Source organism: Mesocricetus auratus, unplaced genomic scaffold (genome assembly GCF_017639785.1).
Source record: "Mesocricetus auratus isolate SY011 unplaced genomic scaffold, BCM_Maur_2.0 Super-Scaffold_6730, whole genome shotgun sequence".
NCBI lineage: Eukaryota > Metazoa > Chordata > Mammalia > Rodentia > Cricetidae > Mesocricetus > Mesocricetus auratus.
Window position 1 is genome coordinate 82,673,190 of NW_024429184.1, and position 72,089 is coordinate 82,745,278.

Genomic DNA, 72,089 nt, shown 5'->3' on the forward strand with positions numbered 1-72,089 from the left:
ATCTATAATACTTTTTAAAGGAACAGATAGTGAGTTGTTCATTGTATTGACTGTTTTAAGGATAATACCTTAGAAGTTGTAGACACAGATAATGTTCCTTTATGGCCATGAAGTTGCTGCAAGAATAACAGCTTTCAGTCTGCAGAATGAGAATATTGACCATTGCATTGAGTTTTAAATTCCCTTCTTGTTTCAGACATATTTTCAAAAACTCCCTGTAAGTGCCATTTATATTTACCAGTATGTTTACAGATATTACTTCTACATTATTTCTACTCAGGAAAGATAATAGGATTTTAAGAGTACCAGCTGAAAATATTGTGAAAATCATCTTTGTATTTTTTTTGCAATTTTAGTTTGAAGAATTTTTATCAATTCTTTGAGAACTGATCCCTTTGTTAGGTACTCCCAGATCAATCCTATGTAACCACCAACTTTCTGCCCTCTATTTCTTTTTAAATTCAACAATTTATCTACTCCTATTTGTGCTGTCCATATATGTTTGGGTGTGGAGCCATCCACATCCACTGGAGCAGTATTGACCTACCAAGAGCCATAAACTTAAAGAAACTCATTCTTCCTCCTTCAGAAGACAATACTTGCCCAAATATCCTCAGTTAGGGGTCAGGGCTTACGAACCTTCTCCTACTCCATGCTGGAATGGTGCCTTGCTTGACCTTGTCCAGGTCTTAAATGGGTAATCATAGTGTGGTGACTTCATGGTCCTGTCATTTTCAGAAGACACTGTTTTGCTCTGGTCCCCTCTTACCTCTGTTTCCTACATTCTTTCAGACCTTTCACGCATGATTTTTCCCTCAGCCTGGGGAATGGTTAGGCTATAGATGTCTGATTTGTGGCTAAGCACTCCACTAATAATTATCCTATGTACATTGGCATGGCAGAACAGCAAATATGGTCAAAGCTATGGTTGGGGAATTCACAGGTCCCAGTGGGGAAATTATTTCTATTATTTTACTAAATAGACACAGTATCAAATTGTCATGTAGAATCATATAATTATACCAATAAGTAGCAGAACCTCCAGATCTCATCAGAGAAGTTTCTTTGTGCAGTAAATGGTGAAAAGTCATGACATAATTTTTTTCTTTGGAGCAAAATAACAGCATAATTTAATCATGGAGAAAGGGTCATTTAAGAAAATATTTTTTATATATGAAAAAAAGAAAGATGATAGATGTACCTGTGGCTAAGTTCAAGAAGAACCAATATGGATGAGTCCTCTCAATGCTTTCAGAGGACCAGTGCTAAGCTACTCTTCTGAAAGTCAACAAACAGGGATAGAAAATACAATTAATGTTCTCAGATGCCAGATGTCTTCTAATTTCTTGGTTAAAAAACCTCTAAGCATCAAGTAACATTTATTAGGTCTTGGGAAAGTGATCATGATTGGTTGGATCATATACTACAAGACTCTCAAAGCAGGCCAAAGAGAGTACCAGCTACATTCAATTAGGGTCAGTTGAGTGCTGATGAGAGTGGCACTTGATAGCCACTGTGGCATGGAAACAGCTGAATCAAGTACTAGAGCTCTTCATTGACCTTGGAATCCTCTGCTTTTAGGGAGAAAAGTCCAAATACCCTAAACTCGGGTGTTATGTGTCTCACTTGACATGACTGAACAGAATAGGAAGGCATGATACTCTTTAGATAGATGCTCTGTGATCTAAAACCTAGTTGAGAGGGGACAGTTAAAACCACATGTCTATAAGATGCTGCTCTGACATCAACTGGAGTCAGATAGATGCACGTTTTATTATGAGGGAGGAATAAATCATTTTATTCTCTCCAATTTCAATTCCACATGCTAGGAAAGAGGGTTTGGAACATCCTGGTGAGGCCCTTCTTATGCATTCTGGTTTTTTGCTTCCTGTGTATTTAAAAGACAGACCTTTAGCCAAGGTTTATTTTAAGAAGGGTCTAGAATATGTTAACTTCCAACAACTACAGGAAGAATACCTGAAGAACATGACTAGTAGTATGATGACTCCTGTAGCACCTCTGTGTAAAGCAGGTTTCTAATATAAGTCTAGCCCTAGAGGGAGATACTGAAAGGCAGTGTTTCTATAATTTATAATGTAAATTGGGAAGAATACAGCAGATTAATTAGAGAACATGTTTTGATATTCTTTGTGTAGGTAGAAATTGGTTGTAATGTGACTGAGTTTAAGAAGTAACACCTTGGGAACAAGAAAACAAAAAGAAAAACAGCAACTCTGGCAAGCTGAAGAAACAAATGTACACCTCACCACTATCTGGGGTGAACATGCCTGCTCATTTGAGAGAACAGAGTTAGTAGTCAGGTTCTGTATTTATAGATCATCGAAGAGACAGAATCCATGAGATCAGTGATGCTTTCCTAGTTCTCTTCCAGGGTGAGAGCCTTGAACTTAAGTTCTATCATGTATATATCTCTCCGGAAGTCTAGTATTTCCATAGACATAATCTATGTAAGTAGAAACTATATTCCACAGTTTTTCAATATTCTGATATTTACAAGTGTTAAGAGAAATTTGTAAAGCCAGGAGACATAGAACTACACCTGCCAGCAAGTTGTCTGCCCCCTCCCCTGCAAATTTTCAAATTCTTCATCAAGGGAATTTCAGTCTGTAAAAAACAATATACAGATAAATACTTTGAAATATACAATATACAGATAAATAATTTGAAACCGTATCTGCAGAAAATCAGACATAAAGTATCATATATCTTCAGAAATATGTGCAATTGTGCAGTATGAGGTTCCTCCTTAAGCAACAAGTATCAAGGAAAAAAGAAAATAAGTACATTTATTTTATTTTATGTTTGGTTTTTTGAAACAGGGCTTCTCTGTATTGTTTTGGAGGCTGTCCTGGAACTCACCGCCTCTGCCTCCAGAGTGCTGGGATTAAAGTCGTGCACCACCAATGTCTGGCTCAATAAGTGCATTTAAACTGGGAACTTTGCATGTACTCATCGTGTGGTATTCAACTGGTGTAGACCAAAGTAAAATGAAATAAACAAGCCACAGTTGACTCATTCTGTATTCTGAACAGGAGATATATTTGCTTGCTCATTCAAATAAGTCTGAGTTGGGGATGGAGATTAGGGTAGGATGTCAGTGGTTAGGAAGACACTGGTTGGAAGGACTCTAAAATGCTTATGATCTAGGACAGTATCCCGGGTAATATGACATTTAAGAGACAAATGGAGGAAGGGTAGAGCATAAATGAAATGCCAACAAAGAGTCTAGGAATCTTAAAAAACTAGAAATCAGATAACCAGAGAAGCAGAGTGAGGAGGTTGTTCTTCCCAGAGGATGAGGGCTATTAAATATCACTGACATGTGGCATAGTCTAGGCTGATCTATAAAGGAGATCTTGAGATGCTGCTCACTGAGACAATAGGCTGTGAAGATGGCAAGGGAGTTGTGGAAGGACTATGATGGGATCAGTACAACTACCTCTCCTTGGGCATCTAGTTTTGGACCACTTTAGGACTTAGAGCTATAATAAACATGCTTTTAATTTGATTATTCAAAGAGGCAAAAAGGAAATATTAGGTTATGAGTTCCAGTCATCTCTTGTTGTGGTTTGCACCATAATAGAGTGGGAATTCATGTATTTCCAGCAATGTGTAAGTGGTTTTCTTCTTCCTGTTGAAATAAAATAGCAGGGAAGCCAGCAGAAGATCTGTGGTGCAGGGAAGGTGGTGATTTTCAGAAGAATGGAACAAAGAGGCATAGCAACAGTACATGATTGGAGCAGAAGCTCAAGAGGGGTACAGGATATGTTCAATGCAGAAGTAGGAACAATAAGAAAAAAATGTTAGAAAATGGAGAAGTAGCTCATAAGCTGTCATTTTTTGGTTTCAATAACCCAACAGTATGAGATGTAATCCATTCAGGTATAGTTGGATCCAGTGGTTCAACTCTTATCTCTAGCTTCCTTCATCCTCTCTTCTTTTACCTTTATTTCTATTCATATAATCCTCACAGATATTTTATATACTTAAAAATGGTGCTTAATTACAAATTATTTGTTATTTGTACACTATAATTTTCAGAATGTAATTTTTTAAATGTTGCTATAACAGTATATGTGAGATGAGGTAAATTAAGATAAACAGAAACTTATCAATGCTCCTTGAAGCTTGAAATTTTCTGTTATCATGGTGTCAGCATCTAGGAAGGGCTTTCTAACTATATTCTCACATGGAGTAGGTACGAGGCGTACACACATGAAGGCCTAAATTATCCTTTTATAATGGCAGCAATCCTACCAATGAAGGCAAAAATGTCATGACCCAATCATCTCTTAAAAGTCTTACCTCTCAATATTGTTCCAACCGTAATTAAATATCAAAACAAGTTACAAAGCTATAAGGTGCTTTTTTCTCTTCCACCCATTAGGTTTGTCTCCATTAAAGAACTGCTTAGTCTCATTGGTACTTATGCTCATTCCAGATCCAATTGCTGTTCCAAGGTTGATGAGGAATTGTGATTACTCAGTCTGTGCATCGTGTCACTCTATTGTGATCTTCCAATCAAGACTTGTTCATTGATAAACTTAGAGAAAAACTTGCAGAATTTAAAGGATGACTGATGTTATCCTAGCTTGGTTTCTGCTTCTGAGATAAATACCACAACCAAAGCAATGTGGAGGAGGAAAGGATTCATGTGGATTGCTGGTTACAGTCCATGGAGGGAAGCCAAGGCAGGCATTCAAGGTAGGAATCTGGAGGCAAAAACTGAATCAGAGACAGTGGAAGGCTGCTTACTGGTTTGCTTTCTTTGGTTTGTTCATCTGTCTTTCTTGCATGGCCTAGGCCTAGGGCCACCCTCCCAGGGGCCACCTCCCCAGTATCATACACAGTGGGCTGGGCCTCCACATAAGTAGTAATCGAGAAAATGCCCCATAGGCATGTCCATAGACCAATCATATAGAGACAATTCCTCTACTGTTATTCACTCCTCCCAGGAATATCTGGATTTGTGTCAAAAAAACAGCCAGCACATCCCTAAATAGAGAGGTTGGGGAAACCACAAGCAATGCAGAAAATGACACAACAGAGAGAAAGTCTTCAAGGAGTGTTAATATGGTCTTCACAAGCAGCATGACTGTAGATTAATTCCATTGTTTACCCATTGTGCAACACTGGACAAATTTCTTAATCTCTCTGATCTCAGTTTCAAGTCTAAAATCGTAGTGAGAAGAATAAAATCATGTTAAAAACAACAGTTTTATTTAAGGATTTTCAATATTTGCACTCACTACGTTGAGACATATGCTGTATTCACTACTGAGCTCTGTTTTGTTCTCCATCAGAATCTTCCATCAATATTAGCTCATTTTCTCACAGCACACATTAGCAAGACTATCTCTATAATAAGCCAGCAGGACATAATGCTGACATTGCTGAGTGTCTGCCTGTGTTCTCTGCCTTTTCTTGTCTAGGAAGGCTTCTTGGAGGTGCCCATTACTACTGTTAACTCCACTAAAGCTTTTTCATTTTCCAGTACCTTATACTTCCATATCACAGCTCCACATTTAGAACTGACACAGCTTTACACAAGGGAAAGTGCCCGATAGAGATGGGACAATATTTACATGCTGATAATATTCTCCAGAGAGAAACATGTGGAGATAAAGACAGATTATTCCAAGAACAGACAAATGTTTTTGGAATTTTAAACAAGACAAACTACAAATATTCAATACAGATTTTATATTATAATTTTGAGATAGAGAAATATAGTTAAATATAAGCAGAAACCAAATACTGTCATGCCATGATTTCCAGAGATTTTTCTAAGGAAAAAAAAACCTCTAAAAACAAAAACATCTGATAGAGCTTAAATCAAAATAATGGGTAAAACATATAAGTGTAATAGCTTCAATTTTTAACGTTAAAATAATTTAGTAGAATGTCCGGAGAAGAAGTGTGCCAGCAGAAACATTGTGATGTCAATCATATTATATTGCTTTCCTACCTGCAAACCATACTTGACTTACAGTCCCTTAATATTTTAACACTTTTTATAACACCATAATTCTTTTACTTCTACCTCAAAATCATGTCATAATACAAATAAAGGTCTTGGGAGATGGTTCAGTTGGTAAAATATTTGCCTTATAAGTACAAGTCTTTGTGCTATCCTCAGGATCTAGATAAAAAAAGTCAGGTATGCAGCTTCCTGATTGCTGGAAAGTTTGAGCCACCACACTCAGCCAAACATTATTCTCAATGATAGAATTTATATTTTTAAAAGAAGTCAGTCAAGTTTGCCTCTTGTGACGGGGCGGAGACAGTAAACAAGTAAAGATGATGGCATTATGGCATGCACTCTTGTAATCTGAGAAGTGGGGTAGTAGACTAGGCCAGCTGGTATAGTTAATTTAGTATCTGAGGCTAATTAGAGACTGTCTTAAATAAAAAGAGCCCCTGAGGAACAACACTTGATAGTGTCCTTTAACCTTCACATGTATACCCATGCATACATACACCTGAATACACACATATGCAAGTAAAAAAAGAAGTCCATGCAACATACATATGAATACAGGTAAAAATTAAAAAATAAAGTAGAGATATATATGCTTTCTATTGAACATGCATGTCTTGAAAATGTTAGAATAAAAGTAAGTTATAACATAAAACATTTAATTGTATCACTTACTCTGGGTACTAGTGTAGGCATTTTGGGCACTAGGGATGAGTCAGGTATTCTGGCACTCACGAGTCACAGGATACTGAGTGTTACACAAATCAGGTGGAAACGTATCCTGGAGCTCGGGAGCCTAGGACCACCACAGGTTGCAGTAAGCTTAGCTGCTTACAGCCCCGCATCAGGGAAAGGTTTCCCCAGTGTATCTGCTCTGCTCCACTGGAGCTGGGGATATTGGCCCAGGGTAGCAGTTTTGCTAGGCAGGAAGTTTCTTGGGCGAAGTTCCTACAGTTCAGCTCTGCTTGCAGAGAGCAGAGAGTGGGGGAGCGGGAGCAGAGTGTAACAACTCCGTTCTGCCAAGGGAAGGTTGCCTGGGCAAGTGTTACAGCCCTGCTTGCTCTGCTCTGCCATGCCCAGGGTCTCCTCTGCTCCGTTGCCACCACAAAAGAAGGTCTTCACCCAAAGCTCATTGAAGGGGTTTATTGGGAGGCAAGAATCTAGGAGAGTGGCTGACCTCTGCCACAGTGGCAGAGGACAGCCAGGTAGTACGAACAGACACAAGCTGAACAGACACAGGGTTTATATAGGGCTTCCAGGGTGGGGATTGGTCAGATTTTAGTGCTGAGCTCAGATTGGCTAGAGCTCTGCCCAAGGATTGGTTAGTTTTCTGCACAGGATTAGGGTCAGATTTGGCTCGGGTTTCAGGGCCAAAGTGTGTTTCTTTCTCTGGTCGTTTTTAGTCTTTTGGCTCCAATTTTAAGGGCAGGGTGCATTTTTTTCACTGACGCTGATTCCAGGGACAAGGTGTGTTCTTTTGGCACCAGTTTCAGGGTCAGGGTACATTTCTTTAGTTCTGGTTGTAGGGCCAAAGTGTGTTTCTTTGGCTCTGCCCAGGGTGTGTTTTTTTGATTGCCCCCTTTTCCCTACAGCTAGATCCTGCATTCATGGGCTAAAACAGCTATAGATGGAACATATTTTCTGAATATTTTGTGTAAACTAAGCATACCCATATAGTTTTTCCTTGTTATTATTCCCTATATGCTACAGTTAACTACTATATAATACACTGTTTACATGGTAAAGTTGCTGTACATAGTGATTTCAAACTGAGCAGTGTTAAAGAGAAGCTTTTTCTTTGAGAGGTGCCTTCCCGCTAGCCTGGTTCTAGAGCCGCATCAGTCCCAAATAAACACACAGGAGGCTATATTAATTATGAAGCTGTTGGCCTTTGCTTGTTTCTTACAGGCTAGCTCTGACTTAAGTAATTACCCCATAATTGTTAATCTAAGTATGTTTCTTACCGGAGAATAGTTCCGGGCTTCCTACCCCATGGTGGTTACATCTCGAACTCCTGTGTTTCTCCTTGCCAGAATCCTCCTGGACTCCTAGTCCCACCTATCTAGATTCCTATTGGCTCAACAGTACTTTATTGACAAATAACAGGCAAATAACAGGACTTCTCCGACATCTCCTCTTTTCTGTTTAAACAAAAAGAAAGGTCTTAACTTTAACATAGTCAAATTGTATATAACAGAACAGTTATCAAGTAAGAACATAGTTACAATATTTTAGCAAGATTTAAAGAAAATATCATCTATCTCATTCTTGTGAGTCCAAAGTCTTATATGTAGCTTATCTCTTATCATAACTAAGGAAAACTATAATTATAACTATCTGTCTTCAATTCCATCAAAGACCACAGAAGGATAATATATAATCACTAGGATTGACAGAGATATCTTACTGCCTGGACAGTCACCTGAAGTTCCCCTGTAACGTTGGGGCATCCATCTTCAGCCCATAGGCCACAATGTGTCTGGAGCACTTCTCAGCAAAGCAGGAAATTTCAAACTGTCCATCTGCATCAGCAGTCTGTCACTCATTTTTCTGTGTCCTGCAGAAAGTCCGTAGACTCTTCATGAAGTAGGAACCCTGTAAGACTGAGTTCAGCAGTCAATTTGCTGTGGGTCCTGCATGTCCAGATTATACAACAACAGTCAAACAGTCTAGGCAAGAGCAGTTTCTTTCCCAAATGGCTAATCTTGCCATGTTGAAAGCAAACTCCATAACGAGTTTCTTAGATGCCCATCTTCCTCTCAGACGTAATTGGTGCTGCCAGGAGCAGACATTTCTCACTGTCAAGAAAAACCCTAAACTATTTTAAATGCCATTTTCTGAAGGTCTTTGAGAGGTTTGAAGACTGTTTATCTATCTCAAATATATTTCTGTATATCTAGAAAACCTACCTTACCTAACTATAAATTCTATTATCAATAACTATCTATAGTCTGTATTCAATTATGCATTACATTTTTAAAGATCAGTATAAGCACAATACTTAATCAAGAGGAGAAATATACACCTCACAAAATTGACCTTGAATTTGTCTCAATAAATGAAAAACAATACCCATACCATAATTCCCCTTTTTTACCATTACAAAAGAGATCGGCTGTTATCATTAGCCAATTATAAACAATCCCATTTAAATGAAAACAAAGATTTATAAACAAGATGGGAATTAGGACGTCGCTCATTCCAAACTGCTTCGTGCTGGAAGGGGGAGCTGTTTATACCATGGGGATCATGACAAAACTCAGAAACCTGTATAAGTCCTTATTTTCAGGGTCTGTAAAGCTCCATCATCTTAGCTGTTTCAGTTGTTGGAACACCTGGTCCACTGCTTCTGGGGGTCTTGGTTCATCAAACCACAGAAGCCTGGAAGGAATCCTCAGCTTTTCATTTTCTGTAGAAACATAAGTAAAATCTCCTTTCCAAAGTAACATATACTTATACTTAAATTTTGAAGTCAAGGCATTTTCAAAAGATAGAAGTTGGATTAATTTAGCAGCATTTATAATCAAGTGTACTTTAGTAGCAGTTCCTTCCTGAGCAAGCAAAAAACTGAAAAACATAATAGCGTACAGTATCCAGACTCTCTGTTTATTTTCCATCTTTACGTGGCTTATTTATTTATCTATTATTACTTTATTTTACTTTTATTTTTCTCTGAGACAGGGTTTCTCTTTGGAAATCCCCCTGCCTCTGCCTCTGGAGGAAATCCTACCGGCATGCGCCACCACAATGCCGGCTTTTTTATTTATTTACCACTTTGTAGTTTCATTTTCTCTCTCAATCTCACGTATATTTTTAAACACACTGTAAACTTTTAGAGGCTTTCCTTTATCCAAGTCTGACTTTACTGTAAATCTTTGTGTTTTTCTGGCCACGTGTCTTATCTGTAAAACCGCGGCTGTTTTAAACTGCCTTCTCCAAGATGGCGGGCGTAAGCGTGATTCCAGCTTACCGCCTCAGTCCATGCTGACATCCAGCAAAAGCTGCCACTTCCAGCTGTACGTACACACTTTTCAATCGTTAGCAGAATCTCTGAAAACAAACTTGCTGGTTTTTTTTTTCTTTTTATGCTGAGTCAGGAAGACTCCGGTAAGCGAACCCCGTGAATCTCGGCTTGTTGCTAGCAAAACAGAGCCCACCTGAGAAAAATGCTGCTACCAAAATCTGTGCTTCTCTCTGTTCTTCTGTTTCTAAAATTCCTTTAAATCTTTTGTTATTTTGCGTGGAAATTCAATCCCGCTCCTGACAACCATTCTGTTAAAGAGAAGCTTTTTCTTTGAGAGGAGCGTTCCCGCCAGCCTGGTTCTAGAGCCGCAGAGCAGAATATTGTAGAGGTCATATGAAAATACATTGTCATTGTATGAAGAGACAAATCTATGTATTTGTCTATTTGAAGCTGGCTACATATCCAGTGCCAGTTGATCATGGGAGGATCAGAAACATTTGAATTTCCCAATCTTTCAGTCAAGCCTTGGTCTTCATTTGTTAGCCAGAAGCATTTGGAATGATTGTTCAGGCCAACACTAGGGTTAAACCATTACCTGGTTTCATTCTCTTGATATTTAATCAGCAGACAGGTATTAGTGAAGGGAAGGACACCCAAAAGAAGGACAGAAACATCTAAGATCTGACAAAAGAACAGAGGGTGGAGCAGTCAGACTTACAGAAGTATCATCTTGAGTAATTTTCTTCATGAAAACTCCTTGCATTGCTTTTCTTTGGAAAGGGGTATGAGTTTAATAAGGCAGACAACTTGTGCTCATTACTCATGTCACACTGTAAGTAACTAACATCTCAAAGTTTCCCATTTGGGACAAAACAAGTAATTATTTTCCATCTATAAGCATCCCAGCATAATTCTTGATTCATCATAATTCATCCATTCAATTTTTATTGAGTACTGATTTTGTGCAATTCACAGGCAAGGATCCTTTTAAGGATACAAAGATGAACAAGAAGTCATTCCTAGCCCCTAGGCAGTTAGTCAATAGCTTGGGAAATGAATATAAAAGTACTGAATCCTTAAGTGTTAAATAGCTGATCAACTGAAAATGATTGAGAAAATTCCATAGAAGAAATGTCTTTTAAAGATATTAAAGGGGAAAAAACCAAAACAACAACAAAAACTAGTTCTAGCCATTAAGAAAACATGGCTGATTGGAAGGGCTCCTTTGAGCTGGTACCATCTCATTTGTGTTCTTGAGCAAATGTTTCTGGGTACCACCAAGTACTGAGCTAGAAAGGGCGATAAGGCTAAAGACACCAAAACTGAGGCTGGTATCTTTTGTTAATGGCTCTCACTGATGTGGTGGAGTGAAAGTTACGGATTCCAAAAACTGTTAAGTCTTGGCTAAAATTATATGAGGAGTTTGCTGTGGAAATTAGCATATTCAGAGTATTCCTGCATCTATCCTCCCCAAGACTGCTTTTAAACCTTTTATTGGCCTGCATATATTCTCAACAGAGGATGAAACAACAAACCATCAACTAATCATGTAATTGCCAGAATTCTCGTTGCTGGTTCACTGTATTTCTCATGTAATACTTAAGGGTTTCCTAAATCTAGTATCCTACTACTTGTTCAAGGGCAGTTGGTTAAGTAAAGTCCTGTAGCCCAGAGATGAAGGGGTTAACAAGGTCAGGCAATTCTTCAGCCTGCTTGCTCAGGGGCTCTAGGGGAAGTGTTAATAAGCATCCATCTCCATCCTGTAATGAGAGGCTGCAAGCCTCTCCATGGGAGGGCTATTTCCCCTCCTCTGAATGTCTTCTGAAGTGGCTGAATAGAGCCCAGAGGTGGGGAAATTTGGAGCCCCTTCCCTTCAGCCTCTCTGTGGGACTCCAGGGCAAGTGATTTAATCTCTTCGTGCTTATGGGTCTTCATCTGCAAATTAATCCTCATCCTTTCTCCTCTCTCCCTGTCTAGGATAATGTTTAGAGCACCTGTAAGTCATGCTGAAGCTGTCTATGGGTCTCTAGGAGCAGAGCATTGTTGGAGTCTGAAACCCTGTTGTCCTTAATTGCTCAGGAGGGGAAGGAGGCCCTGGGAGTTCTAGCTAATATGTGTAACAGCATCAAATACCCAGTTTCAATGATATCTGGATAGGCAGATGGTGATGCCATTGTTATTCCTTGAGATCTCCTATTAGCAATTGCCAGGGTCCTGGCTGCTGTTTTTGTGAGCCTTTTAACTGAATCCCCCCTTTTTCCAATCAATGAGTACAGGTAAGAAAGTGTATGAGGTAAATTTGGCAGCCCATGGAAAGGAATGTTACTTCTTCTTTACAGACCTCTGTGTTTATATATGTGTGTGTGTGTGTGTGTGTGTGTGTGTATGTGTTTCTATAACTCATATATTGTGTTTCTCTATGAAGTTTCCAAGCAGTGAAAATGAATTCTGATTCCTTGCAATGGCTTAAGACTCCTTCATGCCAGCAGTGCTCTCCCTTATAATTGTTGATGCATATATGCAGTTGGCAACTAAAATTGCCAGGAAATATCAGAGGTAAAGACAAATTTAGGTTTGTAAGTTTACCCTGTCATTCACTGAGTGACATGTGTTAGGTTACCTCTATATCTCTGCCCTTGAATTTCTTCTAAGTATAGAGAGTACATAAGTTATGGCCTGTATCACAGGCAATTTTGAGCTACTGTGTGGGTACAAGAAATTGAACCTTGACCTTCTGGAAGAACAGCCAGTGCTCTAAGCCACCTCCCGTCCTATTCTGGGTTGATAATCTATGTACCCACGAGTTCTTCTTGCAGATGCTGTTGACCTGCTGCAGTTTTGCCTGGGCCTGACCACATAATAGATTTCTTTCACTGCACTGTATGCATACATCTCTAGTAAACTAAGCTTTAGCATACCTACAAAGGTGGTAGCCATTTAAAAACTTATATTCTCTTATTTTTATATAAGGCTGTGCTCTCTCTCTTTTTCTCTCTCTATTCTTTGTATTACTGAAAAGTCTCCAATGCCTAAAATGGTCATTTACATATTTACTTCAGTGAATGGAAAAAAATGCTCTTCTTGGTACTTTGAGTGCTTTTAGATTCCTTTACACTGAAGGAATTATGGGAGATAGCAAGAACGACTCCATAATCTAATATTAACTGATTTAGCTAAAATGTATTATTTTTTTCAGAGTACAATTTCCCCATGTAGTTTTGGGGCTTGTTTTTATATTAGAATATCAGAAGATAACACATCTGTCCTGAAAATTCACTGTATTGGGGCTTACTAAGGATATTCTTCTCTAAGTTCAAGAGGCATTAAAAAATGCTTGCTTTTGTAATGAATAATGAAAAGTTATATTTTGACTAGTGTTATGGGATTCCCATGTGCATATAAATCTATACATGAAATCATATTTCTACTTTTTAAAACTGTGCCTATGAAGTTACAGGTCCTTAATGCCTGTCTGTTGACTAAATAAATGTGTTTTGTGGATAAACCTTTGGAGAAAATTTCATGTTGTGGTTCTCCTGTGGAAACCATTGTATTGTCTGAGTTTCCAACTAATTTCTGTTCTTCACAGTTTCCTTAATCATTATATTTATTTTTGTTTTGTTTTAAACCGCAAGGCTAGGTATTCAATTTTCCATATTTTATGCTTGAATGTATAACCCATTACTTGTCTTATGAAAAGTTCCTTTGAAACAGGATATGGCTCTGATTATTTCTGAGACTCTAGTCAAAAATACACATGAAGATTCACCTGCTGTGGAATAAGGGTTAGCCCTTGTCTTTCTCTCTGTGTTCATCACCAGCTCTACTCCCACCCATCCTATGAGTAAAGGCTTCTGCATTCACTATTCCCTGATCTCCTCCTCCAGATTCTTCCTCAAAGACCACCCGGAAGTCTGGTCTATATGGAGGAACTGAAGGTGTTCATTAGGGATCATTAAAAATGAAAGGCATCCTAGACTTTGATTAAATGATATCATTTTGCATATGGAGTAACAAACTTTGAGGAAGATTAAAGTGAACCCTTCAAACTTACTAAAGAATTGCATAGATGTCTTAGCACAGACCACTGTAGGGAGAGATGTTACATACCTGTAGCACTGACCATGCCTTGTTTAGGGTTGGGATTGGAATGAAGTGTTCACACTTGGGCATCTCTTTCCAATAAGTTTAGGGTTTAGATGAGACAGGATATAGGTAGATTATAATTTGTTTATAGTCTTTTATGTATACGTACTTTATATGTGTTTGAGATATTTTGTATATTGACATAACTTAATTTTGTTTCAAATCTAAAACTTTTCTTTAGACTAAAAGTGGAATTGTAGGGAGAGATCTTATGTACCCATAGCACTGACCACACCCGTTTGGGAGAAGGCAGGGCATAAAGGGCAAGGAGGAAAGGGTCACCTCTTTCTTGGGGCTCCGGTTGAGGTTCAGAGACCAGGTTCTCTGCTTCTTATGTAAGTGACTTCTAGCTAATAAAGTATCATATGAATTCCCTTCTCTGGATACTTTGTGTACCTTAATATTCCTCTTCAGACTACTATGACAAATACCATTATGGAGATAGTGTCAAGAATATACATTGGTTTCTCATACTTCTGAAGAATCAAGGCCATTATTTACTAGGATAAGCTCTCATCTTGGTGGGCAGATGCTGCTGTGTGTTCATAGAACCATCTTTGTCTCTTGGAAAGAAATGTAAAGATGGAGAGAGGACAGTGGGGAAGAAAGAAGGAACAAATGGAGGGAAAGAGACAGAGAGAGGGAGGTAGAGAACCTGAGCATGTGAGGTCAATGAGGGCATTAATCTCACAGTGGGAAACCTATGTTCATGCCATAATCTAACTTCAGTCACCTCTGAAAACTCCTGCCTCCTCATGCCATCCCACTGGGATTTGATTCGCAACTGGGATCCTGAATGTACATAAACATCTCATGTGTAACAACAGCAGAGTAAGAATGCTGGATTTCCTTGTTCCCAGGGTAATAGCAAGCATTGGCAGTAATTTACCATTGTTCCTGATGGAGTCCAACCATTCGGATTTGTCTCCAGGTTACCTTGCCCAGCTCTTAGCACACTAATTAACTACATAGAAAGAGTCTATGTGATAGCCGGGATATAGGGTTTATTCTAGTTTTTCTTACTATAACCCTTCCAAGTTCCAGAACTTATCTTTGTAGAGAAGTGACCCTGTGAATAATAAGTACTGTTAACTTAGGTAGTGTTCCCTCCATAGCCTAACCAAACCTCAGAGGGCTAGGGGAAATTTCTCTGGACACACAGGCCAGGCTCTTATCAACTGCTCCATCTTCTCTAGGATCTCTGAGCCAGGATTTCTTCCATAGGCTGTTCCTTTTCACTGAACACTCTTGCCAAGATTTATGATACAGTGAAGAGAAAAAGAGTCACGTTGACTGTCCTGTGAAGGAACATGAGATTCTGCTAAATTTAAGGACACTTTAAATGAATAAAAAGATCAGCAGGTTAAATACTATGAAATAGGGTAATAGATTAATTTCTGGAAATACAGGAGTCATCCTAATTTCAAGTACAGTAGAGCAGAAAGTTGAATAAGTCCCATACAGTCTTTTTATAGGCCATGACATAATTAAATGGCTGTTCATTTTATAGATATGATATATCTTTGACATAGATACTCTGTACTGAAAATCATCCAGTCTTAGTCTATAACCTCACACAGTCACCTTCTTACCTAAAAAGAGATAAAAATATTCATATGAATATTGACCCTAGGGATAAACCCCAATTTTCAGAAGGAGATATTTCTCCATTTAAAAACAAAAGCACGTGTATGCTGTCATGCTTAAGAATCAGCAGCTAATAAGTCATCTTCAAGGAGGACCTCCAATTCCTATACTGTCCATCCAATCCACCATGTATCCCACCCTGTCAAATAGTTGGTAAATGGCGTGTTCTCAGCTTTGAGAAGTACAGCGTCAGAGCTACCTCTCCTGCTTTCCCCATAATGCTAACGAAAGGCTGGTGCCATTTCACAATGTCTTTGTACAATTTAAATCAATGAATATTGTATATGGGGCTATTGATTAGCTCATCTCTAAATATCTTTTGCTAGATATCTCCTTGTAGAGTGCACATAGACCCTCATCCCTTAGCTTCCAGGATCAGTATTATCATTTAGTTCTCTTCCCTAGATTCCCATATATAGTATCTCACCAAATTCTGGACGGTCTGCCTTGGCACACATTTTCTTAAGTCTTTTCCTATTTGTGTCATCACAAATTTGATATTTTTCCACAGTTTATTTACATCACTATTTTTTTTGGTTTCTCTGCATTGCTTTGGAGCCTGTCCTGGAACCTGTTCTGTGGATGAGACTGGCATTTAACTCACAGACATTCACCTGCTTCTGCCTCCCAGAGTTCTGGGATTAAAGGTGCGTGCCACCAATGTCCAGCTAGACATCACTATTTATTTACTCTTCTAGAAATTCTCTCCCATTCAACAGTACATGATCCTTCCTTGTTGCTCTCTCTGAATTGTTTCCAGCATTTGAAAAAATTATATTAGATGCCATGTACTAATTGAACTAATAAGGAAAAACCATGTACTTTGCCTCAAGGTATTCATAATATAGTGAAGCAGATAAACATTTTATTGGCTGTTTCCAACTTTCAATCACTATGACAAAAATACCTGACATAACTTAAAGGAGAAGAATTTCATTTTGACTCATGATTACATATGTTTCAGTCCATAGTCACTCATATCTATGTCCATGGTCCCGTGGTCAGATGGCATATTATGATAGAAGGGCATGGCAAAGAGAGTAACTCACCACATGCCTGCCAGCAAAGTAAGAGGAGGGGATCACATACAAGGTATTAAGTTTAAAGGCACACTCCCTGTGACCCACTTTCTCCAATCATAATCCATCTTATAATGGCTCATTCAGCTAGGAACTCAGCTGACTAATTAACTGATAAGTTAGTGTTCTTATTATCCAATAACCTCTCAATTGACAAAATAGGAACAACACTTTCAATGCATTGGTGTCCAGGGGAGGATTGTTTCATATTTAAACTGTAATACACACAGCTATGGAGGAGCATGGGGAAGAGTATTGGTATTAACAGTCAGAAGCATCTCATTCCAGAAGTGGCACTGACTCTTTCCACCCATGTGACCATGGCAACATACGTGTTCCATACTTTTAAAATAGAGATAATGATAGTCTAACACATCTATACAGGTGGGATAGAATGAGATATTCTATCTTTTATTTAGCACACAATAAATAATAGTAGCTATTATAAAAAACAATCTCTCATCATCAGCAGACTTAATGAGCTTTATGCCCTCCACTTGCAGATGACACAGCATAAAACTCATATTGAAGTAGCAGTAGCTCTGCTCCATGAGGCATCCATTGTTTTCTGGCTTGGATGGCAAGGCCCTATTTCGCTGTGGACTCATTAACACACAGTTGATTGTCCACCATCACCCTCAGGACCATAGGGACCAAGCAACTCTGTGATAAAATATGTCCCTGATTATTTTGACGTTGATTGTAGTTCCCCATGAATTTTGTGAAGCTCTTAATCTGACACAACCCTCACATGTCCAAAATATTCCATTTTTCAAGCCTGCTTAGTTCTCATAACTCTTTTTTTAAATCCAAGTTAATATCTAGTATGGTGGGTTTTAAATAGCTTCCATACCAATGGATAGGCGCAGAGGTGGAGAATAATTCATTTGATTTCATTGCTTTAAGAGAATTCTGACTTCTGAAATTATTTTGTCTCTTTACCATCTATGTTTCCTCAAGACTTTAGTCTATTTTGTTGTCTATTGTATTTCTTAGGTCTAGTTCAGTATCAATGAAATAAAAAATTAGCTATTGGATAAATAAATAAAAATAAAATAAATCTACTGTTAAATATGTCTAAATCCTGGATACTTGACATGTTACTTCATTGTTAACTCCTGAAATTGGGAATTTCTTGCTTTTAACTGAAAGTACTTTTGTTTCTCTTTCAATTTTGAGTAGTGGTTCTTAAAATTTCTAGTGCTGCAACCCTTTAATAAGTTGCTTAAGTTGTGGTGACCTCCAACTATAAAGTTATTTTGTTGCTACTTCATAACTGAAAATTTGAAATTGTCATGAATCATTAAATAAATATCTGATATGCAGGATATCTTATTTGGGGCCCCCAACCTCCAGGATGAGAACTGCTTTTTTCCATTATTTTTTTATTACATTATTTTTTGTTAGAAAAGAGCTTGCTTCACATGTCAATCCTAGTTCCTTCTCCCTCCCCTCCTCTTGCACTCCCCCACCATTCCCCCATCCTCCCACCCTATCCTCACTTCCTTCCATATAGGGGATATCCAGAGTTAGTCATTTCGCTCAGGGCAAGGTCCAGGCCCTCCTCTGAGAGTCCAGGATGAGAGAAAATTCCTCTTTGTGTTATGGACACACGAAGTCCATTTGTATGCCAGGGATAAATGCTGATCTTCTGCCCAGGACTCCATAGGTTGTCCAGGCCTCCTCACTGACTCTCACACTCAGGGGGTCTGTATCAGTCCCATGCTGGCCTCCCAGCTGTCGGTCTGGTGTCCAAGAGCTTACCCTGTTCAGGTCAGCTGTCTGCTGGTTTTGCCAGCTGATTCTTTGCCTATTTGCTCATCACTCCTCTCTCTCTCTGTCACTGGGTTCCAGGGGTTCAATTCAGTGTTTAGCTGTGGGTGTTTGTCTCTGCTTCCATCAGTCACTGGATGAAGGTTCTAGGATGGCATATAAGGTAGTCATCAAGGTCATTATCAGGAATGGGAATTTATGGTATTCTCTCCACTATTGCTTAGCTTGCCAGTTGGTGTCATGCTTATAGATCGCTAGAGGTCTCACTGGTGCCAGATCTCTCTTCAAACCTATGACTCCCTCTATTATGGTATTTCTCATCCTGTTATCCCCCTATTCTATTCCCAACTCAACCTTCCTGTTCCACCATGACCTACTCTCTCCTCCTCTTCTTGCCCTCTCTTATTCCCAGCTCCCACTCCCCCCACACCCACTGTCTTCCCAATCTGTTCAGGAGATCTTGCCTCATTCCTCTTCTCTGGGGTACCATGGGTATCTCTCTTAAGTTCTTTCCTGTTTCCCAGACTCTCTGTCAGTGAAATTGCAGACTGGCACTCCCCTAATCAATGTCTAAAATCCATATATGAGTGAGTATATACCATGTTTGTCTTTTTATGTCTGGGTTACCTCACTCAGGATGTTTTCTTCTAGTGCCATCCATTTGCCTGCAAATTTCAAGATTCCATTGTTTTTTTCTGCCGAGTAGTACTCCATTGTGTAAATGTACCACATTTTCTCTATCCACTCTTTAGTTGAGGAGCATCTAGGTTGCTTCCAGGTTCTGGCTATTACAAATAATGCTGCTATGAACATAGTGGAACAGATGTCCTTGTTGTATGAATTGACATCTTTTGGATATATGCCTAAGAGTGGAATTGCTTGGTTTTGTGGTAGATTGATTCCCATTTTCCTGAGTAATCTCCATACTTATTTCCAAAGTGGATGTATGAGTTGGCACTCCCACCAGCAGTGGAGGAGTGTTCTCCTCTCTCCACATCCTCTCCAGCATAAATTGTCATCGGTGTTTTTGATTTTAGACATTCTGATAAGAGTGAGATGGTATCTCAGGGTTGTTTTGATTTGCATTTCCCTGATGGCTAGGGATGATGAGAATTTTCTCAAGTGTCTCTCAGCCATTTTAGACTCCACTATTGAGAATTCTCTATTTAGTTCTGTACCCCCACTTTTTAATTGCATCCTTTGGTGTTTTGGAGACCTGCTTGTTGAGTTCTTTGTAAATTTTGGAGATTAGCCCTCTGTCAGATATGGGTTTAGTGAATATCTTATCCCATTCTGTGGACTGCCTTTTTGTCTTGTTGACTGTGTCCATTGCCTTTATGAAGCTTCTACTTTCAGGAGGTCCCATTTGTTAATTGTCGATCTCAGTATCTGTGCTACTGGTGTTGTGTTCAGGAATCAGTCTCCTGTATGAATTCGGAGAACCGCTTTCTTAAAGTGAACTTTTCTTCTCATCCATCTACCCTGTTATCAGCGTTTAGTATTAATGCACAAGAACTAAATTGTAACAGTTCCTGTAATACAGCCTCAAGGAGTCATGTACAGGCTTCTCACTCAAATGCTTCTTCTTTTTCATTACAGCAGTTTCTAACATGTTGCATTCATGTTCTATGCCCTTTACTGAATTATGAGGTCACATGTAACAAGAACCTGTCATAATTCCTTTTTACATTTTCAAATTGCTTAATATCATTCTCTAATAGGGACTGGGAGTTTGACGGCAAAGTACATAGATTATGTTGGAGTTTCTGAGGGTGTGTTCATGATTGAAGGAGCAATTCAGGTAGGCCTTTTCCCATGGAGTTTTTAGGAGACAGTTACACCTGAGGTTACACAACATTCTCTAATCCATATAGCTATTTTGACATCTAGCTTTTAAGTAGAACATTTACTTTTTATCTGTATTTTTTATTTTCATAACAAATGTTTAGGCTTTGCTACTGTGGCTAAAGAATTTCTATAGATATGAAGGTGGACAATGAATTATAAGGAAATCCCATCTTCAGTAACTGTGTGATGTAACTTCTACCATGCAATTCCTAGTTCAGTGTGTGTGTATGAAGTTTTCCTCACCACACAAACACACACAGATATCATATATAAAATATATACACATATGTATACATATATATATGATTAAATATGTATATTATATGAATTTATAATTAAACACAATATGTTATAGACTTTATATAATAAATAATTATATATACATATTAAATTATATATGTACACGCACACACATATATTAATTTTTGAAATCTTCAGACCAGGAATTACTGACCTTACTAAAAAAATATAGCCTATATGCCTGGAAAATGCTTAATACAAATGGGCTTAATTGGTGTTTCAAACAAATCCACCTATATCCATATGATACATGCTTATTGTACTAGAAGGCACTTGCCTTTCTTGGGGAAAAATGGAGCTGTAACGAGTGTGTGACACTGATGCTGTGGATCACTAATACAAGTGAGGTCTGATCATGTTGATGTCATCACCTGTGAAGAGAACCTGTAATAACCCGTGCTTCACAGACTATTGAAATCTGGTGCCTCAAGAAATAATTAGATGCAAATAGAATGTGATAGGAAACATTTACCAGTAAGGTAGAGTAAAAACTTGGTTAATTTGAAAAGCAAGGGACCAGAAAAACGAGCTCTGAATTAATTGGGTTTGGATTATCTGCTATTTTTATTAAGGGCACTTAGTCATTTAGGCAATAACAGCTGCTATTTGCGTTTTTTTTTGGTATGAGCCCTCTGAGGGTTTATGATCAAAGAATGATTTCTTACAGTAATGTAATGAAGGCATTTAAATATTAACCTTTGCATCTGGGCATATATATCTAGTAATTTACCTTTTTTAAACCTTATTTCCATCTGTCTGCCTTGTATGATTTCGTTTCTAGTTTTATTGACTTCACTGTCCATACTTTTCTCTAACTAACCTTTTTCCTTTCAGATAACAGAGAATTGGTATGTATCCTCCAAGCAAGGGAATTTAATAATTTGTTGTCTGTATATCAAGTAACCTGATTGTTTAATAGCATGCCTGATCTATCATTTTATTTGCATGATGAATGTTTTAGAAGTCTAAACATTAGAAAGCATGATAGACTCCTAGGTCCCTGATCTAGTAGAGAGCTCTTTGAGGCCCATTCTAAAACTTTTTTGAAATATAATGTTCATAGTATAGAAGTCAAGATTCCCATTGATGTTATTTTAAGAAGACAAAGCACAAAACCCATGAAAATATGTTCAGAAGTTAATTGAATTTAGATATTTTTAACTATGTCTTTGTTAGAGACAAAAAATGATGTAATTTATGGTTTGTTCATTTTTCTCAGCACAATATATTACCACCGTATCATTTAGTAGGAAAAGCAGCTTTTACTAACAAAATACAAATACAATCAGGTTAATGCACTGTGAGCTCCAACTTTTTGGCAATGGCTGTAAGAACTTAGAAAAAAGGGGCTTAAGTGTATCAGGATAATACTGACAACTAAACATCTAAGTGATAATTTACATAGTGTTGATTCCAAGTGTATATTGACTTTGTGGCTAATAGGTAACTGAGGCAAGGTTTCTTGAGTTATTAATGGAAGATCTCATTTTATTTATTGATGTGTGTGTATATGTGTTTGCTACATAGAACATTTCTCCATTTCCAAATTTATCACAGAATTTTATAGCCTTTCAAAGTTGGGAGGAATTGTCTGACTAGACATATTAAAATCCAGGTCCCTTGGCTTCCTCTATGATGTAATTCCTAGGATACCTTTCATCCTCCTCCAAAACCACCCTTCCAAACTCACCCATCTTTCAAGCAGAGACATCAATGCATGCATATTCTAGGTGGAGGTGAGCATGAACATTATGCATTCCTGTGTTTTAGTTTTTTTATAGAGACTATTTTATTCTCCTTTTCTACTTTTTCCACTTCTTCCTTTCATTAAAGTGGTTTCTCTGGTGGTGGAATAGGACAGACAGGAATCCTTGGGGTAATTTATATTAGGCTTAATTTCAATGAGTTAATGAATGAGCATGATGGTGACTCTCTGTACTCAGGTAAGCACTACTTACCAGGAATGCATTTCAACTCACAGGGTTGGCTAGGCTTACAGGCTTCCTTTCAAATGGAGATCTCTGTCTGTAACTTAAACCCATTAAGCCTTCCAATATATGCTTCTTTTGATATGAACCAATTGTATTATTTATAGTGGAAAGATGCTATTCAAATGACCTGTCTTCATTCCCTGGGTGTTTTAGAGTTTTCTTCCTCTTTGAGAATTTCTAATCATTTCAGACTTTTTTCTTTTAAAGTATTAGATGGTATTAGCGAACTGAATAGTCTTGGGGTTAAAGTATTAGCTATTCAATGATAAAAGCATTCTTCTGGTACACTCAATATCTGGACCATGGATAACTTGAACAACCTTTCTGGGTCTTATTTCTGAATATTCTTCTCAAAAGAGCACAGCATAACTTTTTGTAATAACATAATGAATGAATATTTTCTTAACAATGACTTGGACTTCCAAAGGGAAGGTTTTTAATTGTATATTTCTTTAAATTGAAGTCCATGGACAATGATGTTAAATTTTAAGTGTCATAGATAGTGGAAGAGTATGACGTGAAAATAATATAAAATGAGAAGAAGATTCAATAATGAAAGAATGGCAGCATAGGATATCAATGTCTCAGAATGGCTGTAATTCGTTTAGGAGAAACTACCAAGATAATACGTTGAGCATAAACCCTTTACCAACATTATTAACATGACACTGATAGATTATAAATTTGGGCCATTTTACAGACATAAGAAATTAAGAACAGACAGTTATTATATGCAAGTTTTCAATAGGAAATTGGCATAAATGTGTTTAAGCCCAAGAGTAGTTAACTGTAAGTTCCATGTAATATCAAGCAGTTCCTCCCTGCTCCACAGTCATGGAGTCAGAATCAGGAGACAACTGGGAAAAAGTTATTTAGTGGACCTGATTAGAGAATAGTTTAGAGCACACTACTTGTCAAGTCAACAATGAAAGGGTGAACTAGACAGGCAGGGAGTGGAGAGCCTCCAGATAAGCTCCTTGGACACACAAGTTCGAAGATTGAGGATAGAATGTTTTCATGCAGTAGAAGCATTCAGAAGAGTCCAAGTATTCCTGCAACCAGTCCAAAATTGGATGGAAATCTGGAGAGCACATGTGACTATCATTCAGTGGAGATGATTTCAGTTTTAAGGTCAGAAACACCTCATTATTTTTATTGTGTGGAATGAAATCATAAGGCAGTGGCATCACAGACCAGTGGACAGAGGAGATAATTGGGTCCTTGGTGGGGAAAAGGACAGGATTTAAAGACCCTAAAAATTAATTTGGAACCCCAGAACAGTGTCATGATTTCCCCATGGACATTTCAAATCAGTCTCTGCAACTTGCTTTCATCCTCACTCTGTCTCAGTGTAGGGAATGATATCCACAGACAGAATGTGGAATGTGGATTTCCAGAGATCTTTTTTTTTTCTCTTCCAGAATGAAAGGTCTGTGAAGTTAGGATTCTATGATTCCCAGGATTCCTGCAGGTCCCCCAGAGATGAATTTGATCAACATTTCAAAGCTATTATCATCTACTGGCCCAGGGAAGGAGCCGACATGGCTGACTTTCCCGGGGATTGCTGCTTATCCATGGGTTACCTGCCTGATATTGTCTCTGCCCTTTGCAGCCTTGAGATTGGTATACTCTCCTTCTACTGCACATGCTCACTACTGGGCACTTTTTTATGTATCTGCCCAAGCAAATCTCTTATTTGCATCCTTACCTTTTACTTTCTAAACTGTTTTGCCCAGAAGCAGTGAGGCATGGAAATGGATGCAAGGAGAGCCTGCTGACCCTTGAAATGATTGGCATCTCTCAGTCATGGCCATGTTCAGCTCAGAGGAGCTACTATCAATGAATGCCAGGCAAACATTTCTTTCCCTTGGATTCCTTTAGTCACACTAAAGGCATTTAGACACACTGCATGGCTCGCAGGTTGAGCCACTAGTGTGGATTGAAGTGTATGGCAGATAGGCACCAACGTTGTGCTCCCAACCATTAAGAAAGAGAAAGCATTTGCTTTCTGTCCCTGCCTGACTGCTTCCCTTTGGCTTGAGTTTGGCTCCTGGCTGAGCAGCAAATGTAACCAAGCAGATTTTACTTCCAGATGTAATGACCTGCTAAGCAAAGTTCTTGAATGACTGCTACATATCTGTGTAAAGCATAGGATAAGCCCTTGCTGTGACTTAGCTTTCTCTCTGTCAAATGGGATTACTACATACCCAACAGTAATCCTTTCTATATCAGCATATCCTTAAAGTCTACTTCTACTTACTCATCAGTTTCTCCTAAAACTGAATAGTTTCCCAAACACATGATGTGCCTGTAAGTCACATGACTCAGACAGAGTCAACTATCAGTTCCCAAAACAGACCAATGTGTTTAACACAGGTGTGGTTTATAATTCAGTTAAGTATTTTGGAAACAAATAGAATACTACTGTGAAATTCTTTTTTTATTTTAATTTTAAATAACTTGTTTTACATGTCAATCCCAGTTCCCTCTCCCTCCCCTCCTCCAGCACTCCCCCATTCCCCCCAACCTCCCACCCTATTGCCAATTCCTTCCACATAGGGGATATCTAGAGTCTGTCATTTCACTCAGGGTAGGGTCCAGGCACTCCCCTAAGAGTCCAGGCTGAGAGAGCATCCCTCTTTGTGCTGTGGGCACACAATGACTGTTTGTATTCCAGGGATAGACACTGATCCACTGCTCAGGGCCCCATAGGTTGCCCAGGCCTTCTCACTGACATTCAATTCGGGGGTGGGGTCCAGATCAGTCCCATGCTGGCCTCCCCGCTGTCAGTCTGGGGTCCAAGAGCTCTCTCCTGTTCAGATCAGCTGTCTCTGCTGGTTTTGCCAGCCCATTCTTTGCCAATTTTCTCATCACGCATCTCTCTCTGTCACTGGGTTCCTTGGGTTCAGTTCAGTGCTTAATTGTGGGTGTTTGCCTCTGCTTCCATCAGTCAATGGATGAAAGCTCCCGGATGGTTATAGACATCAAGTTCATTATCAGGAATGGGTCTCTCCACTATTGCTTAGCTTGTCTGTTGGGGAAGTCCTGCGCATTTGTCAACAAAGCACTGTCTGGCCAATAGGGAATCTAGATAGGAGGGACTAGGAGTCCAGAAGGACTCTGGGTAGGAGAAACAAGAGAGTTCGAGATGTAACCGCCGTGGGGTAGGAAGCCCGGAACTATTCTCCGGTAAGAAACATACTTAGATTAACAATTATGGGGTAATTACTTAAGTCAGAGCTAGCCAGTAAGAGACAAGCAAGGCCAACAGCTTCATAATGAATATAGCCTCCTGTGTGTTTATTTGGGACTGATGCGGCTCTAGAACCAGGCTGGCGGGAAGGCACCTCTCAAAGAAAAAGCTTCTCTTTACACTTGCTAATTGGTGTCATCCCTTTAGATCACTAGAGGTCACTCTGGTGCCTGATCTGTCTTCTAACCTATGATTCCCTCTTCCCCCTATTCTACTCCCCCCCACTCAATCAGAGTGTGGTGTATGGCACACAGGTGATTTTTAAATTCTATTTATAAAAGCTGTCTTCAAGGAAAGGTTCTCATCTTGTCAAAAAATGTTTGCAAGTAGATTATCATTATCTTTCCCTGTTAAAACAGAATGTTTAATGCTTAAGATTGTCTCAGTGACTTCCTGCTTATTGTACTCATTGATTCCTACTAATTTCCAGTGTGCCAGATAACAAAAGTAAATACTAATTTTTGCTTTATAAGATCATTACTGATAACTACCATGGCACTAAGTGACCTAAAAGGCACTATGAAAAGGGTTTAGCATTTATTTTCATCTTTCCTACAAGAGTCTAAGGAAATGTCATTGGTATTCTCATATTAAGAATTATGACTCCTGTATGGCCTCTCTGAGTGACGTTTATTCTCGCATCTCAAAATCAAGCATAGACTAATAAATAGAATATTCCTCAATCTAATATATGTGCTTAAAACATAAGTTAGATACATTCACAGCAGAATGAACAACAAACACATGGATAGTATTTGATATGAGAAAATGTTCACTGATGGATAACATATTATACACTGACACAATAAAGTATTTGGAAAAAATAAGTATGACACCTCTCTCCATTTAGGCCAAGCTTGCCTTTCTAGTTTGATCAGTGCCCCAAATGCTATAAACAAATGGGCACAGGAACATTGCCTTTTCCATATTTCCCACAGACTCTTATGGACTTCTGACTTTTCTTTTGCCACCTCTTGTCATAGTGTCCTTTGGCAATTTTTCAGCATTCTTCAATTTCTCTTGAAGATTAAATAGTTCTGCCTAGATAACCTAGTCAAGTGAATTGCTATATCTTACTTGACAATGTGTACAGGCAACTAGTTAATAGAAGAGTTAGGCAGTAGGCACTCTTTGGAGAAAGACCAATTGGCATAATTATTTTTCTCTGTTTGTTTGCTGAAGACTTTTGATAGAGTTTCTGTTCCATCTGGTCCCATAGGCATTTAGTCCAAAATAAACACACAGAGGCTTATATTAATTATAAACTGTTTGGCAAGTGGTTCAGGCTTCTTATTGGCTAGCTTTGTCTTAATTATTAGCCCAATTATATTAATCTAAGTATCTCCAAGTAATCTTGACTTATTGGAGAATTCTCAGGTATCCTATCTTCCTGGTATCTACATGGCAGCTCCTCTCCTCTTTCCTCTTCCCAGATTTCTCCTAGTCTGGTAGCCCCATCTACACATCCTGCCTGACTATGTTATGCCTGTCCATTGGGCAAAATACCTTTATTTATCAACCAATAAGTGGAACATATATTCATAGCATACAGAAGGACATCCCCAATCAAAGAACTGCTGAATGTGTGTGCACATGGCAGACATGGTCCTCTTCTATGGTACCTACATAGTGATATCTGGAGATGGCTGCCCCTTCATTTGGTATTACAGTCCACGTTCCCACTTTCTTTACTGAACTTCCACACAGTTTAGGGCTCCAATGTTAGGTGCTATCCTTAACTTCTCTGTAAATCTCCCCAAGAGCATTCTTTCATACACCCATCTGCCACTAGGGAAATTATTTTACTTCATGTACAATTTCATTATAAGAAAAAAATTGCAGGCTCATTTTTTAAATCTCTTCTCACTCTTAATCCAAAGAGGAGGTTTCTTTCTTTGTTGTCCCTAAAACAGATAACCATGTTTCTCTAATATTTCTTAGGCATGCTTATGAGAGTAGTTAGCTGTTTCCTATGATTACAGAGCAAAGACTGTCTTTGTTGACGTGACTCTCATATTCTTGTCTTGCTATTTTTCATTGCAAAATACACACAGCACAGAGTCTGACATTTCAGCTATTTAAATATATAGTTCCATGGCAGTGTGTTCACAGTGTTTGCAATGGCCACTACCAACCGTATGGAAGTACCAAGCTTCAATTCCTTACCCATTAAGCCATGACCTACTCCTCTTGCCCTTCATGCCTGGTAGTCTCTATTTTCCTCTCATTCTTCATGAAGATGAGTATTCTTACCAGTTCACATGGAGTCATACAGTATTTTTAGTTTTTGTTTACATCTATTTACCTAGCTTAACAAGTTTTGCGGTTCACATATGGTATTGCACATGTCAAATTTTCAATTTTTAAAAATGGGCATATATGTGTGCCATTGCATATACATGTAGAGATCAGAGGACACTTGCAGGAGTTGGTTGTGATTTTCCAGTATGTTGGTCCTGAGGATCAAACTCCAGTTATCAGACTTGGTAACAAGTTGATTTACTTGCTGATCCATCAGCTCAAAATTTCACTTATTTTAAAAGACAAATTAAATTCCATGGAATATATGCTTCATGGGTTATTTGGCTTTATGGGGAAATTATATCCACTACTATGCAACCTGGAAACTTGAAAGGAAGTTGTTGTGAGACTTGTTCTATATTTAATCATTTGCAGCCCAATTTCCTTTACCAGGGAAATCCTACCTTTTTTCATCAGAATGAACCTATGTCTTGAGATACCTTGAAAGATAGGTTTAGTGGGGTTAAAAGTCGATATAATCCCTACTGTTTGTGGAGTCCTGTTAGCATCACCATGGTAGAGTTTGGAGTATTAGATATGTGCTAATGCAAAGGTCAGCTCCTTAGAAATAAGGATTTTCCTGTGCAAAGTATGAATGATGTTAAGGTTGAACAAACACTTTTGGAAGGTATCCTTACTCCAGACAAAGATAGGGTGACTTCCTCAAGACAGCATTACCCCTGTTGTAACTACAGTTGCAGAGTCTTGACCCCAAGACTTAGGCTTTTATCACTAGCATTCCCCATACAGTTTTATAGTTTAATAGTGATTTCCAAAGTACTTGTATGGACTTGAGTACATGATGTATTTTAGAAATGCAATTGCGTCTAGCATTTTCTGTTCTGTGCTGAATCTATAAATTACACAACCCAATAATTGCCTTCCCCCCCTACTTCCACTGTAAGTGGCCTCAGGAATAATAAGTTGATATCTTCTGAGTTCCTTTTGAAAAAGGTGTTAGAAACTTCTCTAAAATTAGTTGTATCACCTTTATAAAATTTAAAAGCAAAATATCATTCTTTGTCAAAAGCCATTCCTATCCTGATTTGTTTCAATTATAACCTTTGATTAGCTATTGAAAATCTCTGACTTCACGATTACATTGTGCTATCCCAGGAATCATATCAGTGTAATCCATGAAGTAACCGATGAAAGTTCTCTGAGCAGTGTATCTGGGAACAGAGCATCAAAATACTATAAGGGTTGTGCAGAGCAAACTGCCGTTGCTTCAAGTCTGTGGCCGTTACTTTGGCTTTAGGCATTGATCAATGCTGTCAATTTGATTTATTAACTTCCTAATTACTAAAAAGAATTTCTAAAGATTTATTGCTCTGCCTGAAAAGCTATCACCTGAGAAGTAACCTTAAGCAGTGTCTGCCTTGAAAAAGGGCCTTAACATGATAAGCTCATCTACTACACTATTATTCCTCCATGAAAGTATTTTCCAAAGTGCTCATGTAGACCTGAATAAAATGAGAATATCCTTTATCATAGATGATGTAATTTAAGCTTTAATTCTTAAAGTATTCTTCACCATCAGTGTTGATTGTTCTCTCTAAACAAAGGAGATGAGTAAAGGAAAATTCCAAATCACGTAGAAGTTAGCAAGAAGGGAACACAGGTGACCTGTGTTGTAACCCCTTTGACCAAAGAGACTGTATTATGAAGAAGGATTCAATTAAAAGACATGGAAGTGCCCAGAAAGGTTCACTTTAGGATATCCCTAAGGAAAAAATGGTCAATAAGGCCAATGGACCTCTGTCAGCTACGAAGTCACAGATCATTAGCAGAGAGGAATTGCTCCCTACTCAGTATCCATTGGACATTCCTAGCTAAGGTTGTACTTCCATGTATTCTTGCTATGGCTACAGATTTCTCATGTCCTAGACCAATATTCTTGTTTGGATGGAACCCAAGGATTTTATTTTGGGGAGTTACTTTTATATAGTAAGCTTGGTTTTGATTTTGATTGTGTGTCTTTCATAGGATGCTTTGATAAATCTGGTGCACATAAAGGGATGGTGGTCTGCAGACCAAATTGTGGTTTACCTACTGTAGTGCATGAGTATGAGTTCTCATTTGGGGCTGACTAAAATATGAGAAAGATGAAAGAGTGACCCTTAAGATCGGGACTGGGTTATTAGAATATAGCTGTAACAAACTGTAGATGATTAATGTGTGACTGTATTTATTATCATTCTCTTAGTGTCTAAGATTTCATTAGATTTCTGTTCTTAGTTCCTCACAGTGGACTTAACATACAGTTCTGGCTATCCCTTTCTACACTGTTATCTGTATACTTATACTCAGAGACATTATATATTAAGCTGAAGAATCATCTGAAATAAAGTGACAGTATATTTTACTAAGCCTGAGTACCTGCAGAGCTCTAGTCTAGACTTTCCAGTTACCCTTTTTTTAGGATTAGACATTTTTATTTATTTTTTAATGTAAATTAGAAACATACATGCTTCAAAAGTCAATCCCAGTTCCCCCCTTCTCCCTCCACCAGTCCCACCCCCACACCCCACCCCCAGCCCAATCCACACATCATTCCCCAGGGAGGGTGATGCTCTCCTTGGGGGGGGGGGGATCTCCAAAGTCTGTCATTTCACCCAGGGCAGGACCTAGGCCCTTCCCCATGTGTCCAGGCTGAGAGAGCATCCCTCCATGTGGAGTGGGCTCCCAAAGTGCACTCATCTGCAATAGTGAACAATAATCGAATACCCAAGGGTCCAGAGATTTCTGATGCCTCCTCACGGACACTACATTCATGAGTCTGGATCAGTCCCCTGTTGGCCTCTTAGCCATCAGTCTGGGGTTCAAGAGTTCCCCCTTGTTCAGTCAGCTGTGTTTGTGGGTTTCACCAGCATGATCTTGACCTCTTTGCTCATCACTCCTCCTTCTCTTTCACTGGGTTCCAGGGCATCAGTTCAGTGTTTAGCTGTGAGTATCTGTCTCCGCTTACATCAGTCACTGGATGAAGGTTCTAGGATGTCATATAAGATAGTCATCAACCTTATCATCAGGTAGTGGCTATTAAAGTAGTCTCTCTGTTATTACTTAGTTTTCTTGTAGATCTCTGGAAATCTCACTAGTGTCAACTCTCTCCTCAAAGCTATAATGACTCCCACAATTATTGTATCTCTCATCCTGGCCTCTCTGTTTTTACCTAGACTCAACCTTCCTGCTCCCCAATGTCTTCTTCTACCCTCCTCTAATCCCTCTCTCTTTTTCCTGGTTCCCTCTCTTCTCCCCCCATGTTACCAATCTGCTCAGGAGATCTTGTCTCTTTCCACTTCTCTGGGATGAAATACATATCACTTGGGAACCTCCCTGTTTCCCAGACTCACTGTCCCTGGGATTGTAGGCTAACACTCCACTGATCCATGTCTAAAATCCATATATGACTGAGTACATACCATGTTTCTCTTTTTTTGACTGGGTTACCTCACTTAGGATGGTTTCTTCTAGTGCTGTCCTTTGCCTGGAAATTTTAAAATTCCATTGTTTTTTTTTTCCACTGAGCAGTACTCCTTTGTGTAAATGTACCACATTTTCTCTCCACTCTTTGGTTGTGGGGCATCTAGGTTGCTTCCAGGACCTAGCTAATACATATAATGCTGCTATGAACATAGTGGAACAGACATCCTTGCTGTATGAATGAATGGGCATCTTTTAGGTGTATGCCTAACAGTGGAATTGCTGGGTCGTGTAGTAGACTGATTCTCCATACTGATTTACAAAGTGGCTGTACAAGTTTGCACTCCCATCAGCAATGGATGAGTGTTCCCCTTTCACCACATCCTCTCCAGCATAAGCTGTCATTGGTGTTTTTAATTTTAGACATTCTGACAGGAGTAAGATGATATCTCAGGGTTGTTTTGATTTGCATTTCCCTGCTGGCTAGGGATGTTGAGCACTTTCTTAAGTGTCTCTCAGGCATTTTAAATTCCTCTATTGAGAATTCTCTATTTAGTTCTGTACCCCACTTCTTTTTCATTTTTTTAAATTTATTTTTCATTTTAAATTTAGATAAGAAACAAGGATGCTTCACAAGTCAGTTCCAGGTCCCACTCCCTTTCCCTCCCCTCCTCCCGTGCTCTCCCCCCAACCCCCCCATTATCCCTTCATTTCCCCAGGGAGGGTGAGGCCCTCCATGGGGGTGTCCATAGTCTGTCATTTCATATAGGGCAGGGCCTAGACCCTTCCCCAAGAGTTCAGGGTGAGAGTGCACCTCACATTGTTGGATGGGAGTCCAAAGTCCATGTGTATACTCGGGATGGGTACTGATATGCTGCCCAAGGCTCAATAGATTACCTTGGCCTCCTCACTGACACTCACATTCAGGGGGTCTTGATCAGTCCCATGCTGGATTCCTAGGCATCAGCCTTGGATTCAAGAGTTAACCTTTGTCAGGTCAGCTGTTTCTGGGGGTTAAACCAGCCCAGTCTTAATCCCTTTGGTCATCAGTCCTCCCTCTCTGTTACTGGCTTTCTTGAGTTCAGCTCAGTACTTAACCGAGGGAGTCTGCCTCTTCTTCGATCAGCCACTGAACATAACACTACTAGCACAGACAGTGAGATAAACAATTAATAAATGGGACCTCCTGAAACTGAGAAGCTTCTGTAAGGCAAAGGACACAGTCAGCAAGACAAAAAGGCAGCCCACAGAGTGGGAAAAAAATTCACTAATCCCACATCTGACAGAGGGTTGATCTCCAAAATTTACAAAGAACTCAAGAAGCAAGTCTCCAAAACATCAGAGGACCCAATAAAAAGTGGGCTGCAGAACTAAATAGAGAATTTTCAATAGAGGAGTCTAAAATGGCTGAGAGGCACTTGAGAAAGTGCTCAACATCCATAGCCATCTGGGAAATGCAAATCAAAACAACTCTGAGATACCATCTCACTCTTATCAGAATGGCTAAAATCAGAAACACCAACAACAATTTATGCTGGAGAGAATGTGGTGAAAGGGGGACACTCCTCCATTGCTGGTGGGAGTGCCAACTGGTTCAGCCACTTTGGAAATCAGTATGGAGATTCCTCAGAAGAATGGGAATAAACCTACCACAAAACCCAGCAACTCCACTCTTAGGCATATATCCAAAAGATGCCCATTCATACAACAAAGATGTCTTTTCCACTATGTTCATAGCAGCATTATTTGTAATAGCCAGAACTTGGAAGCAACCTAGATGTCCCTCAACCGAAGAGTGGATAGAGAAAATGTGGTACATTTACACAATGGAGTACTATTCAGCAGAAAAAAACAATGGAATCTTGAAATTTGCAGCCCACTTTTTAATAGGGTCCTTTGGTGTTTTGGAGACTTGTTTCTTGAGTTCTTTGTAAATTTTGGAGATCAACCCTCTGTCAGATGTGGGATTAGTGAATATTTTTTCCCATTCTGTGGGCTGCCTTTTTGTCTTGCTGACTGTGTCCTTTGCCTTACAGAAGCTTCTCAGTTTCAGGAGGTCCCATTTATTAATTGTTTATCTCACTGTCTGTGCTAGTAGTGTTATGTTCAGGAAGCTGTCTCCTGTATCAATTCGTTCAAGGGTACCACCCACTTTCTCTTCTAAGAGGTTCAGTGTGGCTGGATTTATGTTGAGGTCTTTGATCCATTTGGACTTAAGTTTTGTGCATGTCAATAAACATGGATCGATCCACATTCTTCTACATGCCAGCCTACAGTTATGCCAGCACCATTTGTTGAAGATGCTTTCTTTATTCCATTGTATATTTTTAGCTTCTTTGTCAAAGATCAGATGTTCATACGTGTGTGGGTTAATATCCAGGTTTTCAATTGATTCCATTGGTCTACCTGTCTATTTTTGTGCCAATACCAAGCTGTTTTCAGGACTATAGCTCTATAATAGAGCTTGAGGTCAGGGATGGTGATGCCTCCGGATGTTGCCTTGTTGAACAGGGTTGTTTTTGCTATCATGGGTCTTTTGTTTTTCCATACAAAATTGATTATTGTTCTTTCAAGGTCTGTTAAGAATTGTGCTGGGATTTTAATGGGGATTGCATTGAATCTGTCGATTGCTTTTGGCAGGATTGCCATTTTTACTACATAGATCCTATCTATCCAAGAGCATAGGAGGTCTTTCCATTTTCTGAGGGCTTCTTTCACTTCTATCTTTAAAGATTCAAAGTTCTTGTGATACAGGACTTTCACTTGTTTGGTTAGCATTACCCCAAGGTGTTTGATGTTGTTTTTGGCAATTGTAAAGGGTGAGGTTTCTCTGCTTTCTTTTTCAGCCCTTTTATCATCTGTATATAGTAGGGCTACTGATTTTCTTGAGTTGATCTTGTAACCTGCCACTTTGCTGAAGGTGTTAATCAGCTGTAAGAGTTCCCTGGTAGAGTTCTTTGGGTCATTGATGTAAACTATCATATCATCTGCAAACAGTGAAAGTTTGACCTCTTCCTTCCCAATTTGTATCCCCTTGATCCCCCATTTGTTGTTGTATGGCAATGGCTAGAACTTCAAGTACCATGTTGAAAAGGTATGGAGAGAGTGGACAGCTTTGTTTTGTTCCTGATTTTAGAGGAACTGCGTTGAGTCTCTGTCCATTTAGTTTGATGTTGGCTGTTGGTTTACTGTATATAGCTTTTATTATGTTTAAGTATGTCCCTGTTATCCCAGATCTCTCCAAGACCTTTCTCATGAAGGAGTGTTGGATTTTGTCAAAGGCTTTTTCAGCATCTAGTGAGATGATCATGTGATTTTTGTTTTTAATCTTGTTTATATGGTGGATTACGTTGATGGATTTTTGCATGTTGAAACATCTCTGCATCCCTGGGATGAAACCTATTTGATCGTGGTGAATGATTGTTTTGATGTGTTCTTGGATCTGTTTTGCCAGTATTTTATTGAGTATTTTTGCATCAATGTTCATGAGGGATATTGGTCTGAAGTTCTCTTTCTTAGTTGTATCTTTGTGTGGCTTGGGGATCAAGGTTATTGAAGCCTCATAGAAAGAGTTTGGCAAAGACCCTTCTGCTTCTATTGTGTGGAACACTTTGAGAAGAATTGGTATAAGCTGTTCTTTGAATTTGTGGTAGAATTCTGCACTGAGGCCATCTGGACCTGGACTTTTTTTGGTTGGGAGACTTTTGATGACAGCTTCTATTTCCTTAGGGTTTATTGGTCTATTTAAATTGCTTATCTGCTCTTGATTTAGGTTTGGCAAGTAATAGCTATCCAGGAAGTCGTCCATTTCCTTTAAATTTTCGAATTTTGTGGAGTACAGATTTTCAAAGCATGACCTGATGATTCTCTGGATTTCCTCAGAGTCCGTTGTTACGTCCCCCTTTTTATTTCTGATTTTGTTAATTTGCATGTTCACTCTCTGCTGTTTGGTAAGTTTGGACAAAGGTTTGTCTATCTTGTTGATTTTCTCAAAGAACCAACTCTTCGTTGCATTGATTCTTTGTATTGTTTTCCTAGTATCTACTTTATTGATTTCAGCCCTCAACTTGATTATTTCCTGGCGTCTACTCCTCCTGGGGGAGTTTGCTTCTTTGTGTTCTAGAGCTTTCAGCTGTGCTGTTAATTCTCTAGTATAACTGGTCGCCAGTTTCTTCATGTAGGTGCTTAGTGCTATGAACTTCCCCCGTAGCACTGCTTTCAAAGTGTCTCATAGGTTTGGGTATGTTGTGTCTTCATTTTCATTGAATTCGAGGAAGTCTTTAATTTCTTTTTTTATTTCTTCTTTGACCCAGGGATGGTGCAGTTGAGCATTATTCAATTTCCATGATTTTGTAGGTTTTCTGCAATTTGGGTTGTTGTTGAATTCTAATTTTAAAGCATGGTGGTCTGATAAGATGCATGGAGTTATTCCAATTTTTTTGTAGCCGCTGAGGTTTGATATGTTGCCAAGTGTGTGGTCGATTTTTGAGAAGGTTCCATGTGGTGGTGAGAAGAAGGTATATTCTTTTTTATGTGGATGAAATGTTCTATAGATGTCTGTTAATCACAGTTGGGTCATTACTTCTATTGGACCCTTTGCTTCTTTGTTGAGTTTCTGTCTGGTATTTCTGTCTAGTGGTGAGAGTGGTGTGTTGAAATCTCCCACTATAACTGTATGGGGCTTTAGATGTGATTTAAGTTCTAATAATGTTCCTTTTACGAATGTGGATGCCTTTGTATTTGGGGCATAGATGTTCAGGGTAGACACTTCATCTTGGTGGGTTTCTGCCTCTTCTTATTTGAAGCCATTTCATATTTATTTGCTTAATAAATCTTATGTTAGTGACTTTCAAATTCACTGGTCTGATGTTTTCTCTATTGTACTTCCTGATTACAGTGAGTGTCTTCATTTGATACTGCATGTAACTAGGGCTTAACTAATCTTTAACTCTTTCTTCTCATCCATTTAATAAGGTACACACCAAAATTTTTCTCACACAGTTTTTCTACTTCCAGCATTCCTTCAGACTGTGTTTTTTTATTGTCTCCATGTCAGCTTTCAACCATTGTACTGTTTGAATTGTTTCCTGTAATTTTTGCTTTGTGTTTTCTTCCCTTTCTTGCATGTGTTGGTTTTTTGGTTTGTTTTTTTCTTCTATTGCTTGCATTTTATGGTTAGTTTTTTCTTCCATTTCTTTAAGGGATTTTCTCACAACCTCTTTGAGGGCCTCTATCATTTTCATGAAGGTGTTTTTAAGGTCATTCTCTTCTGCTTCATATGCATTGGAGTGTTCAGGTCTTGCTGGTATAGAATCTCTAGACTCTGTTGGTGTCATATTTGTTTTTCTGTTGCTGAGTGTGTTCTTATATTGCCTCTTCCCCATCACTTCTTCCAGTGGGTGTAGAAAAAGTCTCTTCCTCACCTTGTGTGTAGGCGACCAGGGTTCCCTTTCAGTGGGTGTAAGCAAGTCCAATATTCTCTGTCCTCTGCTCTTTGTCCTCTGCTCTCTGCTATGAATGTGGGCAGAAGTGGACCAGCTCTCTCTCAGGCTCCTGGTTGCTTGGTCGTCCTTCAGGGGTTGTGGACCTACTGTAGTCTCCAAGCCAGGGAATCCAAGAGAGGGTGAGCTGGATGAAATCAGGTCTAAGATGGAGACCAGGTTCCTACCTTTGCCCTCTGCCCTGAGTGTGGTCAGAAGTGGACCAGGTCTTTCTGCAGGCTCCTGGACACTTGGTCATCTTTCCGGGGTGGGGGAGTTGTCCTGGCTGCAGTCCCCAAGCCAGGGGATCTGAAAGAGGGAAAGCTCGAGGAAATCAGGTCCAAGATGGGAACCCAGTGCTCACCTCTGCTGTCTGTCCTCCAGTTATATTAAAGCACAGGAACCTCCATGTTTTCTTGGTATCACAAATAAAGTTTGGCTAAATGTACAATCGCTGACCTTATCCCCAAGCCACCATGTTTTCTAACTTTCCCTTCCTAATGGTGTCTTTCTCTTCTTGCCTCTTCTTATTTGAAGCCATTTCACATTTATTTGCTTAATAAATCTTATGTTAGTGACTTTCAAATTCACTGGTATGATGTTTTCTCTATTGTACTTCCTAATTACAGTGAGTGTCTTCATTTGATACTGCGTGTAACTAGGGCTTACCTGATCTTTAACTCTTTCTTCTCATCCATTTAATAAGGTACATACCAAAATTTTTCTCAAATACCACTTTAGATGATTTTGTTCTCATATTGATTTTGAAGGCATAGTTCAGATGCTGGGCTGTGTGATTTCTGTGCAATGATAAATGAAATAATGTTTCTGCCTCCAAGGATGACAGTGTATAAGGAAGGTAGGTGATCAAAATTAAAACTCTAAGTATATTACTAAGTAATATAATTTAATATATACCAAAAAAACAAAATTGGAGACTAACAAAGAATGGCTGTAACCTAAGGAGGTGACGTCTAAAAAATGACCTTAAAGTTGAGTCCTATAGCTATCATCTGTGCTCCATTTCTTTTCCATTAACTTCCGTTGAAATTTTTTGTTGAAATAAACCCTTAACTTCTCAGAGTTCTCCACTGATTCTGTCATGAAGTTTATGCCAATCCAAGAGGCCATTGTGTTACTACTGAATTCTGCTTTGTACTATCTGACTATGTCTTTGTTGTGGATTGGCCTTTGTAATTCCTTCCAGTCTATATCTATCTTTTTCTGTTGGGATCATATACATCTTTTAGTAGGGAGGAAAACAATGTCTATTGCATGCATCATTCTCCAGTAAACTAGCTAGAAGCAATGCCTTTATTCTGTGGGCTATCACTAGATGATTAGTTTTATATTTTCTGTCTAATATTTATTTATTGTATGTTCTAGTGAACTGTCCAGTATTAGTACAAGCCTCACTCCTCCACCATGTTTTTAATATATGACAACAAGTTTCTTTGTTTCCTGAGGTCTTCCAACAGAATTGCTTAGTATGTACAAGCATCCAATAGCCATTCAAGGAATTACTAAGAAATCTCACTTTCTAAACGAAAGCCATAAGAATCACTTTCAGAAATAACACAGGAAAGTATTGTCATCACTCATCTCTCTCCCTTGTACCAACCACATCCAGATGATAGATACATGTTTCTTGACCTGAAAGTAGTGGAATGTACAGAGAGTTGGCCACATAGAGTAAACTGGAAAATCTTTGAGTTCCTTTAAATTCCAAGTTAATTGTCAACCTCAAAACACCCTGACTCCAATAAACTTAAGTCTTTCTTGCCTAATTGTTACATAGTGTCATCGTCAAGCCTATGCTGGCTTTTTTTGTCATCTGGATGACCATTAAACCTCCTTCTGAGTAATATAACCGGTATAAGAGATATTTTTACCTTTTACTGAAAACCATATAGGTATAAATTAGTATTATTTGGCTTTTTCAATAATGCACCTAGATGCTCTTTCTTCCAAAGCTGTTGTCTTTTTCTTATTTTTCAAAGACAATCTGGGTAAAAATAAACCCCATTGATGTTGTTTTGACTGTCTCTTCATTAGTATAGGCAGAATCACAACAGACTGTTAGAGGCACTGATGACAAACAGTGGAAGTTATACAGGTATGGAACATGAGTAAGACATAAGAGCATGTGTACTTCAAGTTTTTGAGGTCACGGGGCATAAAAATGCTGCCTTTCCTAACGGGGAAAACAAACAATACAATGTCCATAATTAAAGCAAATTAAGACAAGGAAGAAAACAAACAGGATGGAAAGGAAAACTTTAAGAAACATGGGGATGGGGGAAGAAGGGAGGGAAGAAAGGAAAACATCCTTTCATTTGATTCTCATGTATAGTAACTCAAGTATGAAAGACAATCCCTAGTTAAATTAGCAAGATTGTAGTCCTCATTATAATGGGAGAAAATCGAGCCATTAAAATAATTATTCTAAAATGCATATGTTGATGATAATAAGATATGTTTTATTGCTTCTCCCTTTCAGGTTATTGAAATCCCGTAAGAGCCATTATCTTGTTGAGCCTTATTATATGGTTATAAGTTTGGGTGTGGGAAAATTATTCCTTCTTTGCAATTGCAGAGATAGGGGTAGAGTGCTGTATAGGTTATCCAAGCTACTCAACATCAGAAATTAGCAGTAGAAATTCTTATAGGTCTCAAAGCTGTTCATCGTTGAACTAAATACATTTCCCTTTGGTGATTCATCTAGAATCATTCCTGAATGTTGGTTGACATCATTTCTGAACCTAAAGCACTTCCTTTAGAATTCCTTATAATGAAATTTTTCTGACTTCTACAAATTCATACAGAATAGTAAAGCAAAAACGTACTACCAAGAAAAACCTTTGCATCGATTAAACTAAAATCTTGTGCAAAAAGTTAGAAATAAGCAAGATGGATTTCACCTCTTGAAATTTTTTATTTGATACTTAAAAGAATAGTTATCTTTCTCTAGGTAGTATGTCTGCCTAAAACCTCAAGGACAGTATCATGTGTTTCAACTCACAAGCATCTTCTCATCTTCTTTCCCACACCCTTGACTTTATCCCATGGGGAGGAAAGATGATGATGGAATTTGGTGAACTAGACTTAGGAATGAAATTTCCACCTTTTTGGTCTTCTAGAAGTATAGTGTGATTCTCCTTGTGACTCCCATTTCCCCGTATGTCTACAAGTGGATGAATTGATCAACGGCAGTCTAATTTGACATTTTCAGGGTTAAAGAGTTGTTGATTTGATAGATAAAACCCAGAGAGTCCTTTCTGTTCAGATCAGACTATTTCATAAAGCAAGTGGAATTTCTGCTTGAATTTCCTTTCCTGACTTTCCTCTCTTAGGGCCATTAACATGGAGATGGTATCGTTTATAGATAAAATCTCTCCTGGCTATCTCTTCCTCTTTCCCACCTGAAATATAATCTTTCATTTTTGATATTACAATCACTTTCAAAGTAAAAACCTGACATATTACATCCACTTGACATGCTTGAAAAAGATGGAATATATTTTTAGCTGCCTAATTTCCTACAGCATTTGGAGAAATAGGTTTGCCGTGTAGACAGTTTATTGCTACTCTCAGTAGGCTGTAGAAGAGTAATGAATAAAATGAGGTGCTTTTTTTGCAAGGGTTGTTTTTATTAATCACTATGTAATTTTAAGGTTTTAAGTTGGAACTAGTTTATAAAAATGCACCAGAGAATGAGACACTGAAATGGCAATGTTCTGAGGCAATTCTAGAAAGGGAGTTAAATGACACACTGGTAAGAGAAACAGGAAGATAAAAGACATGTGACTGTTAGGTGAAATTGTATATTTCCAGACAACCCCAGCTCTTTTACATGTTCATATCCTCTTTATGCTTCATCTGAATCTAACTGCTGTATTTAACCTACTGACATTTTTTTTTGTTTTTATTTTCTGACCCCCTGGTATCCAGAACTGCTTTCTTTTGTAGGCCAGACTGGAACTAGCTCTTGTAGATCAGGCTGGTCTCTAACTCAGAGAGATCCTCCTGCCTCTGGCTTCCGAGTGCTGGAATTAAAGACTTGCACCACCACTGCCAGGCTCAGAACTGCTTTCTCATACTATCCCTTTCCTACTCTTGTCATTTAGGCCTTATTGACTTCTCTGTTATTGATGGCCTTTGTAAAGCATGCCCTACAGTCCCATAAATTTTAGGGGCAGTGTCTTAGGGTTTCCGTTGCTGTGAGGAGACACCATGACCATAAAAACTTTTATAAAGGAAAACATTTAACTGGAGTGGTTCACTTACAGTTCAGAGGTTCCTGATGATAATGCATTTAACCTCTGAACTTTAGGTGAACTACCCCAATTAAATGTTTTCCTTTATAAGAGTTGCTGTGGTCATGGTGTCTTTTTACAGCAACAGAAACCCTAACTGGGACTGATACTGGTACCAGGGACTGGGAGATTGATGGTGAGCATATTTTTTGGATGAATTTGGACTATGGTATTTTTGGTCAGGAAAGGAATGGAATGTTTGAAGCATAGAAGACAATAATGCTGATAATGATTTGTACTGTTAGTCACCAGCTCAAGATATTTCAAAGGAGAAACATGTTAGTATATTGCTCAGAAATCATCCTTGTGATATTATGGTGAAGAATGTGACTGCTTTTTGCCCTTGTCAAAAACGTTTGCCTGAGGATAATGTGAAGAGTTTTGGATTAACTCACTTAGCAGAGGAAATTTCAACAGGAAGTTAGCTGAAACACTGGGCAGTATCTTGAGTATATATGAGACCTCAAAGTCCACCTCTAGAGTGACATACTTCTTCCAATGTGACTATACCTGCTCCAACAAGATCATGCTTCCTAATAGTGCCACTTTGTTTGGGGGTCATTTTCTTTCAAACCACCATAGAGACTTGTTTATAGAATTTTATGGAATCATCTACTAAACACCTTTAAGTTTGAACCATCTCCGTCCCATGGAACATGGTTGCTCTGCCCCATGTCTTTCATGCTGCTGTCTAAGCTCCTGCTTCTCTCTGTCTTTCTTCTCCAAAATGTTACCAGACACAAGTCATGATCTCAAACTCACCTGTTTTTGTTCTTAATTTTCAAAAATTGGCTTCCCACTTAATTATGGTGATATAAAGGAGTCCGTTGAGACCTTTGGAATTGAATTCATATAAGATCATCCACACAGAATCATTTATCATCACAGAGGAGATTTCAGAATGTGGGTCAGTAACCACTACCAAACATCCAGTGAATGCCAAGGATGCAGGTCTCATCTTGTCTGATTACCCAGGTAGAAACAAAGAGGCTCCAAGTGTAGCAGATATAATGCACTGAAAGTCCTAGCATCCCTTTGACTAGCCTGAGAACTAAGCAGCCTAGACAAACCAGGCTTCAAAAGTAGAGCATTAGCTGGGATTATCAGACAGACTTATACTGACACATGAATTATGCAAGTAGTCTAACCTAGTGGCTCCAAAGTTTACCGATCCCAATCTTACAACGTAAAATTTAAGCCTGTAGATACTTGATCCAAAGTTGATCATTTCTAACCTGTAGATAATGAATAAGGAACATAGAGTCTATCTTCAAATCTACTCTTTTGGCAATTCTAATACTATCTTCTCTGTTTACAGGGGTATGCATTTGGAGTGTACACATGTATATATTTCAGAAGTAGAAGTTTTACATTTCTAAGTGTCATCTGTAAAATACTGGTAATAACTTCTCTACCATATCAATACTAAAATAGTAAAACATCTAATGAAAATGAAATGCTTGGCACCATGCCTGTCATATGGAGAATTTTCCATGAATGGTGGCTGTGATTAATTAGAAACTGGGCAAAGTTCTCCTAAATATAGGTCTGAAGAAGAATATGAGCTAATAAAGGAATGTTGACTGGCTTTAAGTGTCTGTTCTACTTACTCAGGAAGAATTTGAGAAGATTGTTTTGCTTTAGGTCATACAAAATCAAATTCTTTTGTGCAAAAATAAAAATAAAACAAGAATTTTTAATAAATCATGTGTTCTTTGGTTAATTCTAGCCTTTAATCCCTCCAGGTATTTATAGCTAATATTTTGTTGCCTATTTTAGTTTCAGGCTTAATGATAAGCAAAGTCATTGCTAGTCTTTTCACCATGTAACCTTAGTCTCAGAATCTCAACAAATATGCAAGGAAGACAAAATGCTTGGCATTCTGCTTTCACCTTCACGGTGCTGCAGACTTCGTTGTCTCACTATTTCATGTGTGTGCATTGTGTGTACCACATGTGTGCCTGATGTCTGGAAAGTCACAAGAGGGTACGGAATCCCCTAGAACAGAATTATGGATAGATGTTAGCCACCCTGTGGGTTCTGTGAACTAAACTCAGATCCTCTGCAAGAAAAACAAGTACTCTTAACTTCTGAGACGTCTTTCAAGCCCCAATTATCTCACTATACTTTCAGATTCAGGGATACAATTATGTGTTGTTTATTTGAATTTTTGTGCATGTGTAACATATATGGATGCACACATGTGTGAGCATGTATGCATATGTATGCACATGTATGGAGGCAGAGGTCAACATTGGGTGTCTTCTGTAATAACTTTCCACCGTAGTTTTGGAGACAGGGTGCTTCGATTCCAAACTCAAGTGCCCATGCTTGCACAGCAGACAGTTTACCACCGGTGTCATCTGTCTAGGCCTTATTGTAAATTGTTAATGACTCACAGGATAGATTTCTCCGTTACATTTATTTACACACTTAGTTCCTTCCTCTATTTCCCTGACCATGCTCTCTGCTTATTCCTTCTAATGTCCAACCATCCTCTTTCCTCTTTCTTATCACATCACTTGCATTCTATTTCCTTCACCACTCTGCTACTTTAAGGCATCTTTCATGGACTCCATTCTATTTTACTGACCTGTTTTAGATACACTCCAACACAAGATCACTCTTAAGACCAGCCGAACCTTGAAACAAACCACATCTCCAAGAAAATATTCTGTTGCTGCCCCAACTTTCGACACACTAGTCTTTTTAAAACTTACTTTTTTATGAATGCACATGTGTGTTAGCACACAGTGATTCTAGTTCACTAAATTGATCATTTTTAAGAGTTTCTCATGAAGCAAAACATTGTTTTAGAACTTTCTGGACCTTCCCAACATGTGCAACCATCTAGTCAGTAATGGCTGATTTCTGCATTCTGGATGGTACTTTGAAAAAGTATAATAAACCAGCTATATATTTTATCCTAATCAGTTATGTGTTAGCTGTCTTCATACTAATCAGTTAATAGTTAATTGTCCCTGGTTCTCTAAGATCCAATATCAATAATAATTCTGTGCATAATAGTTTCCTTGTTCATCTAGCCTTACTCTGGGTAGGTGGATTGCTAAAATTGTTTCCTATAATAACTTAGTTTTTGGTTATCTGGACTTTGAATGCTTTTTAAAAATTTTTATGGAATCAGAATATTTTCAAAATGGTTGAAATGTCCAATTTTTCAGATGATAAAACAGAAAGCCAGTAAATAAATTCTATTAAATGTCCAGATAGAACAGAGTTTGAAAATTCCATGTTGTATTAAATATTACTTAATTAATGCATCATTTCTTTGATTACAAGGAGTCATTAGACCAAAGGAATTAATCTCCAAGTAGAGAAAATGCAACAGATTGTTTTGATGACACATAGACTGCAGTTATCTTCCATTTCCAGATGCGAAGCAGGGAGGAGAATTTTTAGGGCTAAGCTATTTTGCTTTTACACTAGCAAACCACTCGCTACAGTGGTTTATTATGTCACAACTGTATGAGATTTTAAAAATAGATGGAGTCAAGATTCTTTCCTTCCCAGTAAATGCCCACTTTGAATCCCATTTATTTCCCATCATAGAATGATAACACCCTGCCCGTTCCCTCCATTGGAACTTTAACCTCTGTATTCCCATTCTTTTGAACTCTTTTTCAGATGTCCCTAATATGTTGAGATTTTCCTCTTTTGGCAAAGACTGGAGAAAATCATTGTAGTTTATTATCATAGCTTCCTTACACCTAAATCTGCTATGTGGCACTGATAGTTAAGGTGGATAATATCTTTGAGGATAGAATATTTATCATTTTTGCATTCCTGAGAACCTCAAGCAAATATGAAAATTATTGACAAGATCTTGTGTATGACTGCAGTCTTCTGTTGCACTATTTTAGGACTTCCCTGTTTATGCATATTAACCTCATGCTGCATTATTATGAACCAAGTTCCCACCATTATATATTATAGCGTTGTTTCCAAGAGCATTTCTCTATACTCCCACAGTTATTTTGCAAAGCTATATTATCTCAACAAGAGAGTCGATCCAGTGGCTCAGGCTATTATTTAAACAGTCATTAATTGAACACCTAAGCGTTCTGCTCACCTCTGATTATATAGGGAACTATAAATATATGTGCAGTTGTGTAATTATCTCCACCAACGCTACTTTTCAAAATGGTTAATTATCACAAACATATGAAATGCAAATGCTATCTCTAGATGTTATTCAAAAGAACTCATGCAGGTATTATAATTCTATTGGAAGTATAAATTGTGACTTTCTTTGCTAAAATTTATAGTGCCTGGCATGTCACTTTCCAGCAACTTGTGATTCTAGCTTTTTCTCCAAGACCTCAAAGACTGGACTTATATTTTAAATACTTATTTCTTGCTTTGCATGCCAGTTTCTAGGAGTATAGTTTCATGTTCAGGAAATCCACATTTCTCATACGTGAATTCTCACACTTTATATAATCATTATTTTAGAGCACTGTATCTGAATATTAACTGTGTTGTCAAGAAAAGTTTATCAACCACTTTTTTCTATTCTAATAAAATGGGATTGAGACCAAGTTTATATGGCTGTTCTATATGTTCAGTGAATACTTTCTTTTTACTACTCATTTCCATCCTTCCTATCCTTTAATTTTACAGAGTTTGCATGTGACTCTGAGCTGTCACATCTAGACTGAATCAGTGACAGATGAAGCCACTGACCAAACAAACCTGAAGTGTGGTACATCATGCTAAACAGTATCACTGACTACCAAGCTCATTTTGGAAAAGAAATCACACTGTTGTGCTTAGAAATCAGGAAAGAAGTGTGTCTGAGACATAAGAGAAGAGGTGGATAATTTGGTGTCTGTAAGGCTAAGCTAAGGTAAGAAGCTGCATTTCTCAAGATTTTGACACTGATTACTGTGTTTCATTCATATTTCAAAGTATTTATTATCTACAAGTGTGTCAAGTGTCATGTCTGTGACCATTTAATCAGACTTAGTAGGAGTTCACAGAAAGGCGTTTCCATCTGCTTCATGTATATGCCAAGATGAAAGTTGAACTTTGAATAGAGGTTCCATATTTGGGAAGACATAAAGTTAATAAATGAAATCTTTTTCATTTTCTATGATTTTCTCTTTTACATCCTCCCAGTTATAAGAACATACTATTTTCCTGTAGTTCAACATTTGTGCATCCAAAACGTACTTATGCTTTTTGTTTTTATGACACTGTGTTCAAAATACATGAAGACAATGCCATGGTTTGAATACAAAATTCGCCCCATGGTCTCTTGTGTTGAAGACTTGGTCTCCAAATTGTGACAATATTTAAGAATATAATGGAAGCTTTGATTGATGGGGCTTATTTTTGAGAGGTGGGTTACGTGGAGTATGCTGTGTAATCCATATTGTGTTCTAGAATCTCCTTGTCTATCTACTTCCTGACTGACATGATTGCTATAATTGATGTGTCATACCCACACTGCTGCCACCATGATTTTCTGCCTCATCTCAACCAACCAGAAAGAAAAGACTGAGAAACATCTGGAGAAATAAAGGTAAATAAATCTCTCTTCCTTGTAAGTTGTCCCCTTGGGTGTTTTGAAAGTTTGACTAACAGAAAAAAACAGTTCTACTCTCATATGACTTATCTTCTATTTTGAAAATGACTCCAGAAAATCATAATTTCCATCATCTTTTACTACTCTTCTGATTACTTCTATGATTTCAACAAATGACTTTATTAAATATTTCTGCTTCTTAGAGAGGTTAAATTCCTATTTATTATCAAAGTAAAGTGGAAAGGGAGAATTAACCATTAAAATGGAAGTTTTCCAAGAGCAACAGATGTGATCTATATTCCCAGGGCACGTGGAAATGAACACAGAAAGGTCACTGAATCTTTGTAGTACATTAAAAGGATGCTTAATCCTGAGATTTCCTGACCTTCATCTTAGGAACTGCTAACAACATTTCAAAAAAAATAAAATGAGGAAAGAGTGTAGAAATACACAAGAAAATACCTGGCCTCTTATGATGTATTGTATGACTCATTAATTGAGTCTAAATCACTGAAGATAGCCAGCATTATTTTTTAAAAAATCCATAATCAAAGAAATTCCTAAATCAAAATATCCTTTGAAAGTTAATTTTATTAATTTGAGTAATTTGCAATAAACTGTATTCAGGCTCTTGTTGACGTCTTTGCAAGCCATCATTTGGACAGTGTATGCAATTTTTTAAAAATTAAGTTTCATATTGCCATATTATAAATTAGTGTAATAATGGGTTTCATTATAATATTTTCAAGCATGTGTCTGATGTATTTTGATCATATTGTCCCCTTTTGCCATTTTGTCCCCTCACTGGTCCTCTTCCTCTTCCCAGCCAGTACCCCCACTCTCATATTTTATGTGTGGTCTCTTGTAACCCAATGCATTTAATTAGAGTTGCTCGCAGAAGCATGGGTGGATAGCCATTACAGAAGGCTGACCAAATTACCAGTGACTGCACCACAGAAGTAAATGGCATTCTTATTGCCCCCCTCCTGAGTGTCTTCCCCATCTTTGATGGAATGCTGACAGTTCCAATCTTATATAGGTTATGCCTGAGAGACAGCATTCTCCAATACTCCCCTCGCTCCACCTCTTAAATTTTTCCTGTGTCTATCATGCTATACTTCCTGAGCTTTGGTGGGGTGATATATATATATATATATATATATATATATATTCCATTTAGGACCAATCATTCAATAGGCAATATTACTAGCATTTTGACTGGTTATGAACCCTTCTGCAGTAACTACTATGCACAGCAAATGGAAGATTCTCTGTTAAAAACTGATGACAACACTAATCTATGGAAAAAATTAGAAAGCATTTTGACAGACATGTACATTTAACAGTGTAAAAGCAGTAAGTAGTTTTCATATTAAGTCCCATGTCCTCCCTAGCATGGGCTTTTATAGTAGCCAATGTGAATTCTTTCTTGTGAGCCAGGCCTCAATTCCTATCAGAAAGCGGTTTGTTACCCTGCAGTCTTGACACTATTGCAACAGTGGGCACACCTTCTCTGGCAAGTTGCTAGTATATTATACACGCTCCACAGCCAAGTATGGCTGTTGATGATATTTCCTTTATATCAGCCCACACAGCACCTTCCACCACTATGAAATCTAATCATCAGGGAGGATGCTTGCAGCTCAGCCCCTGCTTAACTTCTTTGTGTCCTGCAATAAAACACATGGAATCTCCAGTAATGTGGTCTGATTACCTAGTTCTATTGGGCGAGCAACAGCAATGGCAGTCGTATATATTATCTAGGGGGCTTCAGAGATCTATCTGAGCAACTATAGAGAAGTAGTTCTTCCTTCACACTGGAAGTTTTGTTTAATGACCTCATGGCTCCTGGGAGTGGCATTATTCACTTACACAGGATAATTTTGTTTGAAGTTCAAATTCTTAAGGTTTTACTCTACCTTTAATTAGCTTACAAAGCAGCTGGTTTCTTTCTAGCTTTTTTCACACAAAATTGGTTTTGGTTGATGACCCCCTATCCTGCTGCTTCCACTTGTCCCTCCTCCCATTCCCACATGAGTCTTTCCCAGAGTTCTTCTTGCTTTATCTAACTTCTATCCTTTAAAATATCATTCTATGCAGACATGAGTAGCTAGGTGTTAAAAGAAACTCCAGTTCATGTCTTATAAACTCTAATAAAGTGGAATCCTTTTCTATTACTTGATTCACATACTAGGGCTTTTGGTTAAATATTGACTGTTATAGAACAATCTTTCACCCAGAATTTAACAATTACACTAAGCATGTTCCCTTTCCAGTTTACTAGAAACTCGATTTATTTTCTTGACTCTAAAATTGTGCTTTCTTCTTGAGTGTTCTGCGCCATCTTTGCTTTTAGTGAATCGATCTTCTTGCACTGGAACACAGCACTGGTCAAGAACTGGCCCCTGCCAGCATCAATTTATATATCCCTTAGGTTATAAGTTATCCATAATCCAATAGGAGACTCTCTGAGCCTCCCTCAGTCCAACAATAACTGTGACAGGAGCCTTTTCCCCAGTCCTTCAAATATATATCTATTTATGGAAGGACAGTTTTGACTATCTTGGTTTCCACTGATGCCATTTCAAAACTACTTATTACGTGGATATTTACACAGGGGAGAAGCTTTGCAGTGTCATAGTGGAATTTCACCTCCTGGGAATGCTTCCTGATTTGCAAAAGAACTCTCAGCTCCAAAGAATTTCTCTAGCTTATGAACTGTGCTCCTTCAGGTCCAAGAGCTGGAGCCCACTAGGAAGGCTGCCTCACAGTGTCATGGATCTCATCAAGCAGAAGGAAATGCAAAATGAACTTTCGCCACTGAATAAGGTTACCAGTCCCCATGGAAAATGAAGAGTTAGAGGGCACTGAAAGTACCCCAGATTTGAAGTTTAAGAATAAACTGCATTTTGCACACATGTACATGAACCCACAAACACAAATAAAATTTTAAGTCATAATATATTTAACATATTGCTAGAGGATGTTGAAATAATTGATATTGTCCCTAATATATATAAAATTGACAGATTCTTTACAATGTGATCAACATAATGTAACATTAGACATTTTTGTCAATGCATTGATGAAAATGACAGTTCAGCTTCCAGAATGACCAATAAGTTTTCATATATACCTCATTTATCATTATTTTATTTCATCTGTAATCATTAGAGTCTTTGTTGGTAAGATGAAGATACTCATAATATGAGGGCTAAGCTTAAAGGCTGTCTGTGAGTTTTAAGCAAATGAACAAAAGCAAAAGACTCAGGAAAGCACTGGGCATGATGCAAGCATCTAGAAACCAATTGCTGCTCAGACACTGTTATTTTTGTCATTGTCCTCACTCCTTGTTCTATGCACCATGTATGTATATATGTGAACAGGCTATTTATGAGCAGGCTCAATATCTGGTTGGTTTATTGGAGTTTTAAAAACTGATACTTCATAATATTTTATGTGTTAAGTAAATTAGCTTTTGGATATTATACATTTGTTCCAGATATTTTCTCATGTGGTTTATGTGTTTCCCACCAGGATTGTGATAGATTATTCCATGTACAGTCATTTAATGTAATATTGATAATATATTAATATTATCTTTATAATGTCTGTTTCCATGGCAAACCAGCCCACCTCCCTGACTCTGACAATATCCTGCTGATTTTGTACCTGTCTGTTTCATAGTACTTTAGAAATATCATTGATTTTAAAGTTCATATAGAAATGAGGATGTCAGAACAGATAACAATAAAGACACTTGCATGCTCATATTTATTCCTGCTGTATTTACAATAACAAAGATATGAGATTGTTTCTAGAAGGTAAGAATGTGACATATGCACAAAATATGACTTTGTTTAGCTGTTAAGAAAAATGAAAATTTCAGGAAAGAATGTGGATGTGGAAGGTGACCTACACTTAGACAAAAACTGCCTGTTTTCTCTCGTATGTAGATCCTTGTTTGTCATGTATGCAAGTATGTAAATAAATGGGTCCATATGTGGATAAAGCCTAAAAAAATAGAAAGTAGACTAAGAGAGGAAAATGAGGTTCTGGATGTTGGGAAAAGACCAGATGTTGCCAGACACTGGAATTCATACTGATGGAGAGTTTAAAGGTGAAAGATGGGAGGTAGGGGGAGATTAAACATGCTTTATTTGTTAAAAGACCATAAAATGAAAAGGTGGAATATATCTAAGAGGGGTTGGGGGGCAGGGACATGATCAAAATATATTGTGTGAAAAAATTAATAAAAAGAAATATTCCATAAAGATATATAATACCTTGTATACTGGTTTTAAAAATAAAATAAAATAAACCTTAAAATAAATCCAGTACATAATAACACTGGTAGAGTTCAAACTATTGATAAAATATATTGCTAGTTCAGCAGTGAAGAACTAGATACTCTCAAGTGCCAGTGAAGAGTTGAAGAAGTGTGATTACCAAGAAGTAAAATTTAGCAATATCCTATCTTAACTGCATATACATTTAATTTAATCCTGAATCCTGCTTCTTCAGATTGAGTCTGTAGGTACCTTATTAGGAAAAGATGACAAATCTATGACAACCACAGCCATGATGAAAATAAATATAAAATTATTGTGGAATTGAATGTAATGGTCAAGTATTAGTAATCACTTCAATATATATCAAGATTAGTGGAAATGAGGTGAAATATGACATACAGAAAATTCAAATAAATCATTGTGTTATTATATTTTGACTTTTGAACTGTTTATAAAATTTTAAATATTGTTATAGAAAATTCAAACCATAAAATTGAACCAAGGGAACAAAATTAATTTAATAAGTCAACTACTTAGAAACAAGAATAGCTTCAAATAACTTTGATACATTTACCAGGACCATACTTTAGTAGCAGATAATTTTCTAAAAGCAAGAAAAACAAAACTTCATAACATTTTAATCTCTTAGTAGATTATTTTTGATAGTGTTTTTTAGTTTTAAGGCTGTTAAAAATACTTGAAACAAAATCAAAAACACCAGTGACAGTTTGAGCTGAAGAGGTTGTGGAGAAAGGGGAACACTCCACCACTGGTGGGAATGCCAACTTGTATAGCCACTATGGAAATCAGTATGGAGATTCCTCAGGAAAATGGGACTTAGTCTACCACAAGACCCAGCAATTCCACTCTTAGGCATATACCCAAAAGATGCCCATTCATACAGCAAGGATGTCTGTTCTACTATGTTCATAGCAGTATTATATGTAATAGCTAGATCCTGGAAGCAACCTAGATGCCCCACAACTGAAGAATGGATAGAGAAAATGTGGTACATTTACACAATGGAGTACTACTAAGCAGCAAAAAGCAATGGAATCTTGAAATTTGCAGGCAAATGGAAGGCACTAGAGGAAACTATTGTGAGTGAGGTAACCCAGATACAAAAAAGAGAAACATGGTATGTATTCACTTATATTTGGATTTTAGATATGGATCAGGGGAGTGTCAGCCTACAATTCCAGTGCCAGTTGAGTCTGGGAAACAGGGAGTTTCCCAAGAGAGATGCATGATACTCCAGAGAAGTGGATTGAGGCAAGATCTCCTGAGCAGATTGGGAACATTGGGGGAGGGGAGAGGGAACCAAGAAAAAGAGAGGGGGATAAGAGGAGGGGCGAAGAAGGCATGGGGGAGCAGGAAGTTTGAGTCAAGGTAAGAAGAGAGGAGAGTAGGATGAGAGATACATTAATAGATGGAGTCATTATAGGTTTGAGGAGAGAGCTGACACTAGTGATATTTCCAGAGATCTACAAGGATAACACCAACTGACAAACTAAGCAATAGTGGAGAGACTACATAAATAGCCCCTCCTTGATGATAAGGTTGATGATTACCTTATATGCCATCCTAGAACCTTCATCCAGTGACTGATGGAAGCAGAGACAGATACCCACAGCTAAACACTGAACTGAACTTCTGGAACCTAGTGACAGAGATGGAGGAGTGATGAGAAAAGGGGTCAAGACCATGATGGTGAAACTCACAGAGACAGCTGACCAGATAAGGAGGGAGCTCTTGATAACCAGACTGATGGCTGAGAGGCCAACAGGGGACTGATCCAGACTCCATGAATGTAGTGCCAGTGAGGAGGCCACATAAATCACTGGGGCCTTGGGTAGTAGATCAGTGTTTACCTTGGTATATGAATGATCTTTGGGAGCCTATTCCAAATAGAGGGATGCTCTCTCAGCCTGGACACATAGGGAAGGGTCTAGGTGCTGCCCTGGATGAAATGACAGACTTTGGAGATCTCCCCAGGAAGGCCTCACCCTCCCTGGGGAATGATGTGGAGATGGGGTGGGGGGCTGGGGAGGCTGGTGGAGGGACAAAGGAGGAGGGATGGGAGAGGGATCTGGGATTGACATGTGAAGCTTTCATGTTTCTAATTTAAATAAGAATATTAAATAGCTACTCCTCTCCTTTAAAAAAAAGCAATACTAGAAACTACACTTTAGTAATAGCATTAAACTTTATATTCATAAGCTAATATGAATAAATATACCAGTGTTACAAACTAAGCTTTCCAGAGTAACAGAGATATGATCATAAGAATGTTGTCACGTCTTCTTTAAGAATAAGTTTAATTTAAGACATAAATTTATTATTTTTCAAATATGTATTTCTCCACTCTGCCTAATGGAAAGACTTGTATGGAAAATGTCCTGTAGCAACAAGAAGATCAACATCTCGTCTCATTCTGGATTCTATTTCCCACTAAAGAAAATTTAGGAACCTGAAAACATAGATGGACAGGAAATTATTTTAGTTACTACTATGTACAACAGATATCCTCAAAACACAGTAGGTTACAAAATTAAAGTGACGATATGTTCCTCTTGGGTTTGTGATTTGAAATGAATTAGCACATCTCTACTCTATTTAGTGCTATCAACTAGCACACACACAGCCTAGATGTTAACATCAGCTGAAGCCTACTCAAATTGACCCTAGAGGAAGATCCACTGGCTAGGCCTGGAAGAGCTACAGTTTTTCATATTTTCTATCTCTGTGTCCTTGAGGGATTTGGATAAGTCTGTTTCTTGGCTTGTGATTCTTTCTTTTTTAATTAAAATTTTAAATTAAAACGTAATTATATAAATTCCATTTCCCTTTCCTCTTTTCAATCCATTGTTGCAGGATATTTGTTTATACTGTGTGAAGATATTTCTCTAAGACATCTGATTGGTTTAATAAAGAGATGGATGGCCAATAGCTAAGCAGGGGAAGTTAGGTAGGACTTCCAGGCAGAGGGAACTTGTGGAAATAAATTTAAGCACATTAGATGATGCCAGTGAGGCATGGAGGTAGTTGGACATACAGAGTGGAGGAGATCCATTGGGGCAGAATGTAGATTAACAGTAACAGGTTACTTTAAGTTTTAAGAGATAGTTGGGATTGAGCCTAAAATAATGCCAGGCTTTCATAATCAATAGGAGTCTTTATGTCATTATTTGGAGACTGGCACTCAAAAAAAAGTGCAACCACAGCGTATCCCATGTAGTCTCCCATCCTTAGTCTCTCTCAAACTCATGTCCTCTTTTTCTTTACTTTTTTGGTACACACACACACACACACACACACACACACACAGGAAAATACCTGCATATGTAAGAAATATTGTTTATGAAAATGAACTAAATTGTTATAAAATTGTAAGATATATTAATTTTGGTAGAATATTAATGTAAGGGAAAGAAAATGCTCTATTACTACTACTAACATGATTAAGAATAGTTGCATATGAAATGAGCATATAATTACACCATGGAATTAAGTGTCATATGGGTTAGAGTAGAATTATATTTAAATAATGTCTTTGTACTTAAGTGATATTGGGGAATATTTTTAGTAAAATGATACTTGAAATTTGCTTTTAAAACATTCAAAATATGAAGATGTTTAGCTCTTGTTGAATGTAGATAGATCATATATTGGTGTTTGTGTTTTTGTGTATGAAAAGGGTTTATCAAAGAAAATTATGGATGGTAAAGGAATGCTAAGTGGAGGGTAGAGAATAAATTCAGGATCAAAAAGAGATAGTGCTTTCTACTAAAGAGATTTTTCCTCTATTTCCAGTACCCACTTGGGTGTTCTTTGGTCTCATTGTCCTTGCATGCCAACACTCCATAGGGGCTGCTAAGAAGCAAAGTTAAGGAAAAAATGTCTGTCTTACTGGGTTTCTATAACTTCTCTGTTTGCCCAAAAGCAAAATGGGAAAGCTCAACAAGATTTAGAGAGCTAATTAAGTATATACTTTTGAGCAAATTCTGAAGTCCATCATCAAAAACAAATAACAAATACTTTTAATGGATGGCTCTTGCATCATTGGAGTAAGAACAGCTACCACTGGGATGAATATTTTGAAAATAACTATAACTGTGTATCTTTATATTAAATTAGAAATTACATTGAATGAGGGACTGCATTTATCTGATGTCTGTGATCATCCATTCTCAAAACGAGTATATTTTTCTTTCTTTCCACAGACTTGACTCCAAAGTCAATTCCATTTATTGTTATGAGAAAAAAAAGACTAGAGCCCAAATAGTAAAAGATCAAGAGATAAAACTTAGTGCTAGCAGTTTGTTTGTGTGTCCATTGAGAGATCTCTGACAGACAGTGTGAAACCCTGCAAGCAATTTTCTTCCTTACTTCAAGGCTAGAAACTGGAACTCTTTGGAAGGAAATCAAATTATGTCTTTCAAAAATATTTTTTAATATATATTTGCCAATACTTCCTCTTTCCTAGTTTCTGTGTTTCCTAGTTTTTGCTTATTTGGGGGTTTTGGTTAAAAAGAAAGATTTTTTTCCTTTTTTTTCTTTTATTGAAAATGGATTTTATCACATAGCGTATTATGACTATTCCCTTATCCACCCATTTCTTCCCCTATGTCCCCTCCCATCCAGATCCACTTCCTTTCTGTCTCTCATGAGAAAAGAACAGGCTTCTAAGAGATAACAACCAAACATTACTAAATGAAATATAATAAGACGAAGCAAAAACCATCATATCAAAGTTGGACAAGGCAATCCAACATAAAGAAAAGAGCCCTAAAAGCAGGTTCAAAAGTCAGAGACCCACTTGGTATCACTGTCAGGAGTACCATAAAATACTAAGGAAATAGCTATGATATATGCACAGAGATTGTGGTGCAGATTTGTGCAGGCCCTGTGGTTGCTTCTTCAGTCTATCCAAGCTAGTATGCACCTTGCTTTGGGCCTTGTTCTACTGATGTCCTACATCCCCTCTGGATTTTATAATCTTCCTGTCACTACTTCTGCAAGATTCCCTCAGCTCTAGTGGGAGGGATTTGATGGACATCTCCAATTTAGAATTTCTCTCCACATAATGTGTGAGTGTGAGTCTTTGCATGTGTTCCCATTTGTTGCTGGAGGAAGCCTGTCTGATGACGACTGGATAAGGTACTAATTTATGTGTATAGTAAAATATTGTTAGGAATCATTTTATTGATTTTTTTTACACCAGTAGTGTTTGGTTTTCATGCTAGATCTCTGAGGAATCTAGCTCTGGTTCTTGGTTACTTAAACAGTGTCAGGTGTGTGTTGTGGGTGTGTATATTACACAAGCAGTGTCAGTTGTGCGTCCTCATGAAGTGGGCATTAGATCTAATCAGACATTGGTTGGCTGCTCCCAAAAATTCTGTACCACCATTGGCCAAGCATATTTTGTAGGTAGGACAGATTGTAAGTCAAAGGTTTTGTGGCTGGGTTGGTGTTCATGATTCTCATTTGGTAGCCTGCAAAGTACTTTTCCATTCCAAAGAGATGAGATCATAGGGCTGAGGGCCTCATGCAGGCACTAGGTCACTTATCTGTGTTTAACAAGTTGTTAAGTACTGTCCTTTGTGATAAGGCTCTGCTGTCAGTTTGTGGAATAACAACTTGATTTGTTTAGGGATTTCCATGGGACCCTCTTGGCCAACAACTCAACTGGATGCACCCCAATTCCTCCACTGGAAGCCTTCCCTGGCTACAAGAAGTAGCCAGTTGAGACTCCATAGCTGCCATTGTCAGGAGTTAGGATCACCTTCCTAGATTCCAGGACATTTCCACTGAAGAAGGTTTCCACATTCCTCCCTAAATGCTCTACCACTTCCAGCTCTCTCTCCCTGTACTTTCTCCCTCCAAGCCATCCCCTCACCTGATAACTTGCTCTCTGCTTCTGTCCCCAACTTTACCCCTAGTCCTCCCATAAAATCTACTCTATTTGCCCCTCCCAGGGAGATTTCTGTGTTTCTGTGTCCTACCTCCACAACTCCTCTTTACCTAATTTCTCTGGGTCGACAGATTGTAGGTTGGTTATCATTTGTCAAACCAATAATATCCCTTTATATGTGAATACATACCATTTTTTGAATTGGATTATTTGATTTTCTGATAGCTAGTTTATTGAGTTCTTTATATATTTTAGATAGTAGGTCTTTATTGAATGTGGAGAGCTTGAAAGTATTTTCCCATTGTGTAGGTTGCTACTTTGTCCTATTGATAGTATCCTTTTCCTTACAGAAACTTTTCAGTTTCACTATGTCCCATTTATTATTGTTGATCTTAGTACCTACACTATTGGTGCTCTGTTCAGAAAGCTGTCTCCTGTGCTAATGCATTCAAGGCTATTCTCCACTTTCTCCTCTCTCAGCTTCAGTGTATCTAGTTTTATGTTGAGGTCTTTGAGCCACTTGGACTTGAGTTTTGTGCAAGGTGATGAATATGGATCTATTTGCATTATTTTAATACAGCAATCCAGTGTAACTAGCACCATTTTTTGAAGATGCTGGCTTATTTCCAATGTGTATTTCTGGCTCCTTTATCAAATCAGGAGTTAATAGGTGTGTGGATTTATATCCTGGTCTTCAATTTGATTCCATTAACCACTGTGTCTGTTTTTAATGCTAATGTCATGCAGATTTTATTTCTTTATCTCTGCAGCACAACTTCAAAATGGGAAGTGCTTTTATTGTTCATGTTAGAACATGTTTTGTTTGTTGGTTGGTTTGTTTTGTTTTTTCCAAATGGAGTCAAGAATTTTCCTTTCAAGGTCTGTAAAGAATTGTTTTGGAATTTTAATGGGGATTGCATTGAGCCTGTAGATTGTTATTGTAGGATGGCCATTTATGCTATGTTAATCATACTAAAGCCATGAACATGGGAAATATTTCTATCTTCTGATATCTTCTTCAATTTCTTTCTTCAAAGACTTGAAGTTTTGTCATACAAATTTTTTACTTGCCTGGGTATAGTTACCTCAAAATATTGTATTTTATTTGGGGCTCTTGTGAAAGGTGTTGTTTCCTTGATTTCATTCTCGGTTCATTTGTCATTTGTATATAAGATGTCTACTGCTTTTTTTTTAGTTATCTTATATCCAGCCAGTTTGAAGTGTTTATCAATGGTAGTTTAGGGTACCTTTTATATTCCATCATAATATATGCAAATAATGGCACTTGGACTTTTTCCTTTCCAATTTGAATCCTTTTGATCTACTTCAGTCATATTATTGCTCCAGCTAAAACTTCATGTACTGTATTGAATCAATATGGATAGAGTAGGCAACCTTGTCTTGTTCTTGATTTTAGTGGAATTACTTTGAATTACTCTCCATTTAATTTGATGTTGGCACTGTGGTATAAATTGATTTTTTATTATGTTTAAAAATGGCCCTGAAAAAAAATGGCCCTGGTATTCCTTACATCTCCTGAACTTTTATCAAGAAAGGGTGTTGGACTTTGTCAAAGTCCTTTTCAGCATCTAATAAGATGATTATGTTTTTTTTCGCAGTTTGTTTATTTGGTGGTACTGATTTTCAAATATTGAGCGAGCTCTGCTTCCCCATGTCCACCTCTCCCCTCTTGTCTCCATCTCTTTCTCTCTGGTCCCTTTCCCCTTCCCTCATGTTCCCATACCACTCAGGAGATCCTGTTACATTCTCCTTCTCCGGGTTACCATGTTTTATCTCTCTCAGTGTCCTCCCTGTTACCCAGACTCTCTGGTGGTGGAATTGTAGGCTGGGAATCGTCTGCTCCATGTCTAAAGTCCATATATGAGTGAGGACATACCATGTTTGTCTCTTTGTGACTAGGTTACCTCACTCAGGATGGTTTCTTTCAGTGCCATCCATTTGCCTGCAAATTTCAAGATTCCATTTTTTTGTTCTGCTGAGTAGTACTTCATTGTGTAAATGTACCACATTTTCTCCATCCACTTTTTGGTTGAGGGGCATCTAACTTGCTTCCAGGTTCTGGCTGTTACAAATAATGCTACTATGAACACAGTTAAACAGTTGTCCTTATTATATGAATTTGTGGGCATATGCTTAAGAGTAGAATTGTTGGATCTTATGGTAGATTGATTCATATTTTTCTTAGGAAACTCCATACTGATTTCCAGAGTGGCTGTACAGGTTGGCACTCCCACCAGCAGTGGAGGAGTGTTCCCCTTTCTCCACATTCTCTCCAGCATATACTGTCAATGGAGTTTTGATTTTAGCCATTCTTACAGGAGTAAGATGATACCTCAGAGTTCTTTTGATTTGCATTTCCCTGGCGGCTAAGGATGTTGAGTACTTTCTTAAGTGTCTATCAGCCATTTTAGATTCCTCTATTGAGAATTCTCGAATTAGTTCTGTATCCAATTTTTTAATTGGGTTATTTGGTGTTTTAGAGACTAGCTTCTTCAATTCTTTGTAACATTTGGAGATCAACCCCCTGTTAGATGTGACGTTGGTGAATACCTTTTTTACCATTCTGTGGACTGCATTTTTGTCTTTTTGACAGTGTCCTTTACCTTACAGAAGCTTCTCATTTTCAGGAGGTCCCATTTATTAATTGTCGATCTCAGTGTCTGTGCTACTGGTGTTATATTTAAGAAGTTGTCTCATGTATCAATTCTTTCCAGGGTGCTTCCCTCTTTTTCTTCTAAGAAGTTCAGTGTGGCTGCATTTACTTTGAGATCTTTGATCCATTTGGACTTAAGTTTTGTGCATGGTAATAGATATGGATCTATCTGCAGTCTTCTACATGCCAGTATCCAGTTATGCCAGCACCATTTGTTGAAGATGCTTTCTTTTTTCCATTGTATAGTTTTAGATTCTTTGTCAAAAATCAGATGTTTATAAGTGTGTGGGTTAAAATCAGGGTTTTCAATTCAATTCCGTTAGTATGCCTGTATATTTTTGTGCCAATACCAAGCTGTTTTCATTACTATAGCTCTATAATGTAGCTTGAAATCAGGCATGGTGATGCCTCTTGAATTTCCTTTATTGTGCAGGGTTTTTTTTCATTATCCTGGGTATTTTATTTTTCGTTTAGAAGTTGAGAATTCTTCCAAATTCTGTGAAGAATCATGCTGGGATTTTGATTGAATCTGTAGATTGCTTTTGGTAAGATTGCCATTTTTACTATGTTGATCCTATCTATTCAAGAGCATGGGAGATCTTTCCATTTTCTGGTATCTTCCTCAGGTTCTTTTTATAGTGACTCAAAGTTCTTGTTGTACAGTTCTTTCATCTGATTGGTTAGAGTTACACAGATATTTTATCTTGTTTGTGGCTATTGTAAAGAGTGTTGTTTATCTGATTTCTTTCTCAGCATATATATATATATATATATATATATATATATATATTGTCACTTTGCTGAAGGTGTTTATCAGTTATAGGCATTCCCTTGTAGAATTCTTTCTTCTGGTCACTTATGTAGACTGTCACATCATCTGAAAATAGTTTACTTCTTCCTTTCAAATTTGTATCCCCTTGCTCTCCTTTTGTTGTCTTATTGCTCTAGTAAGAACTTCAAATACAATATGGAAGAGATAACGAGAGAGTGGACATCCTTTTCTTGTTTCTGATTTTAGAGGAATCACCTTGAGTTTCTCTCTGTTTAGTTTGATGTATATTGCCTTTATTATGTTTAGGTATATTCCTGTTATCCTGGTCTCTCCAAGACCTTTATCATGAAGGGATGTTGAATTTTATCAAAGGCTTTTTCAGAATCTAATGAGATGATCATGCAGTTTTTCTTTTTCAGATTTTTTATGTGGTATATTACCTGGATAGATTTTCATATGTTGAACCATCCCTGCATCCCTGGGATGAAGCCTTCTTGATAATTGTATATGGTTTTTCTGATGTGTTCTTGGAATCGATTTGCAAGAATTTTATTGAGTATTTTTGTATCAATGTTCATGAGGGATTTTCTGGGTTTCCCTAGTGTCTGTTGTTATATCCCCCTTTTCATTTCTGATTTTGTTAATTTGCATGTTGTCTCTCTCTGCCTTTTGGTTAGACTGGATAAATGTTTGTCTATCTTGTTGACTTTCAAAGAATCAACTCTTTGTTTCATTGATTCTTTGTATTGTTTTCTCTGTTTTCTACTTTATTGATTTCAGCTCTCAATTTGATTATTTTCTGATGTCTATTCCTCCTTGGTGAATTTGTTTCTTTTTGTTCTAGAGCATTCAGGTGTTCTTTTCATTGTCTAGTGTACCTATTCTCCAGTTTCTTCATATGGGCACTTAGTGCTATGAACTTTCCTCGTAGGACTGCTTTCAGATTGTCCCATAGGTTTTGGTATGTAGAACCTTCATTTTCATTGAATTCTAGGAAGTCTTTGATTTCTTTCTTTATTTCTTCCTTCACCCAGGAGTGATGCGATTTAGTATTGTTCAATTTCTATGTGTTTATGGTGTTTCTGCAATTTGCGTTTTTGTTGAATTCTAATTTTAAGCCATGTGATCTGATAAGATACAGGTGATTATTCCAATGTTTTTAATATCTGTTGAGGTTTGCTTTATTGCCAAGTATGTGGTTGATTTTTAGAGAAGGTTCCATGTGATGCTGAGAAGGAGGCATATTTTTTTGTGTTTGGATTGAATGTTCAATAGATGTCTGTTAAACCCAATTGGGTCATAACTTCTGTTATTTCCTTTGTTTCTTTGCTAAGTTTCTGTCTGTTAGTCCTGTCCAGTGGTGAGAGAGTGGGGTATCGAAGTCTCTCACTATAACTGTGTAAGTATTAATGTGTGATTTGAGTTTTAGTAATGTTTCTTTTATGAATGTGGGTGCCTTTGTATTTGGGGCATAGATGTTCAGCATTGAGACTTCTTCCTAATGGACTTTTCCTGTGATGAATATGATGTGACTTTTTTCATCTCTTTTGGTTAATTTTAGTTTGAAGTCTAATTTGTTAGATATTAGGATAGTTACACCTGCTTTCTTCTTAGGTCCATTTGATTGGAAAATCTTTTCCCAATGCTTAACTCTGAGGTAATGCCTGTCTTTGAAGGTCAGATATGCTTCTTGTATGCAGCAGAAGGATGGATTCTCTCTTTGTATCCATTCTGTTAGCCTGTGTCTTTTTACAGATTAGTTAAGACCATTGATATCTGTAGATATCTTTTTACGTTCGTTTGGTTCATAAGTTCTATTAGCTCCAGTGATTAGTTGGAGGAAGGAATGTTGGAAGAGAATGTCTATGAGGTTAATTGGTGAGGTCTGTGAGAAGAAAGGGAGACCACAACATGTTTATTGAGCTTGGCGTAGGACTGGGGGAATTGGATCTTAGGAGCAGTAGAAGAGATGTCAGTCTGCCTTCAGCCTAGTTTTTGGCCCAGGAAGAGCTACCCTTGGGTTAGCAATGTGTGCCTACTGAAGTTGGGTCCTGGGACAAAGCAGCAGATTAGGATAGCGAGGTCAGGAAGAGATGATTAGTGGGATCCACAGGAGATGTGGGGAAGTGTGGGGGAAGCCTGAAGCTGGTATTCCCTTGCAATGCTAGGTACAAGACTTTGGGGTTGGGCCTGGGGAAAGAGAGAAAGGAGAAGGTCTGTTTGTCACTGTGATTTAAATTGTGCTTTATATTAATCCCAAGAAATATGTCTCAATTCAAAATTAACATGGGGGAAAGATAAGTACTATATTAAAAAGAAGAGAAGAATCACTGTGGTTTGGGTGAAAGATGAAGAAAGCCATCTTGACAAAGAAGAGAAAAAAAGGCAAGCTGCCCTGAGTTATCATTTATAGGTAAAATTCTCTTCCTGAATAATGGAATGCATTTGCTAAAAGAAAAAAATCTCTGATAATGGATGTGAAAAATACCTTGAAAGTTAATGGAGTCAATAATAATCCTACTCTTGATACTCACTCAAGTGTACTTTCCCTTGAAATAAAATAGTTTTAGAAAGCTGTATGCTGGGTTGTGTCCAATATGTTCCATTTCCCCCCACCGATTCCCAAAGCCACTTCTTAGGGACTTTTAATTTCATAAGAATGTATCTAACCTTGTACTTCTCACAAAGTAGATAAATTTAATTATAGTCTCTGATTGTTTGCATGTTCTAGGACATATGTTTGATATCAATATTAGCCAACATGGATAGATACTGTGTATACAGTATTGCCAATTTGCAAAAGTAGCTCCTTATATATCATCTAGTCCTTATGTTGAATCTAGGAGTTGTGTTATTGCTCCTATTCCTAATATACACAGAAAAGGAAATGATGTTAAAGCAGTAGTCTCTACTTTGCTATGCAGTAATGTAAAACACTTGGAATAATGTCTGATACACAGTGTCCTCCTAAAATTAATACTATAGGAAAACCTGTGATTTTTCTGTACCTAAGAATTGACATGGAACACCCAGTTGAGTGTATAACTTGGGTCAATAAATTTTATTTCTTAGAAAATAATTTCAAGTACTATTTTTAATCAAAAATTATCTTGGAACAAAATACCAGGTTCACATGTATTTAAAGATAAACTATGAAACATGAACAGACTTTCAGCTGTATAGCATGCTAATTTGATCTACACCCCTGGCTCCCTGAAGTGTACAATCTGTTAGAATTACATCAGTGAATAAATGGAAAAGGAAAAAAGAACACCTTGGTGGGAGTTCTGCTCTCTTGTCCCAGACTCTGGTGGATGAGGTTAAGCACTGATGAGATTGGTCTCACTCAGACAGCTTTACAGGACACCTTGACATAGACCCAGTTCTTGTGTGATGCTGATGAGATGATGAGGGGAATCTCAGGAAGTTCTTTGGTTCTCGTTTCTATTAAGCTTTCCAAGAGTCTTACTTTTCACCATTAATTATAATCTTCCATAACAAATTTGCAGAGAGAAATTATTGCAGTTTGCTAATTTACCTATGGGGAGGCTCAGAACCCATTAAGTGGAGCAATTTCCTCAAGGTCATGATCCAATACAAAAATGGAATCCAGGTGAGGTTTTGCTTCTTCAGTCCTGGTCTAGTGCTGCTTCTTTCCTGGAAAGCATGCCATGAAAGCAATTAAAGTACCTATCAGGAACTAAAGGATGCTCACACTGGTAGCTGAAGCACAGTCTGATAAAGGAATGTCTTATATAAGGAGAGTTTGGGAGAATAAGATGTGTTTTACAAAAAGCTGCTTCCCAAATTGCCAATCTCCACTAGCAACAAAAGAATACTCAAAGGCCAGGACAGGGCATCTCAATGGGATCTGAGAATCAATGACTGTGAGAGTAAAGGAGATTAATGTAGAATGGAAGAGAGTCATTCATAAAGGTAGAGAGAAAGAAAAAATAATATATTTCATACAATTAACACTGAGTGGCATCTTACTCTCAGTAAGACAAAACCCAAGCTAGTATTCTTCCTTCTATCTCTGTTTCAGTCAGTGAAGCTCCTCAGGGCTGCCAATTCAGTTCCTCCCAGGCTTCCTTCCAGGACTACAGCAAATATACTGAACACTGTTTACCAGAAGCAGTCAATAATGCCCCAAGGAACAGTATCTCTGAATTTACAGTGCTGTCAGCAGAAAAAATGCTGATGTGAGATTTGAAATACAGAGCTCAGAGAAGACAGCAACTGGGCCAGAACATAATGACTAGGAGGAGCAGTGGTTTAGTTTGAGTCCATCTTAATCAAGGGTGGGCATGTCCTGATATCATGGTGAAGTCATTAAAACAAATGTCTAAGAATCAAAATGTTAATTGATGAAATAGTCCAAGGTGAGCATGGATTCCGCTCTTGGTTTTCAATTAAGTGATGTGAGTTGTTATGATTTCATGTAAAACCTTCAGTCATAAAGTCTACCACTAGTGCATATAATGATAGCCATTTACCATATGCTGTATGTCATACTCTTCTTAAACTTTTATTTATGTTATCTTATTTGCTTCTCAGTAAAATTGTGAAGAAGGCGATTGTCTTATTTCACTATATAGATAAAAAGTGAAATTAAGAAAATATAAATAATTCAATTGAAGTCATGGCTGTGTGATGCAACCATTCAAGATTCCAGCTGCCTAGGTTGTACTTTTAATGTAAACTGATAAGACAGGAGACCTGACATAAAATGATCAATGGAGTGAATCCCTGTCCTCATCAAGAAAAATGAGCAGCACAGATAAGCAACTAATAGTCAGATGAATTCTTTTCAGGCTATCATTTCATCTGAGGTATGGGAGTGAGCAACAGAGTTAAAATTCCACACAAGGCCATATAGTCAATGCAGAGATTCTCTACAATAATGTTTTTGCCATATGACGGATGAGAAAATATTAGCCCATTTTGTGAAAGGCCCAAAGAGAGGGATTAGCATGTACCATAATCTGCAGGCAAAATAGACTAGAGTATTTGCAGTTGCAGGTCAATGAGTCCATGCCTGCATGACTGAAGTGTAGAAGGTGAAAGGAAAGATGAAACATGAAGGACTCTAAGTCATCCTCACACACTTTCATGATGGACAGAAGGACATGATTTGCTTTTTCTCATAGTTAACATATGGGTATGCAACTGTTAAGAAATTGTTCAGCAGTAATGAAAAGTTTATCATCATACTGCCTTTCTGACTTGTTCTATTGTGACTTTTGTAAAATGTTGTGTCCTCTTAAAGAACTATTTCTTCATTCCCAGGATCATCTTCTTTTCCATATCTCTCTTTGACAAGCCCACAAAATATCTCTTACAGCAACAGTGTAGTCTCAATTATGCTGCAAAGACAGACAAGAGAGTTTGATATGGTTATGAGTACGATCGCAAGGACAAATCATTTGTGGTTAGACCTTGGCTTTTGTCACTTCTCACTTCAGTAAACTTGGGCTCCTTTCCTTATGTTGGTCTGTCTTGTCTGACTTTGAAGTGATAGTTTTAGTTTTATCTTCTTATATTTCATTTTGTTACTTTTTTAAAATTATCAATGAATGAACATACACCTAACCACTAGGGTTAATAATCGAACTGTCATTTACCTTCTGAGAGAAGAGACAATCAGTTTTCTCCAAAGGAATGATGATTGGTATATCAACCACTCCAGGACAGACCTCATGCTTAGGAGTAGTTGGTAAACGAAAAGTGAACTCCACAGTTTTTGTGTGTGTGCTTTTAATTGGTTACAATTTGATGGAGTTTTTGGTTATTTGGTTTTATTTTTTCTCACATTGTGTTGGTTGATGTATTTTGTTTTCTAATTTTTGGACATTTCATGGTTTTATTGGGATTTTGGTTTATTTTTGAGAAAGAACTCAAAAGTTGGGTGATTAAAGGAGAGGAGACAATCTAGACAAACATGGAGGAGGGTCTTAACATGATGAAAATATTAAAATTTAAACATTGTTTTAAATAATTAAAATAAATAAACTTGTACAAGTGGACTGATTGCTTTGTGCCTTAATTTCATCACTGATAAAAATGGGAGGAATAATGACACCTACTTCTTAGGTTTAGAGAGATGATTAAAGTTATATTATGTGCCAAATGCTTAAAGTGTACCTGGTATATAACAGACAATTTAATAAATCTTAGCTGTCATAGCACTTATATGATGAGAGACTGTATGAGCAAAGTGCTATTGTAATACAAAGCATGGAAATAGTTGTTGGAGTAGATGTGTTTAAGAAAAAATATCACAGATCTACTGATTTTCTAAGCAATTTTTGGTTATCCCTCAAGCATTACAGGAGATAATTCTGTCTTCGAAGGAGGCCACTGATGTAAGTGTGCAAGCTTATGATGTCTGTGTGTGTGTGTGCGTATGTATGTATGTGTTGGTGCACATAGTATATACATGTATACTTGACCATGCTTATGGGCGTGGAGGTCAGAAGTTGATGTTCAATTTTTTCCCTGATCATTCTCTTCTTAGTTTTGAGACAGGGTGTCTAATTGAACATAGAGGCCACTATTCTACCTGGACCGGCAGGCCAGAAAGCCTCAAAGATCCACATGTAAATGTCCTCAGGCTGTAATGCTGAGATTACAGATTCATGTCACCATGTCCAGGTCTAATGCAAGCATTTTGAAAAATGGTACTAAATTAAAGCACTAGCAACCAGACTAGGCTGTCTCTGGTGTAGTGCAGTTTAGGATATTATTTGTTCAAGTCATGTCCTAAAAGTTGATGTATGCTCACGTTTTAGGAAAAATCTCATTTATAAAAATCTAAGCTTGAGCAATAAGGCATTGGTCGTGTTTGAATAGAGTTATTTACTTTAGAAAATGATTTGTAGCGAGGTTATTTTTTGTTTAAATATGAAATTCTCCTTTAATATTAATTTGCAGCAACTTGATTTGTACTTTCCATTGCAGTGAAAAACATTAGCTGTGGAATTTGAATTACTTATCTATGTGGCACTGAGCAACTGAATAACATTCTTTCTAATTCTAATAACTGTAAGATATGTGATGCACATTTTAAACTGAACCAGACTCAGAGGAGTTTAGAAAGTTACCTTAGTTTACAAAACCAGGACATGAAAGAGAATCAGTTATACTAAAGTAAAGGCCAATCTCCATGTTCAGGCACGACACGGCTTTCAGATACATTGACTGGACAGTCTTTACTAGGAAACTTTAATTATTTCTTTAAAAAAACTATATTTTATTTATTCTTCTAAATTTCTTTTTTAAAATTCCAATCCCTGTCCCCTTTCCCTCTTCTCCTCCCCCACCCCGATCCCCTTCACCTCCCATCTGCTCCTGGGAGAGGGCAAGGCCTTCCTTAGGAAGTCTACTAAATCTTTCTCAATATCTCTTTGAGGCAGGACCAAGGCAAATCTCCACCCCCAACATCCCTGTGTCTAGGCTGAGCAAGGTATCTCTCCATATAGAATGGCCCCACTAAGTTGGTTTGTATATTAGTGTTGGATCTTGGACCCACTGCCAGTGGCTTCATATACTGTCCTACTCACAAAATTGTCACTTATATTAAGGGAGTCTAGTTCACTCATATGCAGGTTCCCCATTTGTCAGAACCTAGTCAGTGATCTCTCACTTGCTCAGGCCAGTAGATACTGTGGGTTTCCCCATCATGATCTTGACTCCTTTGTTCATATTATTGCTCCAACCCTCACCTCAGTTGTACTCCAGGAGCTTGGCCCAATGGTTAGTTGTGGATATGTGCTTCCATCTATTGCTGGAAAATGGTTCTATCTTCTCTGGGATTGTGGATTGTAGGCTTGGGTATATTTTGCTTTATGTCTGGTTCTACTTATAAGTTAGTACATACTATATTTGTCTTTCTGGTTTTGTCTTACTCAGGATGGTTTTGTCTAGTTCTGTCCATTTGCCTGAGAATTTTAGGATGTCATTGATTCTTAACACTGAGTAGTACTCCATTGTGTAAATGTACCACATTTTCTCTATCCATTCTTCAGTTGAGGGTTATCTAGGTTGTTTACAAGATCTGGCTATTACAAATAATGTCACTATGAACACAGCTGAGCAAATGTCTTTGTAATATAAATGTTCCTCCTTTGGATATATGCCCAAAGGTGGTATTGCAAGGTCTTGAGGTAGGTTGATTTGTATTTTTCTGAGAAAGCACCGTACTGATTTCCACAGCAGCTGTACAAGTTTGCACTCCCACCAGCAATGGAGGAGTGTCTCTTTCTCCACATTCTTTCCAGCATAAGTTATCATTGGTGTTTTTGATCTTAGTCATTCTGATCAGTGTAAGATGGAATGTCAGAGTGGTTTTGATTTGTATTTCCCTGATGACTAAGGATGTTGAGCATTTCCTTAAGTGTCTTTCTGCTGTTTGATATTGTTCTATTAAGAATTCTCTGTTTAGATCTGTACCCCATTTTTAATTGGATTATTTGGTAGTTTGATGTGCAAGTTCTTTAGTTCTTTGTATATTTTGAAGATCAGCCCTTTCAGGTGTGGGGTTGGTGAATATATTTTTTCATTCTGTAGGGAGTCATTTTGTTCTGTTGACCTTATTCTTTTCTTTACAGAAGCTTCTCAGTTTCAGAAGGTTCCATTTATTAATTGTCAATCTCAGTGTCTGTGCTACTGGTGTTTTATTTAGGAAGTGGTCTCCTGTGCCTATGTGTGCAAATGTATTTCCCACTTTCTCTTCTAAGAGGTTCAATGGGGCTTGATTTATAGTGAAGTTTTTGATCCGTTTGGACTTGAGTTTTGTTTTTTTTTAAAAGTTGTCTTCCAATTTACATATCACCAGCATTTTTTTATTTTATCATTTTTTAAAATTTTAAATAGCTTGTTTTACATGTCAATCCCAGTTCCCTCTCCCTCCCCTCCTCCCGCACTCCCCTCCCCCCCCACCCTATTGCCAAATCCTTCCACATAGGGGATATCAGAGTCTGTCATTTTACTCTGGGTAGGGTCCAGGCACTCCCCTAAGAGTCCAGGCTGAGAGAGCATCCCTCTTTGTGCTATAGGCACACGAAGACTGTTTGTATATCAGGGATAGACACTGATCCACAGCTCAGGGCCCCAAAGGTTGCCCAGGCCTTCTCGCTGACAGTCACATTTGGGGGGTCCAGATCAGTCCCATGCTGGCCTCCCCACTGTCGGTCTGGGGTCTCCCCTGTTCAGATCAGCTGTCTCTGCTGGTTTTGCCAGCCCATTCTTTGCCAATTTGCTCATCACTCCTCTCTCTCTGTCACTGGGTTTCTTGGGTTCAGTTCAGTGATTAATTGTGTGTTTGCCTCTGCTTCCATCAGTCACAGGATGAAGGCTCCCGGATGGTTATAGACATCAAGTTCATTATCAGGAATGGGCATTGAGGTGGTCTCTCCACTATTGCTTAGCTTGCCAATTGGTGTTATCCCTTTAGATCACTCGAGGTCGCTCTGGTGCCTGATCTGTATTCGATCCTATGATTCCCTCTTCCCCCTATTCTACCCCCACCCCCTCAACTTCCTTTTCCCCCATGACCAACTCTCTTCCTCTTCACCCCCTCTCTTCTTCCCAGGTCCCACTCCCCCCCCCACCCCTCGCCGTGTTCCCCATCCATTCAGGGGATCTTGTCTCCATCCTCTTCTCTTGGGTACTATGCATATATGCGTATCTTTTAGGTTCTTTCCTGTTTCCCAGACTCTCTATCAGTGGAAGTGCAAACTGGCACTATCCTGATCCATGTCTAAAATCCATATGGTGATGGAAATGGAACTATTTGCATTCTTCTACATGTTGACAGCCAGTTACACCATCATCATTTGAATACATTTTTTCCATTTTATGTTTTTGCTTATTTGTCAAAAATTAGGTTTTTATAAGTGTGTGAGTTCATATTAGGGTCTTTGATTCAATTCCATTGGTTTACCTGTCTGTTTTTTATGCTAATACCAAGCTGTTTTCATTACTATAACTCTATAGCAGAGCTTGAAGTCAGGGATGATGATGCTCTTTATTGTACAGGATTATTTGGGAGTATCATGGGTTTTTTGTTTTTCCGCATGAAGTTGAGAATTGTTCTTTCAAGGTCTGTGAAGAATTGTGCTGGGATTTTGGATGGGGATTGCACTGAATCTGTAGAATGCTTTTGGTAATATTGCCATTTTTACTATGTTGATCCTACCTATCCAAGAGCATGGGGATCTTTCCCTTTTATGATATTATCTTTAATTTCTTTCTTTAAAGACTTGAAGTTCTTGTCATACAGGTATATCACCTTTTTGGTTAGAGTTAGACCAAGATATTTTATATTATTTGTGGCTAATGTAAATGGTGATGCTTCTCTGAATTCCTTCTCAGCCTGTTTGTCATCTGTATATAGTAGGGCTACTAACTTTTTTGAATTAATCTTGTATACTGATACATTAATGAAGGTGTTTATTAGTTGTGGGAGTGTTCTAGTAGAATTTTTAGGGTCACTTATGTAAGACACCATATTATCAGAATATAGTGAGAGTTTATCTTCTTTTACAAATTGTATCCCTTTGATCTATTTTCGTTGCCTTATTGCTATAGCTAGAACTTCGACTACTATGCTGAATAGATGTAGAGCAAACAGCCTTGTCCTGTTCCTGATTTCAGTGGGATTGCTTTGAGTTTCTCTCCATTTTGTTTGATGGTGTTTGTTGGGTTACTGTATATTGCCTTTATTATGTTTAGGTATGTTCCTGTTATCTTTGATCTCTCCAAGACCTTTATCATGAAGGGGTATTGAATTTTGGCAAAAACTTTTCAGCATCTAGTGAGATGATCATGTGTTTTTTTTCAGTTTGTTTATATGATGGATTACCTTGATGGATTTTTATATGTTCAACCATCCCTACAACTCTGGGATGAATCCTACTTGGTCATGGTGGATGATTTTTCTGATGTGTTCTTGGGTTAGGTTTGCCAGAATTTTATTGAGTATTTTTACATCTATGTTCATGAGAGAAATTGGTCTGTAATTGTCTTTCTTTGTTGTTTCAGGTGTGTATACACACACAGAGATACATGTATCCTACACAAATGTATACATAGAATACACTACACAAACACAAGTAACTGGATGGCATTGTCAAATTGGGAACTGAAAATGTCCATTATCTAATGACCTATAGATTGTGTTTTTTGTACAAAGAGTAAAAATACGTAGTTATATTCTTCTTCTGGTTGATGAAAATGCACAATATATTTTCTGATTGAGTTTTCTTCTGTCCCATTTTCTCCTCCTAGGTCCTCCTCATCCCATCCACTGAACTCCATGCATTCAATCTCTTTTCTAGATATTTTTGAGTTTGTCCTTTCCTTTAG